Below are 72089 nucleotides of genomic sequence, written 5' to 3'. Positions count from 1 at the left end.
AATTATTCAAGCCAATATTTTTTCTTCATTAATGTTTTGTTGGAGTCATTACGTTCCATTAATGAATAACAAAGAAGCAATTGGAATTTTGTTCTAGCTGATGTGTGCTAATGTGCTTAACTTGAACTAAATGTGTTTCCAGTATGTAATCAAATTTGAATCAATCAAATCAATTTGCTACTGAAAGTCCTTTTGGAGCTGCAGCTGTTTTATATGGATGTCTCTTCTCAGAGAAGAATACAGACGAAACCCAAAAGACTACATGGCTCTGAAATGTATAACATTGTAATTAGGAACCAATCTGTCTTATTTTTGTTAGGAGGATACTGTTTTCCCCACTTCAATCTCCATTATAAGTCAAAGTGGCTAAATTATTTCCTAGGAATAAATTATCTAATGAATTTAGATTTCATAAAGCTTTGGAAGCTTTATGAATTCTAGCTGATTTCTTGCCTTTTAAAAAATTATTTTTCACAAAACGGAGTGAATAAATCAGCCCTTGAAGTAATTGGAACTTAGGCAGCCTATATATTTTTCCCTACACATTATTGTTTTCAGGAATAGCCAATTAATTTAAAAATTTATCAACAATGAGCAGTGCATATTATTGTTGCTGACAATTTTCATGAATGCCTTTCTTCACGCAGCTCTAAGGAAGGATATTAAAATTACCTAATCAGAAGACACAGACAAGAGGTTTTCAGACTTTTATCGGAGGTGCACAGCGATAAAAAAAGATGTAATGGACACAAATTGGAAAGCAGGAAATTCTACTTTTTAAAATTATTATTATTATTATTAAAAAAATACAAAAAAACCCCCAACCAACAAACCAGCTCATGATGTGGTCAAACATGGGGGTGCCAAGAGAGGCTGGGAATCCTAAATATGCTGAAGGGGCAACCGGACATCACCCTAAGAAACTTGACCTGATTTGACCAGCTTTGAACAGAGATTGGAACGAACCTTCAGAAATCCCTTCCAAATTAATTATTCAGTGATTATAAAATTTGTTTAAACAAACATGTATTCACCAGTACTCTAATGCAAACAAAGTGGAACAGATAATATTGATACTACAGGCTTGTCTTTGTTAAAAATAAGATATTTTGACAACTCTACAGACTAGAAGTTGCAAAAGTACAGAAATATCTGAACTTTATATCATTACCTCTTCTAAGACACCTTAGATTTACCAAAGGAACCCCTATAAATAAAGTAAAAATATGACATTTGCAAGACATCTCTGGAGAAAAGGTGAAAAATCTCAAAAGCCATCATACTACATTTTTTGCTTATGGACATCCTTATAATGACAACTTCAGGGAAAAAAGTATTTCAAACTTTCTCCACATTTTCTTGTGACCAAACTTCATAATAAGAGTCTAACTGAGGTCTTCAATCATACCTCCAAAACTTACTTTCAAAGAAAATCTGTGTTGCTATCAAACCTTATCTAAATAAGTTTGTCACAGTCACACTGGTTCCGTACAAAGATTTGTGATAGACCTTGTTAAAGGGTACTTCGTACTGTAAGTACAGGACAAGAGGATATAGCCCCAAGCTGTGCTAGGGGAGGTTCATGTTGGACACCAGGAAGAATTTTTTCACTGAAAGGGTGGACAGGTACTGGAACAGAATTCCCAGGGAGGTCATGTAATCACTGTGCCTGAAGGAGTTTGGGAAACCACCGGTCGTGGCACTTAGTGCCATCGTCTAGTTGACATGGTGGTGTTCAATGAAGGCTGGACTCAGTGATCTTGGAGGTCTTTTCCAATCTTAATGACTCTGTGATACAAGTTTTTTTACTTACAAAACATACAAAACCACCCAAATACACTTGACAAATAATTGATTAGAAAATTGCCTGTGTGCTTTTCCATTTAAAAGAGATCTTTTCTGAATAAAACTGTTTATGGCTTCTTCCTGTCCTGTTTGGAAAGAAATATTATAATAAACCTTGAAAAAAAAGTCAAATGTTAATCCCAAATACTGTCAAATAGTATGTGAGTGTGAAATATTATATTGCTAATGGTATATAACATTCCTTCACTGGTTGTGTTGGACAGTTATGGAAAGCTGAGACAAAGGTCTTTGCAGACAGCTCTTAAAACAGCCGTGGAGAGACCTTGCACAATTCTTTGGAAATATGTATGAGGATAGAAAGAGAAAATCCTGTTTCAGGGTTCCTGCAATGCTTCAGAGCACTGTTACTGTTTGCAGGCTTTTAGAGAGGCACATGAGGAGAACAAAACATAGTCTAATGCTTAGCTTTCCATAACAATCCCAGGTGTAATCAGGTTAAAAGGAAAGACTAGGGAACACAGTAGAAATGAAAGTTATAGAATGGGCTTTCTCAATTATTTTCTATGCCTAAAAGTACTGATGTTCTCTTTTTCACTATCTGATACTATTTATTTATGGCATTCAGAAGGATAAAGTATCAAATTCCTTTCCCCTGGAGATGAGCAGAATCTAAACGATTGTATCTATGTCTTGAAAGAGAGAAAGCGATTATATAGAGCCGTGCTTTACAGATTAATGGCAGACCGGTAAATGAGAAAAGAAAAATACAACTGAGAACAGAAATAGCTGCACCAAAGAACACTATAAATAACATCCCCTGCTTGTGAATTTGCCTGATGTTATAAAGCTATGTTTTAGGGTTGTATGCTATTAAAAGACTTAATATTAAGAAAACAGTTTATACGTTCAGATCCCTTAGGTGACTTTACCTTAAATCAAGCTGTATGTTAATAAGTTTTTTTCATTAGTTTGGACTAATCAAGCAGTATTATTTCGTTTACTGTTGCATAAATGTGACTATAACTGCCAGATATCCTACGGTATCTGTTGGTAATAGTTATATATCAGAGTTTAAAATTAGTTCTAATCCTAAAGCAGTAATAAGGAAAATTAGGTTTTCTAATAAATTATCCTTTGGCATATGTTTGTTGATGATTAATACGCAGAGATCATAATGAATTGAATTAGTGCTATAATCTGAAACTTGGATTACTGTTGGAGATAGATTTTGACCAACCAAGGTCCATCAACTTAAATGGACTTCCAAGGTAGCCTAGACTGCCCAGGATCTGGCAAGTCTGCCAGTGTAAAACTAGAGAAAAACCTTCATTCTTACAGCTGATCCATCTGCTGGAATACATTCAAACATTAACTAAAGCTTTGGGAAGCCTTGGATGAAATACAGGTCATGAAGAGAGTGTAAAGCAAAATCTCACCACATGCAAAGTTAGTCGAAGTTCTAAGAAAAAGATTTCTGCCCCAGTTCAGTCCTGTATGCTAGCATATAACACTCGAGTATAGTTTTCATGTTCAAATAGCAATACTTTCTTGCCCTTAGGTGGGAAAGTATCCCCCTGAGATATAAAGATGTTTGAATTCCCTTCTTCTGACAGCAGGAATTCCATTATCAAACCTGTAGGCAGAGTCCCCTTCGAGGTCTACAGTTTGCTCACTGTCAGCAAGATCTAGAGCAAGCTGAATATATTTTCTTTTCTTTTTGCCATCTCAAGTACCTTTTGAGGACATTTCTTTCACTCATGTCCATCAGAAACAAGTCAAAAGATGCCATATGTAAGCACCTTTTCTTTGTTAAATCACATGTCTTTAGTTCTCTAATCCTAGAGGAAGAGTAATCAGTATTATATAAAGGTGTTCTGTTTGCAACTCTGAACAGAGACCTTCGACTCATTAGTGCATTGTAAAGAAATAGTGGCTAGTCACTCACATGTTACTCTACTGTTGCTGCAAGAGTGGGAAGAGCACATTAAATGTGTAAGACAGCGAGGATAATTCCCAGCTTTATCCATTGCCTATCTCTACCTGAGGCAAATGTGCATCAAATCTGACAAGTGATCAGTTTGCTATTCAAACTGAAAGAACTTTATTCAAAACTCTTTACAGATTTACTGATAGCTAGAAAAACTTCCCTTATGTGAAGGTAACAGTGCAGGAAAACAAAAAGGAATTTAAATTTATTTAGATTTGCATTGCAACTATGGTGATGGCAAACAAGACTATTTGTATGCTTATGAAAGCAATGCTCAGGCTAGAGAACAAAAGAAAAGCTTCTTATGTGCTTTCCAAACACATAAGAAAGTCCGCAAACAAATGTGAACAATTCGTCTGAATCTGACTGAGTCAATGTAGGTCCTGGGAAGAGGTGAGTCATCATGAAAATATCTAAGAGTAATGAAGAAAATATAATTTGAAGTCAAAGTAGTTACTGTTTCTTCATGATATGTGTGTGTGTAGGCATCCAAGACAAATGAAATACATGAAGTGTTGAGGGAGTATAAGTTAAAAAAAATGTTTCCTTATATTATTGCATCAAATACCAATTACTTTGGGAAAGCATTTTCTTAGTCAATTTTGAAACAGGTACTGCAGCCCCTAATATGACTTTGTTCTTGTACAAACTTTTCCATCATGTATGAAGTGATATCCAAATTGGCTGCAAACTGAGAGCTTCACATCTGGGGGAAACAGCAAACATTGCTTTGGAAAACCTGAGAAATTATTGTGTGATTTCCTCTGTGCTTTTGCAGCCTAACCCGTTTCCCCTCCTGCTCTGGTTGGAAGCACAAAGGGCAAAGATCACTGGTTGAGATAAGAATAATTTACTGGAAACAGCAATGAGATAAGTAAACAAACAGTAACAGTAATAATATTAATAACTGAAGTGTACAAAGAGATGGTGATTTACATGCAAAATGTTCGCCAAGCCTGGGACAATGAAAACCAATGGTGGACAGACCTTCCATTTGCCACACTTTTCCACTACTGGAAAGGAATGTCCTTCTTCCTGGGAGAGAGGGAGGGTCCCTTTCCAGAGCCCCTGGCAATGATGCAAGATGGTATCCAATAATAGTAACATCTTGGCCTTGCCCACATAGCTCCAGTCTCCACCCTCTCATGGCTACTGCTCAAAATTACCGCTGGCCTTGGCCAAAATCAGGACAATAAAGATAGAGCAGTAAAAGGATATCACAAAATTAGTTGTGATCTAGCTTGCATACTGTTTACTGAATAAATTAGTGAAATATCACCATTCCCTGGGGAGCTTACACAGTAGTCCTCAGGATACTGTTCAGAATGTGAATTATTCTCTCCTCTGCCCTGTTGGTGAGTTGAATGCTCTGTACTTATTTTATGACGCACAGAACAGCCCCAGCCTAAGAATCTTTGCTGGAAGTCATAGGCTGCAGAAACATCACGGACAGTTTTTGGTTACCTATCTCTTCTATTGTCCTATTTTGCCTATTGTATTTCTTATTTTCCAATGTGGTGACTGTTGTGAAACAGTATGACAGGTTTCCTGACGTCCATACATGTGGTTAAGATCCTTAAGATAAAAATACAAAACCACAAAACACCTCAACCAGTCTTTTTTTTTGATAGGTGAAACATCTCCTGCTGCACTTGTACCTTGGCTGACTATTTTTCCATCAGATTGCAATGATTGCTATAGTCATTTCCAAGAACTAACCCTGTGATGTCACAGGGAGACCAAGAGCAACACTAAACTCTGTTCAGCGTTGCAGAAAACACATCTCAGAGGTCATTTGATACCCAATAAGGAGTCAGCCTCTCTCCTGATTCAGGAGCTGCTCAGACTAAGGTCACAGATTTTATTTTGCAGAGTTTATGGAGTAATCTAACATACTAAATGCATGTTGACTTTGAAGGCCTGCCTGAAATGCAAGGTTCTTCACGTCCTTAGTTAATTTACTGAAGTTGAGAACTTCTTGTGAAAAGTTTTCATTTTACTCATGTAAACACATAATTAGGAAAAGAAAACCAAAGAAAACAAATATTTCTACCATCACAGTACCTTACTCAGTAGGGTAGAACTTTGAAACCCTTTTAGTTCGTTGTCATGAAAAACAGATAGCTCTTAAACCTGTTCTCCTAACAGTTGCATGTCTTCCTTGACATATGTGAGCAGAGAACAGAAACCTAGATAATAAACTGATAAATAAATGTAAAATCTCATTTATTAACTTTAGTAAAATTCTAAACTATTCTAAAACTATTGACCGCATCATTATTGTTACCTGGTTCACAGAATAATAGATGAACAATACAAGCATTGTATATCATCTTTATTCATGCACTTCCTTTTTTCCCTTACTCTCCTTTGAAAAGTACATAGTACTCAATTTTTTTTAAAAAATTGATTCCCTCCACACACTCCCTGAACTTTACCTAATCACTTCTGAAAAAATAAGAATGCAATTTAAAATGTAGCCTTCTTTTGAAGTTTACTTTTTATGGGTAGTTAATATTAATTTTATATATAATGTAACAGTAGACATTCATATTACGAGTCTGTTACAAATCCATTGAAAACCAGAAGAATAGAATCATATGTAAGAGGAATGACAGTGTTACTTTACCATGACCCCAGAAAACAGGGCTTAAAGTTCTGTAAGAAGAATGTGCAACGCTGTCTTCATTTTACGGGTATCAGTAACACACACCAAAGAAACAATGCATACCTGCAATTTCACATGATTGAAATGTTTCTTCAGGAAAAGCACAGACTTCACATTGCCTCCAGAAACAATGAAACTGTTGGTGGAAATGTTTAAAGAAACTCACAGGAAAAATAGCTGCATGATACCTAACCAGCTATTAAAACTGAAAGCTGAAGCTCACATGAGTGAATGAGATTCATTGTGCTACGTCATTAATCTTTATGAGCAAAATTATTGCAAAATTACTTAATGATGCATAAAAATATTCCAATAGATGTTTCAGAAAGCACTGCACATAAACCTGTCTGCACAAAGCTCTTGGATGTTACAAACAGTCCATCCCACAGCATACTTGTAAACTGTAGGAGTTATTTTTTTAATTTTTAACTCTGTCCCAGTCACTGTTTAACATTCCATGTTCATGTACTATCTACATTGTTAAATTATCCACAACTCCAGAGCAGTCAGGCAGTACTCAAATTAAGCCAAAGTAATTAGTTTTCAATCGCTGAATACTCACAGCTCAATTAAATTATTTACAGAGATGTAGACAATTCTGCAGCAAAGACAAACATTTTTTACTGACACTCTCCCAAACTGTTAAATAAATATAGCCCGTTGTGAAGATAAAACAGAACTTTGAAGTCTCTTCTATAAAGAAGCTTTTTCTACCTTTCCTATTTCACTTTAGAGGTCAATTCTCTGTAAGTTTGGTTATGCCTACTCATACATTTACAATAAAAGGGATTTTGTTAGAGTGGTAAGGTGAAAGGAGGAACTACTGAAAAAACCCTGAAACCACCAATGCTTTTAAAGAGGATTTTTTTAATCAGTCTGTCAATTTATTACTCGTTAAACAATTTTGGTAGCAAAACCAAAAAGCACACCACGCATTTATAATTGGAAGAATCAATCAGTGTGACTCAATACAGTCTTCTGAACAAGACAGAAGACAGAGTAATGTTGCTCCACTGGACAGCAATCCTTCTATTTGATTGCATTGCCCAAAGTCAAAGGAAAATCAGAAAAAAAAATATTTTTAGTAAAAGAACCATACTAAGGTCAATGTTCTCCATTTGGTGGCTGCTGAAAAGTACAAGGTCACAAGTAACTCAGGTGTTCAGGGCTAGTAGTATTTAAAACAATACTGAAAGAAGAATTTTACCTGAATTTTTTTCTGAGACCAGCAAAAATATTCATTTCAGACAAACAAGAAGGCAACAGAAGTATCAGCCTTGTTCCAGCTCAAGTTCACCGGTGCTAATAAAACTAGGTGCAAATAAAGTCGGAATTTCATTTCATTTTTGTTTTCATTTTCCTATTTTATGGACTCTTATATACTGTCACCAGAGATCTGTCCTCGTTAGAGAATGACAATTACCAGCTCAGTTCTTCAGAGCTACCTTGCTGTATCAGTACATGTGATACTCTGCAAAGGGTTACAGTGTAGAGATATCCAAAATACCAGAGTCTGAGTCTATTAGTCAACAGGGCAGCAGTGCATTTATAAGAGCAGCAGCACTTCTCCAGCTGAATTGTCCAGGCCAGAAAGTCAGGATTTATGTCCCACTGTCCACTGACCACTCAGTACCAAGTGCCATGCAGTAGCCCAAAGGAGAAATTCCTTGTTGTACGGGTAACTAATACAGGAACAGTTTTAAACCCACACACCATGCAACTACGGACACTGAGCAGTTGTGAAAGTGAAGACAACCCCCCACAAAATGAAGCAACATCCATGAGGCTTTCTAGAGCTCTGGACTTTCTGAGTGGACTCCCTGGGCAAAGCCAGGAATACTGTTACATACCATACAGTTTGCCTTTGACAATACTCTAGATGCCACAAATAAAGAAGTAGAATGACATAATCAGACTGGGTGGAGACTGATAGACAGACTGAAATGAAGCTAACACCTCTACATATAGGCCTAATCATCTGTGCCCAGGGAAACTTGTGTTTAGTCTGTGTCAGTCCAATAGTCAGATGCACAGAGTGAAACTAGCCTTTAGTTTACATTTTACCCAGCCTTTAGTTTACATTTCCAGTAACGGGGTGACATAAGGGGAAAAATGATTTTACATTTCTCAGATACAGTATTTACATTTTGGGGAAAAAAGTTTGATATTTCCAGTAAGCAAGATTATACTGGGGAGGGGTGGTCAGCTTTTCCTGAAATTAGGATTTACAGAGGGAGGGAGAAAACAATGGGATATCTGATAGCATCATGCAAAGTCTCTCTACATCCTACTGGAAGAGATCAGGATAATGGATCTTGTCTGCTCTTTTAGATGGTGGTTTTTTCCCAGCCCCTGTGGCCCAAGGTTTCCTGTTTGATTCTAGCAGTTCCTTTTCTGTTGGTATTTGAATTTCGGACTGCAACAAAACATGGATTCTCAATATTTGAGAGACTGAAATTCAGTAATTCTATTTCTTGTTAAGAAACAAAAGACCTCAGAAAATAGTGTAGTTTCAAACAGCTGAATATATCAGGTCAGACCTCAACAAGAAAATTACCTGGAAATAACACCATAGCCACAAAATACTCACAAAAGCCCAGTTCTGCAGGAACCAGTCATAGTAGAACATAAAATATGTTGCTTTACACAATTTAACATTTAGTCTCAAAATACCAGTTGCTGCTGAATCACAGAATATTCCGAGTTGGAAGGGAACCACAATGATCATCGAGTATGACTCTTGGCCCTGTGCAGTCACACCATGTGCTTGAGAGCATTGTTCAAATGCTTCTTTAACTTTGTGAAGCTTGGTCCTGTGATCACTTCCCTGAGGAGCCTGTTCCAGAACCCAACCACCCTCTGGGTGAACAACCTTCTTCTAATATCCAACCTAACCTCCACTGACACAACTTCTGGCCATTCCCTTGGGTCCTGTCAATGGTCACCACAGAGAAGAGATCAGTGCCTGCCCCTCCTCTTCTCCTCCACTGCAAGGAGGTCTCCCCTCAGTCTTCTTTTCTCCAGGCTAAACAGACCACGTGATCTCAGCCACTCCTTGTACAGCTTCCCCTTAAGGCCCTTCACTGTCTTTGTTGCCCTTCTTTGGACAGTAAGAGCTTATTATCTCTCTTTATATTGTGGTGCCCCAAACTGCAAACAATATTCAAGATAAGGAGGCTGTGAACAATGTTATTGGGAGTTTTGTGTTGATGAGTAAGGAATGATTATCTGAGCACTAGTATTAAAAACCAAATGGTAACTAGAAATATAGAAAACAAATGCCCAAATAATAGCATACATGTATGCCTATATACACATAACAGAGAAAGAAGTAAGACAATAATGAGAGTAACAGGTTATTATAGATTAAAGTTTACTTTGAAGTCTTTTGTTCCAAATACATATCAGAGTATTTAATAAATTAGGAGTCAAAGAACAAATATGGCCATCACTCTGCTCAACACAAGTAGCAAATAGTCCCTGAAGTCAGAATCTCTTTTATAGAGAGAAAGTATAGGTAGAGTTTCAGAAAGCACTCTAAGATCTGCCTTTTGATGGAAGGAGAGAGGGAGAGGGAGAGAAAAAAGATCAGACTCTATGCACTGCATTTGAGAGTACTCCTTTCCAGCACTTATCCTACTACAAGATATGTGCTAGATCCAAAATCTCCATGGGGAACTTGAATGAATGTTCTTTCATCCCTCAGGCATTTAGCAATACATCCTACCTAACTGTACTCTTCTGTAGCTAGAAGCTCTTGCTGTCACAGTTTACTGACTCTGCCAAGACTATTTGTAATCTGCTAGTCAAAGCACAGCAGCTCATCTACCAGCAACACAACTGTTGCTTTTACCGACATGTGTGTCAACAACAGAAATAACATCTCTTAAAGATTAAAAGTCATGTTCTTCTCTTTGCTCCCTTAAATTAAACTAAAAAACCAACACATTTTATTTTTCTTGTAATAAGACCAAGAATTTATTTACAGAGTAAATAAAATGGAGCAGATAACACAATCAAAACTACAGATTTCGGATTTTAAAGCACCATTGTCCTTTCAGGCTGGACTGGGGAAATGACTTTTTATGGTATCCAGCATTTGGTCTTCCAAAGAATTTAAAAGAGGGGGTATAAGTCATCTCTTTTCCAGCTGCAGTCAAAATAATGTGCATCATAATGTTGACTCCCATGTACACCAAGTCACATATTTGGAAGACCCAAAAAGCTTCTGAGGCTCTGTAAAGTTTGCTTTTTTCATTTCACAATCTCTAGTTAAAATTCAAAGCTAAGAAACACAAGCTATTTCTGTAATTTAATGGATGAAGACAGACTCGTTTACTGCAGGACTCAGTGGGCACATTAGTGTACATAAGGCATATTTTGCTGTTAATTAACCTCAAGGAGAGATGAGAGAAAATGACCCAGCAGCACAGATTTGACTTTTACTTATTTTTGTCTTGGTACATTCCCTCGCTTGTGTGTTCTCTCCTTTACCCACCACCATATGCTGCATTTTTCACTACCATTTCATTGTATACAATGGTAGTATATATATAACCAAGAAAAATGAAGAAAGTAGTGTGGAAAGATAGTAGTTAGCACCTCTCATGGAATAATTATAGACCTGATTTTTCTGATTAAAAAACCACAAAACAAACAACACCTTACTTCTCTTGTTTCAGGGGGAAAAGTTTTACTGCTCCTACAGCCATGGTTTCTTGTGACTGCAATGCTGATGAATTAATTATCACTAATGCAGGCAGTTAAAGGTCAACATGCTGGAGCACTAAAATGGCTCAGGCTTAATTGAAATGAAATAATTTAAACAGAAGATCTAAGAAAAAAAAGAGATTAGGTGTTTTCATAAATAAACATTGAAGAGTTCATAAGTAATTAAATGTAAGCACAGATATGAGAAAGACTACATCTACTAAATCTACAGGCAGCTGATAAGCAAGAACTACCATAACAGGCATCTTTCAATAGGTGAACATCTGCCTTTGTCCTTCAAAGCGCCTGAAGATTTCTGTTCTTTTTTTTATTCTTGTCTGTCCCTTATTGAGTATGCATCTCAGGGCAAATAATGTATTCCCAGGGAAAGAAAATTATCATTCAGAAAACATTACTTCAGGGAATAAAGCAAAATGTGAACTAAAGCCGGTGCACAGAGCCTTTTAATTTGCAAAAAGTAAGTGCTCGTCATTTATTTTCAAAGACCAGTGAAGGAGAACAATTATAAAGCTTTTTTTTTTGTATTGAATGCCTTCTGTTCTGCCTATTAACATGCCCACCATTTTCTAAAATACTATATTTGCCTTTAATTAGAATAAAAGAATGAAAGAAAGAAGGAAAGAAAGAAAGAAAAAGAAAGAAGAAAAGAAAGAAAGAAAGAGAGAAAGAAAGAAAGAAGGAAAGAAAGAAGGAAAGAAGGAAAGAAAGAAAGAAAGAAAGAAAGAAAAAGAAAGAAAAAGAAAGAAAGAAAGAAAGAAAGAAAGAAAAAGAAAGAAAGAAAGAAAGAGAAAGAAAGAAAGAAAGAAAGAAAGGCACCAGCTAATGCATCTGTTAACTACTCTCTATCAAGTTCTAGGACATGAGCAAAAGCAAGTATGTAGTAAGCTTTGAGGACTTTCTGGAAGGTGGACCCCAGCTGGATTATCACCATTTCTCTCTAAGTTGCTGCAGTGTCCAGTCAGTAATCAAAACGTCACAGCTTTTTTTCACTCACACTGTTGCTCATATATGGACAGCAAAAATCATATCAACAGCAATAATCATATGAACAGCAAAAATCATAGAATCATTCAGGTTGGAAAAGACCTTTAAGGTCATCAAGTCCAACTATAAACCCAACATTGCCACATTCACCACCGAACCATGTCCCTAAGTGCCACAGCTACATGTCTTTTAAATACCTCCAGGGCTGGAGACTCAGCCACTTCCCTGGGCAACCTGTTCCAGTATTTGAAAATGCTTTTGGTGAGGAAATATTTTCTAACATTTATTCTAAACCTCCCCTGGTACAACTTGAGGTTATTTTCTCCTGCTTTGTCACTTGTTATTCAGGAGAAGAGGCTGCCCCCCACCTCGCCACAACCTCCTTTCAGGTAGTTGTAGAGAGCAATAAGGTCATCCCTGAGCCTCCTTTTCTCCAGGATAGAAACGCCAGTTCCCTCATAAGGCTTGGGCTCCAGGCCCATCACCAGCTTTATTGCCCTTCTCTGGACACACTCCAGCACCTCGACGTCTTTCTTGTAGTGAGGGGCCCAAAAACTGAATGAAGGATTCGAGGTATGGCCTCACCTGTGTTCAGTACAGGGAGTCAATCACTGCCTTAGTCCTTCTGGCCACGCTATTAACAATACAAGCTAGAATGCCATTGGCCTTCTTGGCCACCCAGGCACACTGCTGGCTCATGTTAAGCTGACTGTTGACCAACACCCTGTTGTGTTTTAACCCCAAGCCCCATGCAGCCTCTCACTCACTCTCGTACCAGCAGGGTCAGGTAGAGAATTGAAAGGGTAAAGCTAGAAAATTCATTTACAGTTTAATGTGGAAAACAAGACAGTGCACACAAGCAAAACAAAACAAGGAATTAAATCACTTGCCATGAGCAGGCAGGTGTTCAGACATCTCCAGGAGAGCAGGGCCCCATCACAGGTAATGGTTACTTGGTAAAACAAAGGCCATCACTCAAAACATGTCCCCCCACTTTATATAGTAAGCATGATGATCACATGGTCTGGAATATCCCTTTGGTCAGTTTGAATCCCCTGTCCTGGCTGTATCTCCTCTCAGCTTCCCATGCGCCTCTAACTTCCTTGCCAGAAGGGCAGTATGAAAAGCACTGCTCAGCAATAACAAAAACATCTCTGTATTTTCAACCCTGTATTTAACACAAATCCAGAACACAGCCTCATAATAGCCACTGTGAAAAAAATTAGCTCTACCCCAGCCAAAATCTGCACACATCCCCAGGTCCTTTTCCACTGCGCAGGCTTCCAGACACTCCTTCCCCAGCTTGTAGCACTGCATGGGGTTGTTTTGACCCAAGTGCAGGATCCAGCACTTGGTTTTGTTGATCCTCCTACAATTTGTCTCAGCCCACTGATCCAGCCTGCCTAGATCCCTCTGTAAAACCGTCCTGCCCTCCAGCAGGTCGACACTCTCACCCAACTTGGTGTCATCTGCAAATTGACTGACAGTGCCTTTGATCCCCATGCTCAGATCATTGATAAAGATATTAAACAGGACTGGCCTCAAAACCAAGCCCTGAGGAATGGTGCAGAGACTGCTCTCATTTGCTAATTTTATGTTAGTAGCAAGAGGTGTCTAGAGCAGTTCATTTTTTCTCTAATGACCTTTTCCTCTAAATTTCCTGGTCTGTTCCTTTGTTTCCTTCTTGCTTTTTAGTCATTGTTCCTTTTCTCTCTTTCCTCTTCCAGCCTGACCAAGTTTTCATCTGTTACTAGCTGTGTAGCTTCTTAGTTAATGACTAAGAAAAACAACATTTTTCCCTGCTGTCCTCTAGGACCCACTAGACAGCACTTGAACATACACTTAGTACAATATCTCTCTCTCTCTAATAAACATATATAATATATAGTATAAAATATATATATTTCTTGGCTCACATTTTCAGTAATCATAGCTTCCAGGCAGATACTTCAAAGAGGTCAGCAATAAGAGGGAAAAAAAGAACAACTCCTGAAGTCAGGAACCTAGAGATTCAAAAGCTGCTCTTCATTAAGGGGTAAAGTCCATTGTAGTTAACCATAAGCAAGTAAAAGCTTCTGAGCAGAGATTTTTAACAAACTGGGTAATAAATAATAAATAAATAATAAATGGCATAAAGACACCCTAGATGGCAGTACTTAAGAGGCTTGCCAGACTGAGTCAGGATGTCTCTCCTGCAGAACAATATGTGCTAGCTGATAAAAGGCTAAAAGTTTGTTAGCTAGAATAGCTGGATACAGATGTTATTTTCGAAATAGAATGCTCTTTGCTAAAATATTTCCATTCAGACCTAGTTCATAGATTTTTTTAAAATACATCTTCAAAAGGGTTTACTGCTTGAGAGAAATAGAGCAGCCAAGAGCTCAGGTGGGAAGCCAATGCAGAATATATCTCTACACATTTCTCTTAGGAAACCTAGTTCAATAGCTTTCACTTTGCTGAGAGCCTTGACTTTCCTCCATCTCTGGGTGCTAACTCTCCTCTTCTAACCAGATGCGGGCACAAAATCACTGCATTTCCTTTTCAAGGATCTTGCTAATTAAGAGTTCAACAGACCTAAAGAAAAGCCTTCTTAGGCTTGCTGTCGAATAAATACACCTTTTAGCTGTAAGTGCTTACAACCTTGTTTTTAGCCTACAGCTGTGTTTTACACATGGAACAAGGGGTGGAATATTTTCTTGAGGTTTCCCCACTCTGTTTCATTAAAGCTTCCCCTTCCAGGATCCAGTTCTAACCAGCAACTAAGCTTTTATGATCCAGATGCTCACTATCCACTGTGGAGGCTGCTAGGCAACTAATTACAAGGGTCCACTATGGATTTATGAAAGAAAGCTTTTATAGACCTTGACTTCCCGTAAAGAAACCTGCTTTTCCCTGAAAACCTGTAAAAGAAATCAGGTAACCTTTTTCTCTGCATGAATACCTTCCTATATGAACACAATCAGAGCAGCTGTTGTAGAAGACATGGTTAGTCTTCAAGCAAGATTTAATTATTATGGCAGATGTTACCAGATAATAGTATTTAACATATATCTGCTCAGTCATTCACAGGCAAACCTGTGCCCTGAGTCTACCAGAAGCCATACAGCCACATACATATGGCACAGAGCCAAGAGATCTGACTTTTTAGCAGAGATTATTGGTTTGTTCAGGGCCATATTATCCATAGTAACATGGCTGCTAGTGACTGAGGGAATAAACAGGCAACGATTCTTTCTGCTTGCATCCTTTCCTCTCCAAAATTGCAAAAAAACCCCAAAAAACCAAAAAAACCCCAAACTGACAAAGCTGTTCCCCATTGTCTCTTGTAATTACTTTTGTTGCGAGTGAGATTTAAGGATGTTGGTAGATAATTTCAGTTATGCAGGATTTTGGGTAGGGAATGTTACAGAATAAGAGTTTAATCTCTGTAATCGGAAGGGTTTTTTGTTTTGTTTTGCTTTAGCTAAATAACAGGACACTCAAAAGAGAAGATTGTTGCTGTACTATTTAACTGCCTTTGTGACAGTGCTGGTGGCTGGGAAATGGAAACAGGCAGTGTTTTGAAAATGCACAGATGTCATATTACTTAACTCTCCCACAGAAGCCTACTCTTCCAGGTTGTGTGTGTTTTTCAGGCCCAAAGGAAAGGTAGTCATCTTAACTTTTGTCATATGTGTTGTCAGTGGAGGCATGTGCCTGTACCAGGCTGGGATGCTTATCTTCATGGACAGATTTCAATTTTGCATTGTTTATATATGCTGATTTTGCATTATTAAAAGTAGAGGAAAGCATTATTTGGTGAGGTTATAGTTATGCAACTGTAAATGAATTAGCCTATAAACTTGCATATGTACTTCCAGTTGGATTGGAGTACTACAAAACAGGGTTTTGCAAATTGTTTTGAAAACATGAAAACTTCTGCATCTTGACATTGATATCTCTACTTAAAATAGATTTTACTATTTATCCTGATTAAATAAACTTGTTAAAAAGGCTATGAACAGTGTAATATCTAGCACACAGGCAAAGTGCAGCACTGTTGTTTGTTCAAATCCTCTTACTGTGATTTGGAGGCTGGATGTATATCTAAATCTAAATCTGTTTGCCGTGTTCTAACAAAAATATTCTCCCCAAAAAAACTACTATTTAGTTAGTGTTTGTATCATACATGGTCCTTTTAATCTAAATTTAGTCTAGTGCTTCAACAATGAAGTGCTTCAACAGCTGAACACTTTCTTAAAGTGTTTTTTTTGAACTTAAGAAATGTACAATATATCACATCAATTAACTGCACTCCATATTTTCTTCATCAACAGGTGTAAAAAGCACACTTGTATACTCTTGTAATCTAGCCAATTTACACTACCTTTTTTCATAGTAGGTAACATAGAAGTTATCAGGCACCTACTTAGATATACTGTAAAAAGGAGCAACTAGTCAGAAGATCCTGTTACTTCTGTACTCAATGCTCTTACGTTGATCTGCTAACATTTATTCCCAGATGACATAGGGTCAGTGGTTGCAGTTGTTTCTCTTTCGTGTGTCACAGTCTGCCTAGGTCTTAAAGATGAGGTCTGAGGCACGGAAATTAACTCTCTAAAGGAACACCAACATCAATTCTCTGATAGCTGGTTTGAGTTACTTACAGGAAATATAGGAAGCCCCATGATCTAACTTTCCTTAAGTAAGGATCAGGGGCAGCTTGATAAAGCTACAGTAGTTGAAAAAGCAGGTAGGAGTGGACAAACTAACCCTAAGAGTAGCTTTACCGTCATTGCAGGGATTTGTGTTCTGACACACAAGTTTATTTGGAGTTCCTGTTCATCCTTTAAATCTTAGACTTGTTCTTGAACACCCTGAATGTGCTGAATCTTTTAACATAAGGAAGCTAGTCCTAAGGTCTTAGCCCTAGCCCAGCTTGAAACTTGCACACTTGTTCAGGTAAGATCTTGGACAAAACAAATTATACCTCCACAATCAAGTCATAGAACACATCTGCTCACCATAGAGAATAATGATAATATGACAATTGAGTAAATGATAACGTGCCCTCTAAGTAACAGACTATGCTGCAGGCTCTCAGCATTGCACTGCCTCACGTGCCCTGTAGGCAAAGACAGTCTCTTTGTTTCAAGAGCTTTATTGAAGATGTTTTCCTTTTCTGCTTTCCTTTCTTATAATGGTCCATCAATTTCTGAAACAATGCAATTAGCAGTAATTATAGAGAGGGTGGCAGAATGAAGACAGATTTTTAGATGATTGTCTTAAAATTTGCTCTTCTACACGACAACAGATCTGCCTCCTATAAAGAAGGATACAGAACAATTCTCTCACTTCAGTGATTCTCGTTTCTAGAAGCAACTCCATTTATCATTTCAGGAAGCTGACAGATGTAAAAAGAATAAAAGAAAGAAACCAATGAAAAATTAATTAATTAATTTTCTCCTGGCCACACTTATGATAGGGAATGGAAAATAGTTATTATAACAATTATTTTTATTAACATTATCACTATGCACGGTGAGTGTAATATAAATATCGTGAAGGCAAATATCCAAGTTTTCCATCTGGTTAGCTGAAAAGGACTACTTGTGTAATTTTTAAAATTATGCTCATAGCCTAGAACTTTTAAAATGTATTTTCAAGCCTTACATGTGGGCTGATGCTTGAGCACTGAATGACAACTGCTAACTGTTTTCTGCTTTTTTCTCTCCAAGAGACATGTGCTATACCCTTCACATAAAATCCAGCAACAGATAAATAGCTTTCTAGCTACACGTGGTACATGTAGCCAGTACTTTGTGAAGTATATTGAGGGATCCCATTAGTGCTTTTTTCCTCAAGTTTTGGCACACCATCTCATCACTCATCACCAGCAAGCCTGGTTTTGCCCCTTTCCCCCTTCCAAGATAGTTTAAAGCTCTATCAATCAGACCTGCTAGGTCCTGTGCTGGAACTCTTTTTCCCCTCTGAAACAGGTGCATTCCATCAGGTTTCAGCAGACCAGGTGTTGAGTAGATCATCCTATGGTCAAAAAACCCAAAATTTTTCTGATTACATCAATTTGGGAGCCAGCCTGCTCATATCAATATTATTCTTTGTTACCGGAAGGATCGAGGAAATTACTACCTGTGCTCCTGATCCCTCTACCAATCATCCCAGGACCCTGAAATCTCTTCGGATTACCCTCAGACTTCTCTTTGTTGTTTTGTCACTGCCAGTTTGAACAACCAGTAGTGGACAGTAACATATGTATATACTATTGACCAGAATCAGTAGTGCAGACAGAATGCCACCCAAACTATTCATGTAAGGTATAATTCTCCCAAATTACACTACCCTTGGTAGAGCCAAGGAATGACATGACCCTTGCCTGCATTCAAAAGGCGTTTGTAGGATTGGGTCTTGCTGCCATATTCCCCAGACACCAAGTGTGCCTGGCAATCCACCAGAGCCATGGCATCAGTCATGATCATGTTCTGTGTTTGTTATCAGCAATTGGGCAAGCTTATATACTCTTGTCTTTCCTACTGCCTCCATAAAGCTTTGTTTTATGATGTGTTGTCGGATTATATTACTGCTCAGCCCACAGAAGGCCACGTATTTTAATGTTTTTTGCACTGTGTAAGAAATTCACAGATGTGGTGTGTACAAGTCGGTTAAAAAATTCATTCTTATTTCAGAATCAAGTGCTGTTTCCTTTCTGACATCTCGTTTCCATGTATTTTGAGTTCCTAGTACATGGCCTGAGGCAGTTAAAAGCTCTGTAGTCAGGTTCATTACTTCATACAAACTGCTAGAACATATGAAGGTGAGCGGTTCCCTTTGTGGTTTTGTTATCCTGCTGGGCATATGTCATCCTGCTCTAAGCCCTCTCTTGTATTTAAAAGAAAGAACTACGACATGTCCGTATGGCAAAACAGTGCTCTGCTCTTTTTATGGACAAGTTCGTTACTGGATGCAATTTTCAGGTAGATGCAGGGAATGACTTTTCAGTTACTGAGCTCTTAAAAGCAACAACACAGCTTATACTCTCAAAATGCTCATTTAAATACAGTAAAGATCCTGAATACAGTGTTTGTCACTGTAAACTTTTCACTGAATGATATTAACAGATATCAGGTTAGTTCTGAGGGTTTTGGAAAAAAAACCAACCTTTTCTCAACAGCTTTTTTGTGATAAAAATCATCATGGGTTTGATAGGTATGCAAATATGCACTTTGTACTTATGCAATCACAGAATAAGAAAGTAGCTATCATGTACTGGCAATAGGGGCTTTATTTATAAATAAGGCAAAGTGTAAGGGTGTTCGTCAGCCTTTATAAATATTAATATTCTCCATATTTCAAAGTCATGATCCAGCATTTGTCATGTTACCTATACCTACATGCCACTAAAAGACCTCATTGATGAAAATGTAGCTGAAGTAGAATTTGGTGTAATTCATTCTAGACATTAAGCTGAGTTGCTCAAATGCCTGGATTTTGCTAGTAAAGGGAAACAGATCTTTCAGTGCTATGAAACCCCTTTTCGGAGGAAAATGTTCTAGGCAGAAGAGTTTGTAGGTTAGTGGTTTGAGTTTTGTGCTGGAAGAAAGGGTATAGCTTCAATAGCCCTCAGACTTAAGAAGGCAGAAACTCAGATGAAAAAATCTGGCAAGTACTACACTGAACAATGTCAATAAAGTAACTTGTCTCAAAACTGCTTCCTAGCAGCAAGCTGAAGTTTACCTCTTTCCTTTGTCATGTTGCCATACATGACAATGGGAGATAGGTCTCCTAGATCTGAAAATCTCCTACATCTGAAATATGTCCTTGGCTCAGACAACAAACTGAGAAATGGTTTGAGGTTTTTCAGGCTAGATTTAGAATTTTTAGAGCCATAGTATTATACATAAGTATTCTATTGAACAGTAGAGTCCTTTAGAAGTAATTTTAAATCAACTATGTGGCAAATAAATAGATTTTACATAGTTAGGAAACCTTAAGGCAGATTTTTCAATTATTAATAGGTATTTGACATATAGTAGCTGCACCCTCTAATCTAATTAAAGGGTTATCTGACATACTAATTGCCTTACTACCTAGCTCAAGAATTCCTACACAGCTCTCCAGAAGTAAACAAAGTCAATAGTTTATAGACCTGTGGATTTCAGCTACTTCACAGTGAATTAAAATATTTGCAATACATACAAATGTTTCCTGTAGGGTCCCCTAGATTCCACAGAATCAGCAGTTATGATCATTTCCAAGGCTATCAAGAAACTGCTAAAAGAAATTGAATGGGGTAATCATGCCTTCAGGAAACTGACTTATTAAGAAATATGGTTCAGTGACCTAAAGTGGTTTTTGGAGAACAGCTGCAGTCTGGACCAGCCTTGGGTAAGGTAATTAAACTGTGCTTATCTCAACCTGCAAGGTTTACCTTTTCCAATTCTCCTCCTCATCCCACCAGTAGGTTTAGGAGGTAGTAAGGGAATAGCTCCTTGGTACTTAGTTGCTGACTGGGGTTTAACCATGATAGTAATTTTTCCAGAATTCTTGCCAGAGTTTAGAATTATCAGTCCCAGAACTCTATCCCAGCCCAAATCAGGACACTGGTTGTAATTTAATGATGTTTTAAGCCTGTTGGACCTCAGGAAGGCAGGTATTTTGAACACTTTGGAGTAATAAGATATGAATTCAAAACATAAAACAAAATGACACCCTGGAAAATAACGGAGTTTGTAGTTTGATAGAGACATATTTTGCTCTGTCAAAATTCAGTGCACAAAACTAAGGAACATCCTAGGCAGGCCATCACTAAATGTGGTCATTATCTGATCAATATCTTTACACAGAGGGGACTGCAAATGTCTTCTTCCTCGGTCTAAAACATTGATGCTCTTGACATAATCCAGAATTATGTAATTCTGCAGTGAAATAACTCCAGTAATTTTAGAGCAGATGCATTTTATCTCAATGCAAATCTACCTCAGGTTTTCCTTTGCTGTTGATGGCTTGCAATAACTTCCATATGGTATGAGATTAAAATGTGTTGCTCAGGGGAATGAAAATAAGAGATATGGCAATTATGCCCAATAATGAATGTTTAAAGAAGATAAATCAAGACATCCCGTGTAGTCATTTACTATGGAACAAAGGAAGGCCAGATATGTTATGCATACTTTTCAGGTACAACACAGCTTACTGGAAAGCCAAACCCTATAGGGCATCCTAAAATTCATGGAGAGATTTTCTGTGTATGTGATGCTCAAACAAAAAAAAAAGTACCCTACACAGAGAACTACAAAACTCAGCAGAAAATTCAAAGTAGAGGTGAGGTTTATCACCTAACTGCTCTCTATAAGTCAGTTGTGAGACAAACATCAGCCACAAACTACATAGAGAAAATCTGTGCAGACATCTCTGATGTTGGGTTGATGCAGCGAAAATTAGGATGGAAATTATGTCTATTTTGTCTACCATCAATCTGATACTTTCTAAGAAAAAACTGACTTAGGCAGCTGGGGTGATGACTTCCAACACAGCTCATCTGATACTGTTTTAAGCATGGTCTAGAGACTCAAGTCTTTGGATTTATGTCAATAAACCCCATCTTGAAGTTTGTTATCTAAGTCTAGCTGACTCATGGGTGATGAAACCAAACAAAATCAAATAAAAACAGACAAATTGCCCCACATTTGATTGATTAGTCCACTGGTTTATTTTTTTAGGATATAAATGATACAGACTCACATCCATTCTCTGACACTTTGGAACTGAATTTCTCCTTATAGAAGAAGGATGAAAAGGTAATTGAGCATTCCAGGATGGGTCTCTCTGAGCGCCTTTTGTGGAGAATGCTGTGGTTTGTATAAATAGATGAGAGCGTTATTCTCCAGCTTAACTTTTCAAGTCTTATGGTATGGTTGTTTGTCCTCATTGCCTCCACAGACATGCTTCTGCAACCACAGCATAACTTTCTCTCTGGGTTTCATTGCACTATCTGCAAACACAGGAGTAGCCTTCCAACACAGCTGTACCCAGCCAGGTTTTTTATATGGAACCAAGCCACTAATGGTGATCTTGCACCTGATGTGAAATTCAGCATCATCTACCATTTCAACACCTAGATTAATTGACAAGTCTACCAGAACTGGTTGCTCATGGCAGTCATCCAGTGTACAAAAATATCAGTTTTCAGCCTTCAGCATAAAATCACCCTTGGAGCATGATCCCACTGAAGAGCATTATTTTTTACAAAGAAAGACACTTTTATATATTCCCCCCCCTTACAAATGCTAGTTGATTCTACCTTTGAGACAACAGTCCTTCTAGACAAGAAATTAAATGTAAAAGATTGTGACAACATGTGAAGGTTGAAAATTAATGAAGCACTTAGGGAATTTTTCAGCTGTATATGGCAAATAGAGTAGCTCAGAGAATGTAAAAGAAAAAGCATATGTGCCTCGCGTGCTCAAAGACATTTAAAGGTTTAACTGGACTATTAATCTGGGCCATCATCTTCCATAGCTTCAAATTACTGTTAATTCCACTGAATTTTGCCTACGAATTGATTGCAGTTTAGGCAGTCCAGAGATGAAAGAAAGCAAGGCTTTTATATGTAGCATTAGGTCTGTGAAAGGAGTGATGATGTGGATAAGGTAAAACACTGACATAAGTTTTACCATTTGGAACAGAAATGGGCTTCATTTACCAGAAACAGGCAAAAGTACAGGTTTAATGTTGCATATAAACAAGGCATCAATCATGATCAGTACCAAAAGCTAGTAAACCTTAGGGGAAAGTGAAGTGACATGCTCTGAAAGTGATGTTTAATCTGCAGAGAGAGATGTTAATGTTTGATCTGTCATAACATTATAAACTGTGGTTCGTTTTTATTAAGAGATCCTCTGTGAAATAGAGCAGTCCAGTAAAATGTGATTTGTTGTTTCATTAGAGTTAGATATGGCCATAGTTTCTTCAGTACCCAATACATTGAAAAGACACAAAAGAGAATTGCTACTGGTGGAAGGGAAAAGGGCAGTGGAAAGAAATAAAGTTCAAAATATCCATGTTAAATTTCATATAGAAAACTCTTGAGCCTCTGGGTTTTCATCAGGCGTGACTGATACTGTGCTGGTTTCCACAGAATAAGAACAAAGCTGAAAAGGAGAAGGTAAAACAAAAACCAAGAGCATATTATCCTGAGTATAAGTTGTAAGTCATATCAGACTTCTTAAGACACTACTTTCTACCTAAAGATCACTTTCTTACAAGGTTAGTTTCTTCTTTTGGATGTCAAATACATTAAAAAAAAAAAGGTACCCTCCTGATCTTTCTATTCCAAGTCTTCCCTGTTCTAGGTTTAATAACTGTGTTGATATTTTATTTGTGGTACTCGTCTTTCTTAGCATGAGAAGGGCCATGCATTTGAAAACATTACATGAGATAAGGAGCAAACTTATGTGTTGCTGGGATTTCTTATCCAAGAAGGGATATCTCAGAAGTTTCTTATAAGCTGTGTTATTCCAAGCAGTATAATCCAGGATTATGAGCCAAATAGAAATGAATCTCCATTGTGAGTCACTCTATGTGAAAAGCACCTGATATTTCTGGTCTTCAGGAATTGCAGATGGCTCAATGGCTTCTAATACAAACCCATGATGTCTATAAAGCTGTTACTGCTAGTCATACATGTAATGCATGCAAAAATTTGTAAAGCATTTCAAATAAATGAATCAGATTAGCTGGGAGATGATATAGGTAGCTGTTTTGTCCAAGATGATAAATAAAACTAGCAGAAAAACCTTGGTCTTTGACTCACTGAGCCTTCAGAATGGCTCTCTGGGCCAAGCTTTTCAGGGTATTTAGGCACCTAAAGAAGCAAAGCAGTGCCTAATGGTTAAAAGTTTGCCAGCTTCCTATCTGCATCTTTAGGTGCCTAAACACCTTTAAAAATGCATCTGTAGCTCCTAGGGATACAAGTCATGCCAATATTTCTAGCCACTTGTTAATGAGTCACCATTAGGAGCCAAGTGGAAGCACTTGCATGCTTGTTTGGTTTATTTTAGATGTTTGGTTTGAAATTCCAGCCAAATAGAGGATTAGGTTTTGAATAGACAACACTAAAGTCTTAAAAGGTGTTTTTCATGAGATTTTGTGTGTGGTAATATGATTCAAGAAGATATCCCAAACAGTGAACATGTGTACATTCTGAAATTATGTTCCATTTCCCAAGAGATAGCTCTCTCAGTTTATTGGGTATTATGGTAACAGATTATTCCAGACTCTCTCAAGCCTGTTTTCACTTTGTATAAATAATTAATTGTTCCCTGAAGCAGGAGCTTGAACTAACTCTCCAACTTCCTAGGTGTATTCCCAGCAGTTGAATTTGCTTTACCTTATATAAATAATGAATACATCAACTATTAGTGTATATTTTAGTATATCTTTAGTATGTGTTTTAGGCAAGTCTCTTAGCAGAGGACACGCTTGTGCAGAATTTTTTATATTTTTGGCCAAAACCCAAGTTTTTGCAAATTATCTGGCTGTACTTGAACTACAGCTAGAAGATCTGATGGTGTTCAAATGGAACCAAAACAATAGGGAAACATCTGAAGATTCAAAAATTAATCCGTTTAAATTTGAAGTAGTTTTAGGTTCAGAATTCTGTTTTTAAACTATAAATATTACAGTCATACTTTTTACTTTTAGTAACCATGTTTCTTGCTATCATAAAGCCCTTGGATTTTTTTTCCATTTAGTTAATAATTACTTCTTGTATGTTTTATTTTGTTGCACATTTTACTTCTGCCAAAGTTGTAAGCTAAATTTAAAATGGTCATAAACATTCAACTATTTTATGCATTAGGAACCCTGACTCTGAGTCAGTTTTTCAGAGGCTTGTTACTGATGCCATTAGAGAAAAAAAATGTTCTGTCTTTATTGAAAGGAAAATGGAAATGTTTATGAAAAATAGACATTAGTCTTACAAGGAAGCAAGGAGTCTGTAGGCTCTGTCTTTTGTTAACTCTAATGAGATAATCCACTAAAATTTATGTCTGAAGTCATTACAGGAAACCATGTCTGGTCCAAAGGCTGTATCTTAGTCCAAAAGCACATAATATAGATGAGAGAAATCATTGCAACTGAAATAATGTGATTGTAAGATCCGATTTTTCATGATCCATCAACACGAACATCGCTCTTGCCCCCAAACCTGAACACTGGATAGCTTTTCAGTATTCGGAAGTTGCTATGTTTTATAACACTGCTGATTAGTGAGAACAGCATGCTTTTGATGATCATTTAGTTACTAAATGACTTATGGGCTTCAATACCTTGTTTATATGCGGTTTGCTGCTGAGCAGAAGCCAGAGCAGTCCAGTCAGACTAATTGGTAAGCTTATGACTACACAGCTGAAAAATAGACTCAAGATCAATCCTGGGCTTTGAGACAAAGTATTACAAACTAGTTTGCTCTTGCACACTCTTTAGAATAGTTCCTACCAGTGAAGTTTGTTTTGGAGGGGGAAAGAAATGGAACAATTCAAAACAGAGAAATGAAATGACTTAACAGATAAGAGATGCTGATGCTTCTCTATCACCAAGGAAGGACACTTGCACTTGCTTATACACAATAGTCAGTGTATAAGCCTCTTAGGAAATGGAAACATATTTTCCCACATCCAGTCTGTTCAATCTGAACTGGTGTCTCCCAGTGCCTAAAACATCAGCCTGGGGGAATATGCTAGGATGGGTGAAGTGCCTTTTGATATGATCCCAACTGTACAGTCTTTGAGATAAAGAATAAGGGTAGAGTCAAGAAACCACCTCTGCTGATGGATACTTACAGGATCCTGGACAGCTGAATGGGATCAGATGCAGTTGCCTCTGATGTGTTGGGGTTGCAAGTGATTCATGTCCTGTGGTGAGAGGCCATTTACTCAAAGAAGTGCCTCTATTTCCGTGCAGCTGGGTATGGTGGACACAGAGAGAGATACTCCTGCTCATGCGAGAAAGTTTTGTTTCTGCTGTGGGTGCAGGTGACTACAGAGTCATGCAAGACAGGTGGTAGCTAAGAGGCTGATGGAGGCACCAAAACTTGAAAGGTTCTATACTAGAAAGATAACACCCATGGTTACATATCAGCTGAATGGGACTGTTGAAAATGTCAGTGAAGCAAAAATCTCAGACTTCAATTTCTAACATTGCAGTTACATTCCTAAATTTATTTATGATTATACATCAGTCAGACATGCCCAAAGTATGAGAGATGTCTTTTAAAAAAAAATAATTCCTCTCTGTACACTGGGGTTCACTGCTTTCCTAGTCTAAATAATCCTTATGGACAGATCCCCAGCAGGTATAAATACCTCTTTTCTAAATAACTCATTTCCTCTCTCCTTTGTGTTTGGGAATCTTCTTTAACTGACTGTCTCATCTTCTCCTGCTGGTTAATCTTTTAATAGCCTAAGTAATTTTCTCTTTTTTTTTCCTTATCAAAACATATGCAATAAATGAACTTGTAAGATGTTCTTGATGGGCTAAATGCTCTCGACCACCATCAATTTAAAGGCACATTTTCATTCTGTCAAGCATTTTGCTGATATCTGTAATCATCAAGAATTTGTTTTCCCTATATTTAGCAGGAAACATTTTCTCTGCTTTTCTTACTTCCAAGCAGTTTAGGGCACATGTGCAGCTAAGAAGTTTGCAGTTCTTTAGTTGCTCAGATTGGGAAGTTATTTCCTGCTGGACCAGGATCAATAGAGGTTTTAGGCACTTGCCAATGGCCTTTTAAGGAAATTATTTTAAACAGCCTTCTGGACAATGATCCTTTCAGAATGTAGTAGAGTTCAGGCACATTTAGAGGTCACGCAATCCCCCATTAATTCTACCTTGCTGAGAAAAATGCTGAGGGAGGTACAACATAGCAAATACCTTCTACTCCATCAATAAATTCTCTTTCCCTTTTTGCTACCAGCACGTATTGCTACCATTAAGCCACAGTTGGAAGCAAAAGTACAATTATGCAGTCTGTATTACTATAGAAAAGAAATAATTACTTCAAAATAAATGTAATTGAAATACCCTAGCAACCTGAGTGGTTTCAGATGCATACACTTTTAGACAATTTTAGACAAGCATTCTGCACCTTATCAAAGATGCTGTAATGCAAAGTTACATATTGGGTCTTTAAAAGATTAAGAATTAACTCTGACACATAGGCTTAAAAAAGGGTAATTTTTAAAAGTATATGATTCTTTTTGGCCAGTCTTTTACAAATGGGATCTTCAGACAAACAACTGGCCTACAGCCCTGTTCTCAGAGAAATTTGCAAAGGGTCTGATTACAATTTCAGGTCCTTTAGATGAGAAAAAAAAGAGACTCCTATTGTCTTCACAAGACCTTGATTTAAGGTAAGATTTCTAAGGCTTAAATTAGATGAAGCATTTTCTAAACTTTTCTCACGTTCCCTTGTCCTAGAAAAAAAAATCTCTGTTACAAGTTCTAAAGTAAGTATTTAAGTTCAGAAATGCATTGACTGAGCATGTAGACTCTTTTTGTATCTCTCAGATCTCTAGTTTGAAGCACTTGAATGTGAAGAACTGTATAATTTCTTCAATTTGGAACAGTCTTTTACCTTCCCAAAATAGCTAATTGTGTGCAGAACTTTTCCTGTATTTTGTTATTGCTACTTTGGAGGTCACTGAGAGAGCGGTCCCTGCTGATACACAACATTTTTTGGATTGTGCTCATCTCATTTGACCAGTGGAATAAGAAACAACTAGTAGATTGTTTTTGAATTTTCATAGGAAGAGAGTATAGTGCTTAGACACCCTAAAAAAGGTAACAAAAATAAATCGACATTCTAAAGACTTGTTCATTTTTTAAATATTTAAAATATTTATAAGAAACCTAGAGTTTCCATGCTCATCATCACTGTCCTTTAGGATGCCTGTTATGTTCATTATTATTGTCTTGTTAAACAAAACAAACCCAAAAGAACACACAACACAAAAAGCCAGACTCCTGGAGACATCCCTGCGTTTACCACTGAAAGGTTGTTATGGATTGTCTGTCTGTTTATACATAAACCCAAATAACCAGAAAAGTCCCTAAGAGAATACAAGCTTCAGAAAACTCATATTGTTTTAATAGAGTTGTTTCTCTAGGTTAGCTAGTTTCAAAGTGACCCTGAGTTTTCGGAGGCACTGTTAGGAAAATCTTATCACTCTCCATTGCATGAGTGGTCATTTATGCTATTAGGGTAATAAGTAGAATAGATTTAACATGATACAAACAATAGATTTGACTAAGCTTCTGGGAAACCTCTGCAAATTCACTAAGTTAATGGCTCAACCTCTCAATTCTCCAGCGGAAAATAAATTTTAATGGTTTTATAGACTCAATCCACATTTCAAGATGTGAATTTCCCCTAACTCCACACTACTTGACTCCTGTTAAGTGCTGAACTTAAACAAATAGAAACTTATGGTTCATGGATCTATAGTGACACAGTTTCCCTCTCTGTGAAAGAAGAATATAACATTATTCATCAAATATCAGAGCAAGGAAGCTGGAAATTTGAACATAAGAAGGGCATTAAAAGTGCCAGCAAATATATGGGAACAGAAAAACAATGTGGGGACACAGAAAATACATATGACACTTAGCAGACTGAAAAGAGGCTTAGAGGGCATTAACAGATATAATATCCAGTCAGGCCAGCAAGAGAGGAGAAAAAAATAATTGTCTGGATTCATCCTTAGAAGGTGTTGAAATTCTGCATGAACAGAAGCCTTTTGCACAGCTGTGCTAGGTTATAGATGCCAAAATTGTGGATTTGGGCTCAAAAGAGCTGTTACCTGCTTCACAGCCAAAGCTCCTACAAGCCTATGCCAGCCCAAGGGTGGAGATGTTTACCCTGCTGCAAGCCACCTCCAAGTATGTTGTGCAGCAGTATTTTGCTTGGGAGATTAGAGGGCTGATAGGAAGAAAAGTTTTCTTAGGAGATAAGAGATTTTTAACAGGCTTTTGTAACATCCTAGACTTTAATTATTAGTAGGAAAAACAGCCTGTGAAACTCCAAGAAGCGAAGACTACTGTATGTGCTAGTAAAGCCACGATTTCTGGTAAGAATTAGCTCCAAAGTGATGGAAATTCTGATTTCGACATTCAAGTTTGGTAGTAATGAAACAAGTCTCTGGATTTTTGCTGCTCAGCTGCAGCACAAAAGCGTTTTCCATCCAATCGGTGTACAGGACACGCTTTCATGGGTTTCTAATCTTGTTCTTTTTGTGCCTCATTCTGACTTTCTAAACAACGCACATTGCATTAGCAGAGCCATGCATATTGATGTTTCCTAGTATTACAGAGAAAAGGGATTACTGATCTCCTTGCTCCCATTATATGTTAGCATTATCTCCCTTCAATGGATTACTTGGAGTTTATAGGCGTGCCCCAGAGTGATTTGTAATCACCGTCTTTAGCTCTTCTGTCCTTGCAAAGAAAATACTAAATAGTTCACTTGCAAGTCTTTGCCGTGCACTTAAATGACATTGTAAATAATGAGTAGACACCAGATTCTGCTATGCCTTGTTATGTAAAAAACCCTGGAATGACCAGAAATCGTAGTATTATTTTGTGTGTGAAGCAAAACACAACAAGCCTGCAAACAACTGAAAAATCCCTGAAAACATACTAGGAGAGCTTTTGCTCTCTTAAACAGTAATTTCAAGACAGCAGGTTCCCCACTCGCCTCCTTCCTACGGCTCTGAAAGTTGTGGCAGGATTAGATTATTAAGTCCCTCATCTCCTTTGTATGCTTTGGTGAAGGAGGCAGGTACTGATGTGTGGGAAGACATTACAGCTAAAAGAGCCAAATTCAGTTGTAAAAGAAAACCTCTGGAACCCTGTAAGGAGAGGCTTTGCTAGTGGGTAGGGCTTTAGTTGGCTTCACACAGGGAAGATGGTATTTGATTTTGTTACTGGACTTTCATACACTTTGTTTTTCCCTAAGAGCAAAAGTCTTCAAGAAAAATTTGCAAGGCTGCCTTTCTTTTTAACTTTTTTTTATTGGGGATGGTTATTACTCATCCCTCACTTCAGTGGGTTTTGTGGGCTCTCCTTTGCAGCGCCTGATTACAGATCCTGTTAGATAATCATTAGCAGTTTTGAGGCACATTCTTCTATCCCAGTCTAGATCTCTTACTTGCTTGATCCTTCACCACATGCCTTTTCTTGCAGGGAAGAGAGCCTCCAAAGTCTGGGATTCATGCTGCAAAGCATCAACTTGGAGACTGAAAGAGATTCTTTAATAAACTGCCACGGTCATGCTACACAGCAGAAATCAGGATGCGCTGCTGAAAGGTTTGCTTTAATGTCTAGACTATAGATGTTTGTGCTGGATAGCACTTGTTCAGATATCGATTGTGGGGAAAAAGTCTCTCTTTTCCAAGTCAGCTTTTATGTAGGAAGCAGACAACATGAGAGCATCCTGGATATTTGAAAATATAAAGTCCTGATAAGATAATACACCTCCACTTCTATTAATACTACTCTTGAAAGCCAGGAAACAGAAAATGGCAATGAGTGTAACAAATACTTCAGTTAATGTAAGGGGAGAGCCAAGAAACAGTAGCATTATCCACTTTATTCTAGAGAATTTACTGTGAGAGCTGAACACAATATGTGACAGATTTCAAAAAAAAAAAGTCATTCAGTGCACCCTAATGCCTCTACCAGAGAAATACATGTTTTGTGCATTTTATGCATATTATGCATTAAGTTTTATGACTGAATTTTGGTATGCAGGTATGAACAACATTGCCAGTGGAAAGTCCTGCTTGGTGGTTACCAGATTATGATGTTCTTTGAACTTTCCTGCTTCAGAAAATGCAGTGAAGCCTTTGACACTGAAGTTTAGTCATGATCCTTCAATCTCATGCATATGTCACTATTGTGCTGTATTAATTTCACAGAATTTAAGAAAGATTTTGAAATAAACAATATTTATTTTCATCTTTCTCTATCTGCAACGTATTTTTGCATACTTGTTAAACACTCAGCTACATATATATATATGTACCATCATCATCATGACTAGGCTTCATGAACAAAGATTTGGGATATATGTATATATATATATCTAATATATATATACTTAAGCGTGGCATTATTTGCTCCTTATTTCCTTACTTTGGAGATACTTAAATGTATGATAGTAATAACAACATTTAAAAAGCGGTTTCGGCAGTTTTCCTGGGTACCTGAGATTTCTGTACTGTTTAATTTGCTGCCAGCAAAAGTGTGAAGAGTTGATGTCAGAAATAGTTATGAAGAATACCTAAAGTATAAATTTTTTTTTTTTTTTACCTAAACAGAACCAGGCAGTAAATACAGCTACTTCTCTGGCTGTCATGCTAGATAGTTTGTGAGCTTTAGCAGTTATCAATACCCACTGGATTATACACGAAAATATTTTTAAAAAAAGTCTGTTTCCGTGAAGAATCTTCATGAACTCTTATGTGCATTTGTTGAAATAGGCAATGACATGAAATAATGCAGTCTTCACAAGATTTTATTTTATGTATAAATCACAGCATTTACATCATTCATTAGACTATAGACATAAGGTTGTGATGCACGAATGGTCAAGATGGTGGTGATGCTGGTGGGGAAGTAAGAATGAAATTGTTTGAACAAAACTCTAAAGCAAACATGCATTTTTCCATTTCCATCTAAGCATCAGGCCTCATTATCAGACTGCAACATTTCTGGAATGCACTTCACGTATTTTGATGAAGAAGTTTCTTATACAGCCAGCCAGCTACCAAGGAGGAAGGTTTGTGATTTGCGTCAAGTCACTGAAATCAGTTTACCAGACTGCCTCTCCCCGAGACGTAATGATTTTCTTTCAGCAGAAAGTGGCGCTGTTGATCAGCAACAATGTAGTGTCGCGTCCTTCCAGAAAAGGGATGATCAATCCTCCGCCGCTGCAGCCATTCTTTGCCGAACTTCGAAGCAGCAACCATCTGGAACTTAATCCAGTATTTGAATTCAGTTACTTTACTGCTTTACAGTGACCTACTGAACAGTTTAACAGTGTTATTCTCCCCCTTTTAGTGTAAATCAGAGAAAACAGACGGAGAAAATAAGAGGTGTAATGCAATACAGAAAGTTTTGCTAGCAGCATTAAAGCATAGCATGATCTGTTAAATAAACCCCAAAACCCCCAAAAAACCTAAACAAAACCCATCAAAATATCATTTGAGGAAGTCAGAAAAAGGGTGTTATAGATTAAGTAAGAAAAAGATTCAGATATTTATTATCCAGGTGTTCCTAGACTTTTAAATATTTCCATTCAATGTAGACATTGTATGGGAAAAATCTTTCTTCTGCAGGAGAGTTCTGAGTTCTGTTAAAAATATTTAGTGCCTCTAGTACTTGTGAGACATTGCAGACAACAGGCCTGTGCTCAAAAAAAAAAAAAAAAAAGAATAGAACAAGAACCTGCATTATGATTTTCCTCTCTCATGCTCTCCTTATTATGTAGAAAAATAACACTTGTGATCAGAACTAGAAGACTGTTGGCATTTCTAGTGATAGCCTTAGTCAGGATTCCCACTGCAGTGGTATTTCTTTTTCTCTTGTTCTCTAGAGCTAGATTGAATAGAAATCACAAAATCATAGAACACGCCGAGTTCACATTTAGTGAACTGCTCGGAGATTATTATATCCACCAGGGATTACAGTCTTGTTATTCCATGTGACTAAATGAACTCAAGGAGTGTTGCATTTTGTCCACAGGGTATTAGGACCTTATTAAAGGGGTAAACTGTAATTTGGATTCTTGGATGACAGGTTACCCACATGATGAGTCCAGTTGTGTAGTAACTGCTTACTTCCACCTCATATATGCAGAGTCTGTAGGGAGAGCTCTGCAGTCTCTCTCCTCTTTTGCACCAGTCTCTCATTCATCTTGCATCCCATTTTTGCTTTCCCAGAAGCATTACTGAGCTGGCTTGAGGACTGCAATCACAAGCAGTCATGTCCTTTCTTGCCATCATTTTTTCTTCCTTCCACTACAAAGGTGAAAGAGGCAAAGTGTTATTGTTCTCATTTCCAGTGGGAACTAAACCTTCAGTGTGGGAATATAAGAACGGCTCAACTAGATCAGAGCCAAGGGTCACCTTGCAAAGGATCACATGTCCACCTGGCAGGGGCATAGCAAAAAAAGTGTAAGAAAGAACCTAAGTGTAGGGCAGTCTTTCTCCTGACAGGATAATCTCATTTTGAGGCAGTCAGCAGTTTATGCCATGCCTAGGCAAACAATTGTCTGCTTTATAGTTCCTGCCCCTCTTGAATACAATTCCTCTTCAAATTCTTTACTATCTTTAACTTTCAAAGCATGCTACAGTAATTGATTGCATTCCACCATTTCATGGGATGACACCTTATTCTTCTTCTTACACTTAATTCCTGGTGAAAGGACTCTTGGGGCAGGGTTGGGAGGGATACTTCTCTAGTTGTTTTATGAGGCATAAAGAATAATCATTTATTACCTATCTCTTCCACACATTGCTTTTCAAACTCTGTAGCCTTTTTCCATATTGGCCTCCCAATTTGATTATCTCCAAGAGTCCTGCTCTATTTCGGCTCTGTGAACTGTTCAGGATTTTAAATGTACAGAGAAGTCACCAGCATGTACCAAAGGAGAAAAATCAAACAATAGCTTAGAATACCAGATATCAAAATTAGTACCTGCAAAAAGTAATGCCCTCAAAACTGTGTGTATGCATTGATTACATGTCTTAAAGTCTCTTTGGCACCAAAGTCCACTAATTTAGAGAAGACAAAACTGAAATGCAGGCAAGTCAGGCTGCTTACCCAAGGTCACAGTGTTAGACGTGAGACTGTTCACAAGTTCTGGACCAACAACACTACCTGCCTATGCTCCTTACCTTTCTCTAGGTATTTACTTCCCCTTCTGCATGTCTTCATTACAGAATATTAACACTTGGGTTTTACATTTTGGATGGTAATAGCAGAAAAGTCCTGACTCCAATTCATAGTACTAGATTCCCGTGAAGAAAATCCTGTTCAAGGTGACGAGGTTTACTCTTTCAGGTGATAAAAGTTTAACAGCTTAGTTGCTGTGAGATCCCCAGGTACTTAGCTGGACATCCACTGGAGAGATTAGAGATGAGAAAAGGTGACATTTCAAGATGCTGCTTGTATGTGAGAGCCTTCAGTGCAAATTATAGAATGTGAGACTGCTCCATCAGAAATCCTTGGAGACCATTGTTATTTTCCAAAGTGCTTTCAAGTGCTTTCACCAAATAGGCTTACCTGACATTTCTCTATGCAACTACTTCTGTCTCTTTGTTCCTTTCCTGTTCTTCCTGTGACCTGTATTTTTACTTCCCAAATTGATTTCACTTTTCATCTTAAGAAAGAATACAAACTGTATAACTGTTTCTTTTCTTGGGCTTCCTCTTGCTAGAGGACCTGTTCAGTTCCATAGCACAAGAATAAGTTTGCCATGAGATTTCCTACTTCTGCTGTTTCGCTCAGTATCATGGCACTAAACATCATTAGAATACACACTGCTTCTAACTATTTTTGGCTTGTGCCCACACAAGTCATGACCACATCTATACATACATAAACAAAACATACACATGAGCACAGAAAACATATCCAACCATACCAGTTGTTTCAGGATAAGATCTTTCTGTATTAAGCTTTGACTTGGTGGCTAGATTAGATTGCATTAGACAAGAATGTGTTTAAAGCCAAACCTCCTTTTTTGGACACAGCCCTTCTATTGAGAAAGTGCAGTAGTGAACTTTTGCTTTCCCATTGCTCTCTCAAACCAAGGTTTTAATAATCTAAATTACAATCTGAGGATTTTCAAAATATCAGGAAGTTGCAAAAAATGTCAGTAATATAACTGACATGTGATATGTGGAAAGTTTTGGTGCTCTGAAGTCTGCATTGACTCCTGATTACACATAATTGGTACCGTCTACCCTACAAATCTCCCATTCCTTTGAAAGTGGCTGAGACATCCCCATATTGTGGAGTGGACTAGAAAGCCTTGAGGGTAAAGCATTTTCCTTGACTGACTTAGTCATGCTTCTTTTAACCTGCAGCTAGTGCAGCCCTGGTAAACTGAAGTGCAGAATGCTGCAAGTTTGGTGGGGCCATCGTCATTTTTTACACCATTGCTATTACAAGTGATTTGCTGTGAGAAGAGTGACAAAAGGCTTGCACTAAATACTGATACTTTCTGCCTTTGAACATTATACAGTTTTCATTGCTCCCCAAACAATAAGTGTGCTTAGAATAATAACAAGGACAAAAATAGAAACAGTAACAGTAAGGCTTTGTAACAGCTCATTCAGCTTGAAAATGGCACTTTCAATATAGATTAACTTGGGTTTTGGAAGCAGTTCACACAGAAATTCCCATCACATAGGATATTTTTTGTTCATAGCTAGTATTCTTGTCTCAAGGCTTCTACATGAAGGATTTCTTCTGCAAATCAGTTCTCTTCTCATTTTTGGGATAGTACGTGCAAGACGTTATTTTAGCATTATCAAGTTTTGGCAAATTGCTAGTGAATAGCCATGTTTTTGGGAAGGATGTGAGGAAAAACAATTCTTACAATTTGTAACAGGAAAATTTTCTCTGTGTGTTATGTGAGAGGAAGAGAGAGAGAGAGGGAGAGAGAGAAAGATATGTAGCTACAAGAACTGGGAGAAACTGATACAATATATAACAGTCACTAGTGATTTACTATTACAGATGGACTTTACAAATGGGTTCTTTTAAACAGATACTCCAGAAACTCCAGTATTTTATTGTCAATTTACTGTACTACAATCTTATTGGTGGGTCTGAGACTGCCCTGAAGAAAAAACTTATCTACCTTTTAGGCAAAAAAAATAACAAAACTGGATAGCACCTGTGATGCAGGAATGAAACAGGAGTATGTGCCTCAACAAATCTATTTGACCTACTGAAACCAAACTGTCTGTTGGCTTTTATAAAGGATGTCAGTTCATGAGGTATTTGCAAAGAAAATTAAATACTTGGTAGGTTCGATGCTGTGTTTTTAGACTTCAATTTATCAACTGATAGTTTCTTTTGGGAAGTGGAAAGAACATTGCTGCTTTTATTTTTCTTTCCTTCCCTTTGGCAGTGTAAAAAGACCTACTCCTTGTTATGTATGAGTTCACACTGATATCAGAAAAAGTTGTTCATGAGTGAATATCACAAATGGTACCTGAACTGAAGAGTTCTATGCATATCTTAACTTCCATAATCTTTCATCTTTCAGCAGCACTTATTTCTTCTCCCTGAAATTGCAGTGATGTGGCATGATATTTTAAATCTGTGAACATCTGGTAAATTCCTGGAACAATTTTCTTACTACGTCTTCCAAAAGTGCAGGTCTTCCATGTATCAGAAATACTGATATGTATGATTTGTTGATTTGACCTGTTATTACTTTTAACATTCTTTCAGAATATTACTGGGGACACCCAGTAGTTACTGAATTTATTTGCAGAATTTAAAAATGACTTCTCACAAAAACTTTACTTTTATCTATTGACTGTACCCTTTTTTTAAGCACGCTTTCATGGTAAGTTACTTTAGTACTTGCTGCTTATGACATAAATAGGAAATGATTCTAGAGTCTAAATATTAATCTCCTTATTGCCACTCTTTGAACAGAAAAAGAATACACAGTGCCAGAGATTCAGCCCAGATGAAGTATTTTCCCCTGATAAATATCTTTTCCTTTTCTTCAGCCCTGCAAAGTACTTTTGTCCTTTATTTTCCACTAATGCTTATGATAAAAAATTAAATTACTGTTCATCCTTTCAATAAGTTTCCCTCAGAGAATCTCTGCTAAAGAACAAACATTTAAAAGGAATGCAGAAGCCTTAGTTTTATACACAGTCCTACTATATTATTCATTGCAATGCATTTTTAATGTCACAGAAAGAAAAGTAAAATATATTTTAATTTCTGGGACTAGGCAGCCAAGTGATCCAGGGAATCTCAAATTCACAAAGGCTGAAGACAAATGCATACAGTGCAAAATAAACCCCACACCAAGCCTCAACCCTCCTACACTTCGGTAACCTGAAGGTTTTCATGAGAGATTTGTGAAAACTCTTACTGGTTGAAAATCTCCTGAGACTGTCACCATGGTGCACAGACACTGGGAACCTCTGACCCAGAAGCATTCGTTGTGCTTCAGACACTCTTTTTTCAATGAAGAAATAGGTCAGCAAGATTGAGATAATAAAACAAAAAAGGCTGAAAACAAAGCTGTACCTATTAACATAACTGTAGGGATTAGGATGGAGGTTTCTCCTGTCTCTTCTCCTTCTTTTTACTTCTTATGAAGAAACCAGCCTTTTTTCTTTTTTTTGTTCATAAACAAACACATTTTGACTAAATAATTGCAATGGTTTATTTGAGCTTCCTTTTTAGTGTTTGAAACCTGGATACTATTTTACAAGAACAAAGAGTGAATAATATTCTTTACTTTGTTTATGAATTGTCAGGGCTAATGGTTTTCTTTGTGTTGTATTCTCTTGGAATTCAGCCATTTATCTTAAATCGACAAGAATTACAGCATCTAGTGAAGAATCGATTTACAAACCTCTCTGAACATAAGACTGCAGATTAAACTTTATGAACACTGTGTTCTTCAAACATGAACACACCTTTTATTCTGTACAATGGTGGAATTGCATCATTGTTTGATATAATACATGAAAAGCAGAGCTGGATTTTCAGCTTTTGTTCTGCAATTCACAACAAAGAATCTAATCAACTGTAATTTTCAAGCATGTATTTTAAAGTTTGGAAATGTGTATGGTTAATGGATATTCCCATAGACTAAAAAACTTAATTTGCATTGTAGTCTGCCAAACATCTGATAGCAGCCCACCCACTACATGAGACAAAATTGATCAGAAATTCAAGAACAATAGACACAGTTTACTTTTAAATAGTGACTGTGAGGGCTAATCATTTAAAAAAATAATTATTTTAATGGTGAAATCATCTTTTTACAAAAGCAATTCTCACAAATTTGTAACTTGTTATTATTTCAATAGTCCCTTCTGGATTATTAGGAGAAGGATATGTCAGTGTAGGTAGTTGATGATTCTTGAAAGCAGACATTACTTTTTTTAAAACAGATGTTGTTATTCAGTTTCTTGACAAAAATACTAAACCCAGTTTAAATCTGGGTAACATCCCCCCTCAGTAATTTCTTTCTCTCATACTGTCCAGGGCAAAGTTCAGGGTTGCCTTGAGATGCACAGTTTGATTACAGGCTGCAGGTGGATTTCTCCTAAAGACATCAGGAGCTTTTATGGAATTTGTCGTTTACCAATACTAAAGGGAAAAGAGAGCACTTTATTATTAATAAAGGCATTGGCTGTTAAACGTGGGAGAGTAGAAAATGCCACTGTTCATGAAAGCCCTGTGGGAAAGAAGGTTAAGTGAAAAAAACAACAACTCTGAGATTACAAAATTTGTTGTACTTGAAATCAAATTCAATTTTAATAAAAAGAAAGTTCTATGAGGAAGATATTCAAGGTACCATTTAGGCATTTTTGCAGTCCATTAATTCATGTTGATGAAGAAATCTCATTACAGACTGGACAGGGAATATTCAGGAAACCAAAACTAAGTTCAGGAAAGAAAATTATTGGAAGATATAAAGACAGAAAGAGTCGGATAAGTTTTATAAAAATTGAGATACAAAAAAAATCATAGTTCTAGGGAAAGCTGAAAGTGTGATGACATTGTAAGGAATGAAGACATTTCTAAAATGAGACTGATAAAAGTTTTGGAAACAAAACAGCACTTAAAGAGATCAGTAATCTAGAGCTTTAAATTAGACTTGAAGGAGGATGGGAACAAGGCCAGGCTCAACAGAGATGAACTGTGGGAAAGGGAGAATTATAGCGACCAGCCTATTAGCAAAAGGAGGGTTAAGAGGGAACACATCGAGCAAGCACAAGCAGCCAAAGACGTAACCAGAAGATAGGAATATGAGGTATCCTTTGTACCCCTGCTGAGACATTGACACAATCAAATTCTTCTGTAAATTTCCTGTATTTTCAGAGGGGTCCAAGAGAGTTTGTTGATATTTAAAGATCACAGAGCTAAAGATGATTAAGGGACCGGAGCATCTCTCTTACAAGGAAAGGCTAAGAGATTTGGGCCTGTTCAACCTTGAGAAGAGACAACTGATAGGGAACCTCATCAATGTCTATTAGTATTTGAGGGGAGGGTGTCAAGAGGATGGACCAGGCTCTTCTCTGTGGTGCTAAGCAGTAGGGCAAGAGGCAATAGACAGAAAGGTGACCAGGCACTGGAACAGCTTGCCCAGAGAGATTGTGGAGTCTCCCTCACTGAAGGTATTCAACAAGCATCTGAACACAATCCTGTGCCATGTACTCCAGGATGACCCTGCCTGAGCAGGGAGGTTGGATCAGATGACCCACTGTGGTCCCTTCCGACCTGAGCCATTATGTGATCCTGTGAATATAAAAATAGAACGAATGTACAAAATGGTTAAGCTGAGACTAATCACGGTGGCTAAAGAAAAATATGACGCTAAAGAAAATGTTGGGACCATTTTGACTTTCCAGTCAATTTTGGTGGAATTATGTATAAGGGGAAGAAGAAATATAGAACTGACTACCATTAATAATTGACCAGACTTGGTAAAAAGATTCTGCTGAAATATAACTCAGGAAAATCATGGCAATAATTTGTAGATAGAAGCCATTTTAAAGAGAAAAAGGGGAAGACATTTAGGGCAACCTCAAACCACACCTAAGCTGCACTGCCTGGGAATGCATGCTCTGCTGGCTATTGAAGAAAATGAAAAGACCAATAGTGATGTTTGTCCTTTTCATGGACTTTTGTTTCAGTTTGATTGGAAACATCGTGAAAAGCTGCAAAGTCACATGGCATGCAGGAGTTATAACAGCAATTATGAAAGCTGTGTTTGAAGACTCTTGCAGCATTGTAAAAAAAAAAATGAAAAATTAAACAACTTCAATGCTTGTTATAATATAAGGAAGCATAGAATCACTACAGCTTTTCATCATATTTTTAAACTAGACAGTAAGAATGATAAATGAGGTAGAGGGCATGACTTGAGATGATCTAAAGTTAAGGTCCTTAACTAACACAGATGACATCACATAGCTGAAAAAAAATACTTGAATTATTGATGAATCAAATTAATAATTAACCTTGGAAGATTGGTTTGGTCAACTCTGACTCATAAAAAATGCCAAGGAGATGAAGTGACTGTAATATGAAAAGAAGAAATAGGAAGGGTAAGTGAAATGTGGCATCTGTGAAGTCAAACAATATGCAAGACTCCTGTGTGCACAGAGGAAACTTGACTACTCCTGAGGTTTTTCCTTCAGAATAAAAATAAAAGATGTACTTCACAGCAACTGATAAAACTATAAACTGATAAAAACTTTACTTCTCAAAGGGCAAACATACCAAATCTATGCACTAGCAGGCATCATTACACTATGGACCAGAAGCAGTTACTTTACATGACAGAAACAACTGAGGCATTTGGCATTAGAACAATTTGAAAGATACTGCATATTCACAGAATCATAGAATGGTTTGGGTTGGAAGAGACCTTAAAGATCATTTCATTCCAATGCCCCTATCATGAACAGGACCACCTTCCTCTAAACCAGTTACTTAGAGCACCATCCAGCCTGGCCTTGAACATTTTTTAAGTGAAAAGTTAAAAGATTAGTATTAAGTGAATCTTAATGTGGATATTAAGTGAAAATATTTTATATGAAGAAGGTAAAAGGAGAATTCTATATGAAGCCAAGGAAAGTAATTGGATATATTTAAAAGACAATGGCATTAACCCTGTGGAAGTCATAACTATACACCAAAAAAAGCTACAATAAATCATGGAAATGCACCCAAGTGCCTACTACTCAATTGTTTGTTAACTGATATTAATTCAGGAATTAAGAAGGGAATGTGCTTGTGCCTCTCTTATCTGAAAATATATTCTATGATGAAAATATAAGAAATGGATAATCAATGGATAGCCTCATTCTCTGAAAAAATTATTTAACTTCACTTGACACAGATGAGTGGAATAGTATCCTTTGGAATAGTTTTTCTTCTTCAGATATACTGTACAAGACACACAGAACCTTTCCCAGTGAATCTCGCTCACATAAGGGAGTTTGAATGACACTTATCGTGTACCAGATCATGCACCACTTGAAGGATTCTTTACCCTACTTGTGATTTTTGCTGGTTTCACAATACAGACAAATGCCGCTTCACTCCTTGGGATCGGGCTTGGAAGCTGATCAATTTGCTGTAGACATGAAATAAAAAGAAAATGGTTCTCATTTTCACCAACTAACTTCTGTTAATGTGGCATTTTCTGTCTAGATAAAATTTAGACCTTTTTAGACTTGTATTTTTTGCTGTGTTCTCTTTTCTGGAAAAGACTCAAATATAGAAGTAGGAAAAAAAACCCACAAAGACCCTGTACTAATTTCTTTCCAGAACACATGTATTCTATGGATGTTGCAGAGGAGACCCATGTAGCTGGGCTTCAAGGGCATGGTGAACTTTGGGGCAAGATGTCTCACATGCAGCAATGCTCCTCTTCCCATTCCTTATGTTAGTGTATGTCACAGCAGGTAATTTAATGGACGTCCTGAAACAGTGTTAGTCCCTCTGGTATATCAGCATCTGTTAAATGCTTTTCTTCTCAGCTTTCTAAGTTTCAGTATTTACCTTCTGAAATGAATGGCTTCATTTCTCTCCCTTCTCATACAGAATTGTCTTTGGTCCTTCTACTGTTTTGCCCTTTTGCTGTGAGAAAACTGGTACCTGAGCATTTATCTGATAATTTCTTTGTTATTTTTGGTCCTACTTACCATGTAACTGAGTCTTTTCTGATTAATGTGAGCATAAGAACTACCCAAGGCATTTCAAATCAATCCTATGAGAAAAGTTTTAAATAGTCAGAAGTTGACAAAGTCCTTTTTCAAACATTGCCTAATGCTTTTCTTTTTCCTTAATTTGCCCCATCACTGTTCAGAAAGGATCCACAGAATCTGGTTGCTCTGTGTGAAGGGATATATATTATCAGTTTAAGTATTGCTTCAGCTGCCTAGAGTTCAATAATGTAAACCATGCTGTGTAAAAACTAGGGGAGAAATATTAAATTCAGAACATGTCTTGTGCTTTAACCCCAGTCGGCAGCTCAGCCCGATGCAGCCGCTCGCTCACTCCCCCAGTAGAGGGATCAGGGAGAGAACTGGAAGAGTAAAGTAGAAAACTCGTGGGTTGAGATGAAGACAGTTTGATAAGTAAAGCAAAAGCTGTGCATGCAAGAAAAGCAAAACAAGGAATTAATCCACTGCTTCCCAATGTCAGGCAGGTGCTTCGCCATCCCCACAAAAACCAGACTCCTTCATGCACAATGTTGACTTGGGAAAACATGCTGGTTTTGGCTGGGGTAGAGTTAGTTTTCTTCACAGTGGCTAGTATGGGGCTATGTTTTGGATTTGTGCTGAACGGAGGGATAATAGTATGGAGATCTTTTTATTATTGTTGAACAGTGCTTACACAGAGACTAGGCCTTTTCTACTTCTCATGCTGCTCGGCTGGCAAGGAAGTTGGAGATGCATGGGAGGTTGGGATGAGACACAGCCAGGAGAGATGACCCAAATTGACCAAAGGGATATTCCAGACCATATCACATCATACTTAGTATATACAATGGGAGTGGAAGAAGGAGGAAGAGTGGTATGTTTTGAGTGATGCAGTTTGTCTTCTTAAGTAACTGTCACATGTGATGGGGCCCTGCTCTTTTGGAGATGGTTGAACATCTGCCTGCCCATGGGAAGCTGTGAATTAATTCTTAGTTCTCTTTTCCTTGTGTGTGTGGCTTTTCCTTTTGCTATTAACTGTATTTATCCCAACCACGAGCTTTCTGGCTCTTACCCTTCCGATTATCTCCCTGATCTCCATGGTGGGAGAGTGAGCAAGCAGCTGTGTGGGGTATGGTGGCTGGCTGTGGTTAAACCACGACAGATTCCAAATGTCACCACTCCCAGCATCCCCCCCTTTCTACTTCTTGCCCCAGCACTATATGCTAAGTATGACACTGTATTGTATGGAATATCCCTCTGGTCAGCTGAAGTCAGCTGTCCTGGCTGTGTCCCCTCCCATCTCCTTGTGCACCCCTTACCCCGGTTAAAAACAGCACAACCTGCCACTGCAAATTTAGAAATGCAAATAAAAAAAGGAAGCACATTCTTTTTGTCAAAGACTGTGCATAGGGGTATGCCATTTTGTACTGCCAGCATCTAATGATATTTCAGTCTTCTCACTTGCTTATCAGAAAGAAACACATTTGCAGGACTGGAAATGAACACCTTTACCCCTTTCAAACTCACATATTATTTAAAATTACAAAATAGTACTTTGAAACTTGCTACATAAATTCTGAAAAATGTGTAATACTTGCCCTACATCATAACCAAGTTAAACTCAAATCCACTATATATGGGGAACTTTGCCAACCAGCTACATAGAGACGATAGATGTCTTGATACACTTGTGTAGATCTCTAAGACATCAGTGAGGAACAAGTGCAAAGATCAAGGGTAGTCAAGTCTTTTACAACCCATTCATTTTATTTCAAATCTGCACACATATAATTCCGACTGACACACTCTCTTAACTACAATATTGCAGAACAACCCTTTGAGGCCCTATTATTCAAGGTGTAAGCTTGTTTTAAACATGCTGGTTTCTTTATGCAAAAACTTAAATTGGTCAAACTGTCACAGGAATTTTAATTTTTTTTTATTCCTTTTCTTGTAGATTATCTGCAAATAAACAGGTGTGATTTTACAGATCATTTATTCAGAATCATTTAAGTGTGATGCATGGCTTCACAACATGTCTGCTCTGATTCCCCAGCATTTTTTCTGTTTGACTGTGCAAATTCCATTTTCCTAGCTCTGCCCCATGAATCATTTCTAAACAGAAATTTCTAAACAAAAATAACAAAAGTCAAGGTACAAGACAATAGAGACAGTTTTTTGGATGCAAAATTTTTGGCACATCTTTTACATGTGACTTTCATCCCTTGTCACTATGGATTTTTTCTGAGAGGAAAAATGGTCTGCCAAATATGGAGCTCAAGAGCAAGAGAAACCTGAGCTTTAATTCAGTGTTCCTAAATTCTTTTTATGATGACAAGTATTCATTGTAAACTTTTCATATTCTTTTGTCACTGCACAAATTTAGAAAGGCTAGAAACTTTCTAAAGAGAAGCATTTTTTAGTTTTCAAAAACTGTTTCCAACAGCAGTCTGGCACCTTTTGCTTTAGATAGGCAATGAATAAACTACATATTTTTCGCTCTTAACAGCAAGTTTTTCTTAAATATTCTGTTCATAGAATTCTTAATTGCAAACTCTTTATATAACAGCTATTGGCACATCTGAAAATACATTTATAAATATTTTAAAGCTTGCTGTTCGTTACTAACTCAAAAGGTTAAATAACCCTTCATGCGAAGCAGTCTCATAAAATAATGAAGAAAGCATGATTTTCCTTGCTTTTTTCCAGAGATTTCTGGTATAAAAAAGAAGTGCAACAGTAAATAAATAAATAAATAAAGAAAGAAAAAATGAACAACCATACCCTAAACCACAGGAACATAAGTTTGAGATTTCTAACAAGAACAATATGCTCTCTGCCTTTCATACCCCACTTCTTGACCTGAAGAGGTTACTTGACCTTCAGTCTTTTGGGATGCTGAATGTCAGTAAAAATGTGCTCTGGGAGTTAAAGAAAGGGAAAGTCTCTTAGTAGTTCATGGTAGTTGAATGGACAAGATGTCACAAGGCTAATTGAACTTCTATCCCAGTTCTATTAGTCACTTACCCCTATGACCTAAGACACTTCTCTGTCTTCCACTCCAAGTTTTGGACTGAAATGTCTGATCAGGCTAAAATAGTTTTGGAGACATATTTGTTGAGAGCTTGACATGATGAAGGGTTGAGCAAGTTTTGAGCTGGCTTCTCGCCAAACTTCCAAGGCTCAGCAAAAGCCTTTTCCGTCCCTTCCCCTTTAGGTAAGGGGAAAAAAATCTATAGAAACTGAGAGAAATCAAAACCAACCAAACTGAATGATAGTCTGTGCCCAGGTACTACGTTTGAAAAATCAGGTTCTTTTTGGCCAAAATAATTTGCGAATATGTTACATTGATGGAGTTTTTTTTGTTTGTTTCAAATGATATCTGTCCAAACCCCTTGAAAGCACATCAAGGATCAAAGTGTTTTGTTTCACTAGTATAGACCTGGTAAACAATTGTATACTGAAAGTCTTCTTGGAGGCCATCTAAAAATCAAGCTTTCAGGGACTTTTTTACTCCATTCTAAGTAGAGTTTCAACTATCCTGGCCCTATTTGCAACATGTAGTGTTTCCTCAACATTCTACTTGCTCCACATCCTGTAATCTGTTTTTGATCTAAAGCCTACAAACTTGACATATTCTGAAAATAACAATATTCTCATCACCTTTCCTTTTTTTCCCCATGGATATATGTCTGAGCTCCCACCGCTCATAGCAACTTGTAAAGCTTTGTTTTTGCTGACAGATGTTATACAGAATTCAGTAAAATGTGGTGTCTACACAGCACAGTGGGAACTTGAATGACCCCATGCAGATAAGCTCATTTGCATTATGAGTTTATATCAATAACTTGTAGGAAGATGTTTGAACTGCACAAAATTATTTACAATACCTTTGATAATGCTCCCTGAAAATACGGTCCATGGAATATGCCACTGTTGTTCATACTAAGGAACATAGCAGAAAAAAAAAAAGGACTTTGCATCTGAAAAAAAGCACATTGGTGCAAACACAGAGTTTAAATATTTGAAAAACTCAAAGATTGGTTCAACTATGCAAAACAGATTACTGGTATTATGATCAAATAAATATAAACCTTGAATCAAGCACCAACCTTTAGAAAAATCAGTTTTCACATATTTGTTTTCTTAGGCAAATAAAGACTCTCCCAGAGGAAACTCACAATGCTTTTAAGTTCTTTATTTCATTAGGTCACCTCTACTACATCCTCTGTCTTCCTTCACCAGTCTGAAGGTGTGATCAAAGTTTTCCCCTACTATGCACTGAAAGAGAGGGACAGGAGTAATTGTGTTGGCAGGAAAAATTCATTTTTATTTAAAACTTCTGAAGAGACTTCCCTGTGAGCAAGTAAAGGCTTGCTCAGTAACCGTATTGATTCCTGTCAGAGATTATTGCATCTTCTAATGCACTGCCAGGTAGAAATTATACTTATGCACTTGGTTGAATTACAATAACAATAGACTATTCAGATGGCTCTGTACACAGGACTAATAGCATATAATAGTAATAATGGTATATTATTGTATATATACACTAATAGGGTATAGAAATAGCAAATGTAGTTTTTGCGTTGTCTATGGACCATGTTCTTCTGATATTTATAAATGAAGAGAAACAAGTGACAAACTGGTTAAACAAAATATTAAAAATCCAATATTTTTTAATATTTGGCACTCCTGATACCTGGGGTGATTGTGCAAAGATATTTGTCTGGTACTATTGCTATACAAATTCTACTAATCATAACAATTCAGAAAAAAGTTTTGCACTGAATAGTTTATGGAAAATATCTAATTCGGCTGCCGTGCTTTAAATCACTGACTCTGGTTCCTCTTTCAGCCTTTCTATATCTTTCAGCTTTTCTGCATAAAATGCTTTCATATTTATCAGTCACTAAGACTTCTGAAGTCAGTCAGTTAGTATTGATGTTTATTTTAGTAGAAGGAAGGACCTTTGGTTGCTGGCTGACTCTACAAATGTTCACAATGCCTCCTTGGTTAAAAAAAGATCATGAAAATAAATAGGGTTTAACAAATTTTTCAAATTGTTCATTGAATATTCAGCATACTGTTACTGCAAGTAACATGGATGTTTTATATCACAACCCTCCATGCTAACATTAGTCAAAGATAAATGGCCTTGATAAACCCTATCATATTCACACTTTGAGTGTAAAGTGTTGAAATAAAAATCTGATAAGGCATAAACTGTTGAAGTAGCATGTTATTTTCAACATTTTATCTGTCGTTTGCCATTTATTTCAACACTTCATATAGTACATTAAATACTCATCTGTCAAGTAAGTGTTTGAAAGCCTAAGGACATAGAAACGCCTCTGATCAGCAGCACACACTGGGGCACCACTGGTGGGTCAGAGATCATGAGAGGAAGACTGAGCTAAAGAACACAGGATCTGTGAAGATCCATGGGCAGCAGAAGTGAGAAACAGGTTCCAAACAGAAAGGTTTTTAGGAACAGCATGGAACTAACTGAGGATAGCAGGACACAGACATATACCTTTTATATAAGTGTATGAACATGCAGTGGTGAAGTCACAGCAGGTATTTGTGGCAGCCTGGATAGCAAGATGTGTTGCACTGACCCAGTCAATCTTGCCTATTCTGTGGCCAACCCTCTCAGTTCTGTCCAATGGAAAATTCCTTAGACTGTGCCATCCATGTTTCTGAGGCGTATTGTCACATTTTGTGCAATACCACAACCATTTCAGAAAAAAAGAAATTGGCTTAAAGGATTTTATGGTCAATTAAGGGCTTGTCTACCTGATAGTTATATTAATTTGAGATCTGAATTTAAAGTGTATTAGTTAAAGTGCATTGAATCCTCGTGTGAGCGTCTTTTGAAGTGAAGTAAGTGAAATAGTGCCACTATATTTTTGAGGCTGCATGACTGTTTAATGTTCTCTAAATACTATACTTCAGAGTCAGACCTTTAACTAAATCATCTTTAACTAATACATCTTGATGCCTTTGATTCAACACTCTTGAAAATAAGCTTTTCAACATTTTTTTTTTGGTGAACCAGATTAGAGAAAAAGGTAGGGGTAGGCAAGAAAGTATTCCCCATTTCTTCATCTTCCAGAGTTGCATGAATACTCATGGTATGAGGGAAGGCAGGGAGGTCAAAAGAGTGTTCTGTGGCTATTTTCTTTTTCATTTCCTTAACACTTTCTGCCAGTCCTGGCACTACCTAGTCCAGGACCCACCTCAGCTACCTGTACCCACCTGAGTGCCTAAGGCATGAGATAGCTGAGCAGGTTCCTAGTAAGCTGGACTCAACCCATGGCTCACAGGCTTTGTGAAGAGGTGTGTTCTCATGACACGTGTACGTATAGGAGACAGTAATATTTTCTGAGGATTAAGTGGGGGATCATGCAGTGTTTCAACTAGGCTTGAGAATTGGTACTTACAGGTACTTTAACAGCAGCTCACACTGTTTTCCTGGCAGGACAAACAGAACTAAGAAACTCCCTCTCCCCACTCCCTAGAGTTTCAAGAGCAAATTGTATAGGAAGGAAGAGCTCTTTTATCCTAAGGGTGGATATGTCTCCATTAAATGGTACTAAAAACATACATTCATATAGTGGTGTGGATGTGGTAAACTACTGGCATAAGAAAAGAATAAATAAAACAGCAGATGCTCTATAAATGCTACTTGAGCACACTTCAGTGTTTATCATACCTATCTGGAAATTCAGTGCCAACAAACTATAACTTGGCTACTTCACAGACTGAAGAAAATTGAAGCACATAAACCAGCCTAATTTAAGACTGATATTGCAAATAAAGCACTAAATGAGGCAAACTTTTGTTGGAGAAAACAATTTTTTTTTCAGTATGTCTTGAGATATAGAAGCTACTTTTCCATAAAACAAACAAATTTTTGCACAACATTTAAGTATAAATCCACTACAACTAAAGCATAAATTAATTTATTTTTCTTATTTTGGGCAAGATCTTTTGAGAGAAACAAAAATTCTGTTGTCCTACCAGTGAAATTTGTATTCTGGAGGGAGAATATAAGCCAAAATAATTAAAGTTCTTCAAAGTGTTCCAAATATGGCAGTTATCTGTTCATTAACTGCGGGGAAATTGAATCTTGTAGGGGTAAAAATTGAGATAAAACCCAACTGTGCTGAGTTATATTTGGTGACATCATATGACATTGCAGAGATCTGGCACACTTTGAATCAGAGAGTAAAAAATATCTTGTCCTAATTGCGCTCACCTGTGTAGAACTGTTCTAAGGAGGAATCTGAACCACTGGATTTTCACTTTCTGAGGTCATTATCAGAGTGTCATATTACTTCTCAAATAAACATATTATTTAATTGCTGTTATTGTTATTATTATTATTATTACTGTATTACTATTATTTAACCCATTATTTCAACTGCTAGGGAAAGTTACCATAAAGGTTAGCTTTAGCAGGTGTGTCTGAAAATGCCTGAAAAATCTGTACAGTTTCTCAGAATCTCCCAAAATCAATGTAACAGGAAAGCACTGAAAACATAAATTTTCTTCATCTGTATCTTCACATGCAAAAAAACCCCCAAAATCAAAAGCCCCAAACTCACAAAAACAACCCCTGCAAAGGTGGACCTTTCATAATCATATTTTACCCTCCCACTTAATCTACCCTTTTCTTCTCCTTTTCTGGATAGTGCAATAGAGGTTTTGATAAGAAACAGTCTTCAATTTCCATTTTGCTTGCCTTACATGGCCTCAGCATGACTTTAAGAAGAAGATTCCCTATGGCAGGGTGAGTAGATCCTTCTGCTCATCCCAGCCAATGTATGGTGATGGCACTCCACTTTCTCTCTACTTTTTTCCTTCCCACTCCTGACCACAAGTTGCTGCTGCTGCATACTTTGCACCAGTTGTGGACTCCACTGTGAGCTAGTCCAATTCACTTACCTTGCAAAAGTATGATATAAAAAACCCAAACATGCAGATAAACAAAAATGAAGAGTTTTTTTCTACACTGTGAATTGAATCAGCTTCAAGAAAGCTTTACTGAGTGCCAGAGCCCATGAAAAGGAGGGGAAAATTATAAAATGGAGTAAAAATACATGTGGAGGAGGGGAGACATCTGGTTTAGTGGCAATGATCTCTTAGAATGACAAAGCTTTGTGTAGAAACATAGCTTACTTGTCTTTGTAACTAACTCATCGCTTGATTTTCACTCATCCGTAGTCCATACTGGGAAAACGTTCACTGTTGTAGGCTGTTCCCATTTGAAAGGAAAACAATCCAGTTTACTGATTCTTAATTAGACTTTCTTGTTGCCTTTCTACTAACAAGAAATAGCGTGCCAACAAGAAATACCATAGTTTTATTATGTCATTGATAATTTCAGGCACATAAGGAAATAAAAAGGTAAAAGTGAAGGGCTAATATTATCTACAAAAGAACTGACATTCTCAAAAAATATTTATTTTGCAGACTAATGTGGATATGGGTAGACAAGTTTATTAGTACACTAGCCTCATCATGTGGGATTCTATTTTGCCATCAAAATGAGACTCAAATTTTGGATTACAAATTAAATGTTTGGTCCTGGGAAAAACTTTGAAGCAAATTTGCTCCAAGTGAAGAAAAATGATATGGGGCTAAACTTCTCAAAGGATGTTGTTTTTCTAATACTTCCTTTTTTTCCAGATAAGGCCTAGAAAAATGTAATATAGCAATATGAAAAGTAGAAAATTAAATTCAAAATATAGATTTTAAGCAAAGACACAGAAAACTTGGTCTTAGAAACAGCGGAGGCAATAATTCATTAAGGTATGTAGAACATACCGACACGAAAGAACAGAAGTATATGTGCTCAAGAAAACAAGGACTGATAAAGAGGGAAAGTGAGTCAAAACATAGCTACACCTTGCCAAGATACCACAAACTTCTGCCAGATACACTATGAAGGTAGCCAAAGTAGGAAGGTTCACAAAGTTCATGAAGAGGATGGAGGCTGGGCCAGGGGCTCATAAGGATGAAGAACAGGAATGACCCTCCTAGATTCTCCCCAAATTGAAGATCACACCCCAGGCTCCACCCAGACTCCGCCTATTATGAATATTATAACTAGATGTTGCAATTATAAGAATATGTATGTGAAAGTGTAGCAATCACTTGTAAAAATGGTATATAATCCTGCCTTTTCACTGAGGCGGGAGAGCAGTTTGTCCAGTGCGAGCTGGTTGCTCTCCAACGTTGCCTTAAATAAATACCTCGCTGCTTAAAGACTAAAACTTTGTCATTGAGCAGTTCTCTGTGCCTTTTTTGTGGGCAAAATTTTGGCATCATGCCTCAAAGAAGAAACAAAAAAGTCAGCCTTTTGCATATGCTAAATATGTTGGAGATGCTTGAAATAAAAGACTTTATTTTTTTTTAATATTATTAGGAAAGATTAAGGTTTCCTTGTCTAGCAAAGACAAAATTTGATTTTTGTTTCTTTAACAACAGGATGCTAAACTTCAAATCTTGTATTTCAGCAAAAATATGCAAAAATATTAGTATAGTTCAGGACAGCAAAACATCAGGCTGGTACTCACTCGGTCAGTCTTCCCCGTCAAAGATGTTACAGTTGGAATAAATTCCTTCAGTATTAATTGAGACTGAAAGAGTGAGATCAAGAACAGCTTAATGACATTGTAAAGCATCTGGTGCTTTGTAGGTGCTGAAGGGAAGTAACTAAATTATTGGCTGAAGAAATTTACCCATGGTCAGTGAAAATATAGCAACTTTACCATTCTTTTCTTAAATAATGTGATGGTTTCGCTCTAGGCCTTCCTGGAGACCAGCTTGTAACCAGGAAGGAACTAAGCTAATGACTTAGGAAGTATTCCTTGCTATTCCTTTCCGTAACACAACATATAAAAAGGTGCAGATAAGACAGTTCGCTCTCTTCTCTCTTCCAGTGGCTGAAGGTGACAGGTCTCTCTGTAAACGGGCTTTGCTTATCTAGACCAGGGCCTGCTAGTCAGACCTGCCGTTATCTCCGGTCTCTCCGGGAGGCGTGGGGGAGTTGGCTGCTGCCTTGCACACCTCTGCTGTCCCGATCAGGGAAGTATTTACTTCGTTTTATATTTATTGACTAGCTCTCTATTAACAGGTATATTTAAGAGATATTTGTTTTTAGGCTTCTTTTATCCCTGTTTTCCCTTCCCTTTTCCCTTTCTCCCTCCTCCCAGGAGCTCCCTGTTGTGGATAATATATTCAAATTGTATATATATATATCTAATTGTAAATATATACTTTTTTGATAGAATCCCGTTTCATTCCAACTTCTTTCAGTTTTTTTTCCGTGGTTCGTTTTTTCTTCCCTCTCTGGGAAGCAGGCCTTGTTATCAAGTTTCGGGGACTTGGCGGGAAGTCAGCTCGAAACTTGTACAAGGGAGATCATGTTCCAATAAGATTTCGGTGTCCACCAGAAGCACAAAGGCTACCACCAACAAGAGCATATGTATGACTTCTCTGCATAGCTACTCTTTTTTCTTGTTTCCTTGTTTTTCCTTATAATACTTTTTTTTACTTTCCATTAAATGCAAGTAAAGTCTTTTGTCTGAATTAGGAGATATTTTTTCTATTTATAGCTGGATTTATCAGCTAGATATGTAACTGAAACAGCAACCATTTGGTATAATTGGACATTGTATTTTCTTACAGTACAGATTAAACTAATATGGGCTTTCGGAAATGGGGTCTGGTTTCTAAGGCTAGGTACAGTCTGGGCACACTATTTTCTCTGTGATTCTTACTTCAGTACTTAAAGTATCTCAACATCAGGGCCACTAAATCGAGATAAAATTGATGCAGTGCATTACAAAGGTGCATGTTATAGCATGCTACATTTTAAAGATAGTTTGCTCATGAGCTTTCTATCTGTATTATTTTCTCTATTTTAAAATAAAAAGGCCACGAGGCTAAATGTTTGCAGTTATTACAGATTCATTTCAAAGCAAAACAAAGCAAGACAAAAAAAAAGATTAAAATATTGGAGATCTGGGAGGTAAATATTTTTCAAATTTTCAGGTTAAAATATGGAAAAGTTCTAATAAAACATTCATGAATAAGTTCTGTAAGAAGAGTAAGTAATGAACTGGATGGACTTCATAAGCGAAGAAAGCATTTGCATATTTAATAAACTACTGATAATCCCTGTGCCTCTAATGGATCCAACTGATCTAGCAGGTTTCCAATGAATTCAAATACCAACCTCTAAAAGGTAGAAATGAATCAATATGCATGTTACAGACAAACTGACAAAGATGAATTAAGCTGTTTTATCTAGCATAACCTTCTCTGGATTATTCATACATTACCTTCAACCTGTCTCATGCAGTAAGAATGATTCAAGATTTCTTTTCCATTGTGCCTGTCTTTCTGTCATATTTTAACGCCAACACTGTGTTTATTAGGGACATTTTCCAGGGGGTGTGTGTTCATTTTTGCCTTTTATTCAGTGAAGAGAGGTAACTTCACTGTGTCCTTGTGTTTCTTCATAGCATCACACCAACATGGCAAGCTGGTGACTTACTGTGCTACTGTGCTGTCAAAATAAGCATCAAGGATTTATAAAATGTATTTTGTTGGAACTTCTGACTGTTTAATTTTCACTGTTAAATGACTTTCCTTTTCTATTCCTGTCCTGCTTTCTCCAGTGCAACTAAAAGTCTGCAAGAGTATTTTGAATGAACCAGAAAAATATTATGGTAGCCAAAAGTTCATGAAAAATTGTATTCCATTAGGGAAGGAGGGAAAAATAAACAAAGTATCAGAGAATTAAGCCAGTGAACTGACATGACAGTCATGACTCCTCCATTTAGAAACTGCAGGTCAACTGCACATGTTACATAAAAACGCACTTATAAATTCTGAACAGTGAGTCAGAAATTGTGGTCATGAATCCGCTTTACTGAGGTACAACTTATTAAGCAAGGTCTCTAGGTATGATTGTTATATTTATGTTATAATCAGCCCTTCTTCCCCAACCCTTTGTCACAGTTAGAATTGTATTTTTTCACCAAAGTGTTCTCCATTTTAAGGGTGAACATTCCCCAAAATCAAGACAAAACTTGAAAAATGCAAAACACACATGTGCTTTGTGAACCTATAACAGTTTGCAGAGGCACCAAACAGATATTTGTTTTTATCTTTCTTATATATGGGAGAGGGTGTTTTCCAGGATGCTATTTGCACCTAGGTTGAGTCCAGGGATAAAATATTTGCATAACAGTTTTATGAAACTGAAACCTAACCATGGGCAGCAGAACTCCACAGAGCTGCTCCTCCTAATAAAAAGATGGTAGTCTTTATTAGGTTGGATCTTTTTAAAATTTGTTCTATCCGCTTGACTGCAAAAATATAAACCACCTTTTCTTCTTCCTTCAACCTCAAATACTGGATATAGTGACTTTGAAAATATACAGTATATAGAAACACTTTTGAGCATAAATCTCTCCTTTTGCCAAGACAGTGATGGGAGAGAAACTACAATTTAAACAAATGAAAAAAGTCATGAATCATTCAGTCATGTGGAAAGAATGTCATGCCCAAGCTAGGCAATGAGTGCAAGGAACCCACCTTTGAATGCGTCATTCGGTTAGTTATTTGGAGGATCATCTTTAAGTCACTTTATATTCCTAAAAGAGGACATAATAAGAATTTAAGAACCAAAATTCAGTACTGTAATGGAGACTTTCTTTCCAATGCCTGGCAGTCATGGGGCTCTGGGGGTGTTGTCTCACCTCAGCTGTGGAGTTCTAGCTATGACTAAGGCAGACTGCTGTCCCTGTGCAGCAGTACTTTGTCTCAGGAGTGGGCATTAACACCTTAACTATGCTCCGGAAGCTCTTAGGGACTAGAGTGGCACACACTGTGGACTCTAATGAGGAAATCAAATTATGAGATTTATTTACAACAACAGCAGTAATGAGAAAATAGGATAAAATTCAAACTAGAAGAAAGAATAGACTAGATTTGAAAAAGAATTAAGTCATGGAGAAGTCAAATCTCCCTGGGGAGAAGGACTAAGAATTAAGAACCTTTAATAATAAATAAATTAAACATTTCCTAATGACTGTCAGGTAGATTTGTGGGAGAATGTCATATTGTTCTTTGCATTGTCTCGTGTCAAATGTTGCTGTCTTTTTAAGCAGTCTATAGGAACTTTCTTATGCATGCTTCCAGCTAGTCAGAATGAAGTGGCCACAGAGCAGGAACGAATAAACTGTAAAGTTGATGTATTTGAATCCAACATTAAAATTCAACAATAATTTTTCACTCCTTGAGTGTACCTCTATTTTATTAAGTATTTCAATGCAATACAATTAATTTATTAGCAGCAATTAACGCACTGGTAGCAATATCCTTGAACAAGGACTGTAACTCAAGAAGCCATGCTTCATAAAAAAAAACTACTGTGCTTCTAGCGACTCCTGCATAATGGGAGACGTGATACTCAAATATCTGAAAGTCAACATGAAGTGAAAGTTTTATTAATCAGGAACTAGAATAGACTTATTATGTAACAAATATTTTATGTTATAAAGAGCTGCCATAGCACATGCACAGAATAAGCTGATGAGAGAATTACTGGGTCTTTGTTTTATTCATTTCTTAATTTAAATAAACAACTTATAGGCATGCACAGTCCCTTTGTCTTCTTTGTGACTATCTGACACAGCTCAGGAAAGCAAGTTCACTGTTCATTACAGGAATACCACCCAGAGAGTCCTTTCAAAAATGTTTGTGTATTCCAGCTGGGAAAAAGCAGTCTAAATGTTTTCCATAGCCTCAGACTTCAATTCTGTCATTATCAGTATTGCAGAAAAAAATGATATTTCTTATTGTACTGCCTTGTAGATCAGTGTCACAAGGGAAATATCACAGCCTCCTTTATAGGCAGCTGCCCTATTTTAGATGTAGGTATATAATAAAGAACTTTGTATGACAGGCTTTCTTGCAGTACAACACTTTCCACCAGTTGAGAGCCTACTTTTATTTCCCCTATACGATAAAATGTATCACCTATTTACCTATTTACCACTCTTTTTTTGTCCATTTGTAATTTAATAACATCTTTACTCTCTTGAGCTTTAAGAAATCGAACAGCTTCTCCTCAGTGTGCTGGTTATTTTTCTCCACTCTCTTACCTTAAAACCTTCACAATTAACTTCTATCACCTTAAAAACCTTTCTCACAACACGTTGCTCCAGTTGTTGAAGCATATGTAATTACATCCAACAGAACCTGTCCTGGGGCAAGCTGATTTCATGCAATTTTTATAACACCTTTTTTCATTATTTAAGCAGAGTGAAATCTTTAGGACAGTGTGATTAAACTGAAATTGGAATATTAAAGGTATGGTATTCTGAGAAAAGGCAGATTCCTGACATCTTTATGACAAATAGAAATTTATATCTATTCTTTTGTAAGTAAGAAAGGGTTCCATCCACTTGGCACAGATATTGGCTACATATCCAGTACCATCATTAGGATTTTTCATGGGTTGATATCAGAGTTTATTAGTACTTTATGGCTTGGGCTGTAGCTTAATTCAGTGGAAATAGAGCCAGTGATTAATATGACATTACAAGCCTGTCTAAAAATCTTTTCTGACTTTGCTAGACAAAATCTGTAAAAAGCAATCTGAGAAGTTAAAACAAGTCAGGCATGCTATGCAAACATTTCCAGTGAGATGTTTCTTCAGTCTTAAGAACTCTAAATTGCCATGTACAGAATACATGGATAAATGTTGTAAACTGATTATTAAAGCTTGCTGGGATGGGAATTTCTGCTTCATGGGACATTCCATATTGGATGGGAACAAAACACCAACACTGCAGTCTCCTGCTTTGCAGAACAAACTATTTTGGGCCCATAACCTCACCCACAGTAAGGCAAACTGGGTAGGCAGCCTGCCAGGCATCTGGGGAGCTGGGCAGCAGGTAAATCAGCCAGCAGGCAAAAAGAGGGCTAGGCAGGCAGGCAGCCAGGCAGCTTGCAAGTCCATCTGCCACTCAGGCAGCCGAAAAACTGGCAAGCTAACACAGTGGTTGTCTCCCTGGTTGCCCAGTGGGGCAAACTGGGAGTTGGTCAGCCAAGCAAGCCACCTGCCTGCCAGGGCAACAACCAGGATAGTCCTGTTGCCTGCTGCTTTCTGTCAGTGGCTCTGAAGGAATGCATGTATTCCCTTTGAAAGTGCCAATTCTAATCTCTTGGCATCCAGCTATTGCAGGAGAATACATTTATCCAGCTCCACTTCTTACAAGAAATGTATGTAATTAATATATTGAGTTACAGACAGCTACAATGAAAGACTTGTTTGTTTACAGAAAGACTCAGGCACAATTTGAGATTAAAATTATGAAATGTAATCTACCTACTGGTTGGTTGCATTTATCTCACTGCTCAAATTTGTGTTTTCAAGGTGTTCTGCTGTTGTGCATTTGCAGAATTATGTCATGTACAGCAACTTGCCTCCTTCTGCCACTTCATTCCACATGGGAACAAAGAATAAAGCATTTTTCTGCCTCAGTTTCTGATTAAATTTTATCTGGTGCATGTTCTTGGAGTATACCTAGATGTTCCTAAAATATATATAAATGGATGGCACAATGATGCTGGAAAAAGCACTTGTGGTTGCTGTTTAGAAAAATGGTTATTCCATTTGCTAAGGGCAAACCAGACCCCTTCTGCCTGAAGGATCTGAAACTCATAGCTAATTTTCTGGGAAAACATCCTAAAGAAAATGTTTAAAGGAAACAGATAATGGAACACTTTGTCTGCCTAGAGGTGATGGACTTATGCCACAAACTATTCAAGATCAGAGAGAGATGGCATGGAAAGATTATGGTTTTCACCTCTGCTGGGAGGTTGGTGCTTTGGTTTCTGTATGTTATGGTAAGGGTTCTCTACATAAAATGAAGAATGTAGAAAAAAACAGGGGATGTAACTCCCCATCTGCCTAATTGCAGAATAGCACTCTGACCTCTGGGCTTATATCATTATTCATGTTTACTTTTATAACCTGAAGCACTTTATCTCTCATGAGTTCTCTAGCTTCAGCAGTCAGGGTAGAAAGTATAACTCTGTCCAGTCTGGTTTATAGCCTTAGTTAAGGACACCGTCTTCGGTGGTTTTAACACCAGTCTCTCATAGATGATCCGTTCACAGAAAATTTGGGAATTGCTGTTTCTGTTTGGTGTGACTTAAAAGATTGATCTCTCAGAGAGAAAGTTTACAGGCTTGAGCCCAGGAGAGGACTCCTGTGCTCTGAGTAAAAAACCTCAGCTCCAAAAAAGGCAGTCCTGGAGCCACATCTGGGGCCACCTGAGAAATCATTTGAATTCCTTCATGCAGTGGTCACAATCCCTATCACTCAGTTTGTTATGCCCTTCTCACACCTCCCAAATTGTTATGTCCATGTTACTCTTAGGGTTGTATGCCAAGGTCAAGAGGACAAAACAGGAGCATCACCAACTTCTGAATTTCTTTTTTGTGTGTAAGTGCTTGTGGGGAGGGACCAGGATTATACAATAGTTCATATTTCAGAACAGTGAGAAAGCACTAGCTGCTGTAGACCTCAGGGTTTATTAGCACTGTTAACTGGTCTCATATCAGTATTACAGAACCTCAATTCTGTAGCACCCTGTGAAGAAAGTACATGACCTGGAATCTTGCTTGTATTGCTATTTGCAGCATCTGTGATCTAACTCTGTGTTGACTAACCCAGACTGGGTCTCATATCTCTTCATGAAAGACTCAATATATTTTGAATTAAACATAAGGTCAAGATCAGAAATGAGTAGGATGAAGAAGGAGGAATCCTGCTGGTTTTGACTTCAAATAGGAAGAGTAGAAGAATCAAGGGACTGACAGATAAGAGAAAGATTTAGGGAGACAAAAGAAGAGGAAAGAAGCAAGAAGTAAACAAAATAAAAGCATAAAAAGAGGTTAAGTGTTTTAAAAAGAGGAAAGTATAGGAATCATGGGAGTTATACGTGTAAGAGACATTTTTCCATTTCTTGTGTCTACTAGAGAAAGGGAGAAAATCAAATACCATATAACATTACGAAACTGAGACTATAAACAAGCTTATAATAAAACTTCTAATAAACCAATAGTATACATTTTTAAATTACTATTAGAAAACAATCTGTATACTGACTGCAAAAAGATCAGAAGGCTCAGGGAAGAGAGAAAGGTTTTTGCATAAACTCAGAATGCAACTTTCTTCTCACAGTGCTTAGCTTACTTGTCGTTGCTTGATAAACATGTTCATCCCACATGCTCATATCCTCAGTCTCCTTTCGAAGGGTCAGCATACTACTGCAGCATCGGGGAATCTCATTCAATATTTCAAGGTAACGCCTTTAATTTTCTAAAATTTTTGTTTTTTCTGATGGGTAACAAACATGAATCTTTTCTCTTAGAAATATGTTGAAATTTTGCAATAACATAAAGATTTCCATGCTTTGAAGTTCTGAACAAGTAGTCACTAGTATTTTGAGGAACACAGGTGGGAGTGGGTTTTTTCCTTATTACTACTTGCTACCTGGCTGACTGAGGGCGTGCAAGAGAGTCTTGGGATCTATCCTTGCACAAAATGTTCTCAACTTGGCCAGCTTTAGGTGAACATGTTAAAACAACACTGCAAACTTTTATTAAAGTCCTAAAACAACAGCAGCTGGAATGGACTCTTCCTGGGTTTGGTGAATGCAGTCTGAGGCAGCTCTGAAACTCATGGAGCCCATTCCTCTCTTCCCGAGACTCACAGAAGGCATGAACACTTTTCCTAGCCTCTGGGACTTCTGTCCCATGTCCCATGACCCACACATTTCCTATTAATCCAAAAACATGTGGAATAATGGGAAATGTGTTTTACTGCAAATGAAAGTGGCAAAGGATGAGGCTGAGCCATAGAGTGATCAAAGAAAGTAATGAAGATATCATAATAATGTCGCTGTGTAATTATGTGATATTTTGGGTTTGGTTGCTTTGGAGTCACTGTATTACCATAACATCATAGATTGCCCTTCACTCTTTTGCACCATTTATGTCGTGCAAAGGGAGCTAATCTCAATTCTTCTGCAGGGACTTCCCTGACACAAAACCAGTCCCTGTCAATAGGAAGATCAGCCAGCCAATTCCTTCTCAGCAGCCCTGGGAGAAAGAGAGCTATAGATCTGCCACAGAAGTAGCCGTAGTACTCAGTCCTACTAATGCTTAATAAAAATATGATGATGTTGGCAGAAACAAGAAAAGAATATAAAGGGTTCAGTTTGCAGTGTCTCAAGGAATTTATTCACATCTATTCAGCTAGATGGTGATTTTCAGTAGGTAGTCTATAGGTTATTGAAGGGTTGTGAGATTTGCAAGAGTTTGCAGAGTATTAAACCTGTTTATGAAAGCATAAGCATAGCAGAAAAAGGTCTCCACTGTGATCTTTTACAGTCCATAGACTGAAAGCGAGGTAAATCTTCTAACTCACAACAAAGTAACTTTGGAACATATTCACAAAAGCAATGTTGAGGATGTGAAGGTTGTTTCTAAATGGCAATGAGTATGGTATGGAAATAAGTAAAACACCCCTGCAAGAGTTGAATGCAACAATAGAGATGATATATTTTGACAAAATTTCCTTCCTTGCAATAGTAGTCTTCTTGTAAGTGCTTTCTAATTTAAAAGCTGAATTTGTTTTAGCATTAATCTAAAGCCCTGATGATGGCTTTCATGAGTTTGATGAAGCAAAATGCTCAAATACTTTACTTCTTTGGTGAATTGAGAATTTTGCTGTTCAGAAGATTTTTCTTTCATTTAATTAAACATTTTTATTCTTACAGACTTGTTTTTTACCACCTACATCGTGGAAACAATTACAAAGATAAGGCTGAAGATAACACATTTCTTTCAGCAATAGTTGTGGTGTTAAATACTGTAGCACTCATGCAGGATGCGATATTGATCTTTTACTGTTATTTGGGGCAAACATAATTATAGCTCTCTTTTGTTTGCATTGCTCAGTAACATTACAGGTTCTGACAGCTGTATGAGAATCTCAGAAGAAAAAAAGAAATGTGTGAGAATATTGTTCAGATCAAGTTTTGTGAAGCACTGCATTTTTTATATCTTGCTTTGTACTGCAGTGAAACTCACCAGGCAAATTCACATCTCAGTTTATTTACAAATCAGTAATATTCTACTTACACATACCAGATCTGAATATAAATTATAATCTCCTGCTGAAACTCAAAAAGAAATGGAGGAACTATTTATAACTATTTAGAAAATAGGTAAGATACTCAGAAGGTCGGAAACAGAAAGCTCTCAGTCTTATTTTTACTGCCACTATCTTGTTTCATGAACCTGAGAATGTCTCTTCATCTTCAACCCTATTTTCTCTGTAGTCCTTTGTTTGCTGTACCTACTTGTACCACAAACTTCTGGGATAGAGACTGTATCCCTCTTTCCATGAGAGGTATTTGGTACTGTAGTGATTGGATAGTCTTAAGTTACACATGACAATGAGTAAAATTAATAGATAATTCTACCAATACATTTGAGAATACAAATTATTCTACACTAGGCAACTTTATAATTCATGAGAGGACTCCGACTTCAAATGGTCCACTTCAGAAAGCTGAGGTTTAAAGACAAAACATCAGCTCTACAACAAAAGAGCACAGAGCTTGACCCAAGAGTGTTTCTGTGTATCATATGTTGTTTAATATTTTCGGTAGTTAACCTTTTCCTCCTGAAGTGAATTGTGTAGGTTTAAAAGTTCTTTAAAACTGATAGAGTGGAGAGGGGGTATTTGTTCTAGAAAGAGGGAATTGACATTTTAGGCTTCAATGTTACGGGTTGCTGCTATGAAACATAGTTTGTCATGGTTTTGAAGTCTCTCTTTTAGAATGGGAAAGGTCTTGGGTCTCGGCACTCAAATGCAGGCTTAAATCAGTGTCAATACATATGTAATTCACTAATGTCTTAAGAATTTCTAATGTTTTTAAAAAGTTAAGCATGGTTGTGTTATGTTTCCTCAGTTGGCACTGAATGAGTCCAATATATTTGAATAAAATACTTTAGAAGTTCCTCCAGAGTTCAGTACTTGAGGCACTGGAGGTCAAAAAACCTGTCTGGACATACAACTATGGCTTTCTCTCTGTGATGATACTACTATTGCATTTTGATACGATTGTGTCATTTAAACTCTCTTTCTGTTCATATATTTACAAAATGATTAAGACTTAACTGCAACACCTGACAGAATATTTAAATAATTAATTAGAAGGAACACACAGATCACTGAATGAAGCTATTGTTAAAAGAGCTGCAGAACACAGCTATTGTATTGTTACTGTAGATGGATTAGTGAAGATCTGTCTTTGGAAACTGGTTATTATTAAAGATTTCCATGCAGGTTGGCTTCACAGACAAAACAAAAAACTGACTGTTGGATATTAGCAACTAGGTTCCATTGTTATTGTCCCAAGAATTTTGTCAATTTATCTTTTTTTTATTTAATTAATATATTTTATAGTCTTGTCATATTTAAGGAAATACTGAACTGAAGAAATAGACTTGATTCCTTCAGTTTATTTGTTACATGGAATTTATTTATATAATCTTATAACATTTGCTTCCCGAGTCACAAATCACAGATTAAAAGACTGAACCTTCAGGTGGTCATTCAAGGTTTGGGAAGTGACAGAGGTATGGACATAACTCAAAATATAAAGATTGTTGCATAAAGAAGTGATAGTTGAATAGATTGCAGCCAAAAAGGTCTTGCTTGAATCCAGTTAAAGAACATCTGAAATGTGAGCAACTTTACAAATGGTGAAGAAATGGAATAAAACTAAAATACTTCAATTAATATTGATATTATAAATTTCAAGATTTCTGACAAGACAAGGTAGCTTGGAGTAACTTTCAATAAGTCTGTATTATTTGACAAGCACTACACTGATGATGGCTTCACTGTGTCTGAAATGCTCTATGCAAACATAATAAATGAAGCTTATATTTTACAGAAAACAAATATATTTACCAGTTATGGAACCTATTTCTTTCTCCCATGGTTTCATATATAGTGCTTCAGATAGCTTATTGACTAACCTTAAGAGAAGATCATAAAAAGCCTTTCACCTCATGGTGAATTATGTTCATACTCGTTCACTTCTGAACCATATTAAACAAATGGAATTAGGTGAACCATCATAGATGTCAAAGTTCAAATCAACATCTTCTTTTTTTTCTGACAAAAGTGTTACAGTATAATGGCTTGATTCTGTTTGAAGATATATTTTAGAGACAAAAAGTCCCAGTGTCATAGAAGAAGACACAATTCCTGTGTTAAAATACTTTTTATAAAAGCAGAAGGGAAAGAGAGCAGAGTTTTTCACTTAGAGAAGTATTGCAACAACATGATGAGATATCTGCTGATGTGACAAGATATGGCAAAATAAGGAAGACAGATGAAACAGAAGAAGGTAGTATTTGTTTGCTTTGATCCTTTCTGTGTGCTATTTCTTTTATTTCTTGAGACATTACTTAGATAAATTTTCTTACCTTTTTTGTACCTTTTTAATTTGATTTAGATTTTAACTTGCTTTCTGTTTTCTATATTGGTCCATAAGAAAAATACTTTCTAAAGCCGCAGAATCTGCAAAGTGCTTCAAAGGTTCATCTACTTCATCCTTGGCTGAAGGCGGGAAGAAATGTACCTATATCATTCCTAAAAAAAAGTTTTTTCCAACATTCGCTGAGAGTTTACAACCTACCTGGGCAATACTTTCATAGGGTTTTAGATGTTAACAATTAGAATATTCCCTTAGGTTTACTCTGAAACAGCTCATAAATCATCATAGGCTTCTCTGAGTACTTTGAGATGAAACTCAGATCATCAGTTTAAAGAGTTTAGGAAAAGATTATCTAACACAAGGACTTTCAACCTGCTTCTGTAGCAAGCAGTAGCCACAGTCTCAAGTCATTTATACCTGACATTCAAAACATGTCATTTTATTATAAAGAGAGCTGAAGTCTATTCAGTGGTATTCACCTCTGGAACAGACTTGTCCCTTTACCTGCCAGTGAGAGGACTGAGAACTACCTGAGTTCTACGTGTATTCTCAGACCTCAAGACTTGCATCTGATACTGCATTTCTTATTACATGTATCCCACGTACCTACTTTATTTATTTGCAAGACATAATGAAAGAGGTAGACTTGAAACTCTATTTTTGTACTAGGAAATTATCCTTTAGGAAGTTCCGTATATCTATAAGATTTTCATTTCTTCTCTGTAATAATCCACCAGATGGTTGCAGTCTACAGCAACAGTTTGTGTTTTATTGCTAACTGAAACATCAGCACTTACGTACATGGAGTTTGCGGTGGTGTCTTCTTCAAGAGTTCTAAAGCTTTGGATTTACATGCTAGTGTGCTTTGACTAATGTTTTATTTCATATAAAAACCCCCAACCAAACAAAAACAGAAAAAAACAATGCTGGAAGACTTTTCTAGAAATTGCTGGCAGAGGATAGAAGAAGAAGAGATGTTTTAATTTACTTTATGATTTTGCATGGAATGTGTATTTTGTGGCTTAAACATGTAAGAAGACATTATTGAAATGTTAGGTATCTTAAATTTAAGCTGTTAAATATAAAAAGGAACATTTGTTACATGCATAAATTGTAATTTGAAGCGTTCTGTGTTGTAGTAAAAGATCCAGAGCATTTGAGGTGTTATATTCATAGAATCACTGAATCATAGAATCATAAATGGTTTCAGACTTTAGAGTTCATCTAGTTCCAACCCCACTGCCATGGGCAGAGACACCTTCTACTAGATCAATATACTCTACTAGATCAATATACTCTACTAGATCAATATACTCAATATAATTCATGCAGCCTGGCCTTGTCCATTTTCAGAGATGAGACATCCTCAACTTCTCTGGGCAACTTGTTCCACTGCCTCATCACTCTTACAGTAAATAATTTCTTCTGGTTATCTAATCTAACCTCTTTCAGTTTGAACCCATTATCCCTTTTCCTGTCACTACATGCCCTTGTAAGTAGTCCCTCCCCATCTTTCTTGAAGGCTCCCTTCAGGCACTGGAAGGCTGCAATTAGGTCACCTTGAAGCCTTCTCTTTTCCAATCGCAATTCTCTCAGCCTTTCCTCATAGGAGAGGTACTTCATCCATCTAATCATCTTGGTGGCCCTCCTTTAGACTCACTCCAACAGGTCAATGTCTTTCCTGTACTGGAGACTCCATCAAATTGGATTGAATCTGTTCTGAAATCCTGTAAAAACAATTGTCTGTGAGTGTGGTTACCAAATGTATGAATCAAAAATGCAGGTAGGATCAAGAAGCTAATAACAAGAAAGGTTATGAAGGGAATAATGGAAACTATGAAGTTAAATTTGGTGTATAACAGAGGAATGAAACCTGAAGACTATCACTGAACGCGACTCCTGCTTCTTCATTAATACCAGTAGATAAGTTCTCATTTATAGTTTCCAAAAAGGGTCAGATAAGTTGATTATCAATGTTGCTTCACAATCATTTTCAGAGAGTAATTTAGAGAATTCAGTCAGTAAACATATAAAGACGTGAACCATACTGCTCCTTTTTTAAAAAAAATATTTTATTATAGGTATATTCAGGCAATATTTTTGTCATTAGACATAGAAGTACAGAAACCTTGATTTTGGATAGAGGACATCTGCTTTGGAACGTCTGCCCTCTTGTCTTACTGATAGTTGTCTGGGCGAAGAGACCAACCTCCACCTGGTTACAGGCTCCTTTCAGGGAGTTGTAGAGAGTGAGGGGTTCTCCACCGAGCTTCCTCTTCTCCAGGCTAAACAACCCCAGCTCCCTCAACCTCTCCTCGTAAAACTTGTGCTTGAGTCCCTTCATCAACCTTGTTGCTCTTCTCTGGACCTGCTCCAGCACCTCAATATCATTCCTGAACTGAGGGCTCAGAACTGGACACAGGACTCCAGGTGTGGCCTCACCAGCACTGAGTCCAGGGGAAGAATCACTTCCCTGGTCCTGCTGGCTGCACTGTTCCTGATCCAGGTCAGGATGCCATTGGCCTTCTTGGCCACCTGGGCACACTGCTGGTTCATGTTCAGCTTCCTGTCAATCCAAACTCCCAGGTCCCTTTCTGCCTGGCTTCTCTCCAGCCACTCTGTCCCCAGCCTGTAGCGCTGCATGGGGTTGTTGTGGCCAAAGTGCGGGACCTGGCACTTGGCCTTGTTGAACCTCATCCCATTGGAATCAGCCCAACTCTCCAGCCTATCCAGGTCCCTCTGCAGAGCCCTTCTGCCTTCCAACTGATTGACACTCCTTCTCAACTTAGTGTCATCTGCAAATTTGCTAATAGTGGACTCAATACCCTCATCTAAATCATCAATAAAAATATTAAACAGGACTGGGCCCAGCACTGATCCCTGGGGGACACCACCAGTGACCGACCACCACCTGAATGCAGCACCGTTCACCACCACTCTCTAGGTCCAGCTCTCCAGCCAGTTCCTGACCCAGCACAGAGTGCCCCTGTCCAAGCCATGGGCTACCAACTTTTTCAGGAGTGTGCTGTGGGAGATGGTGTCAAAGGCTTTGCTGAAGTCCAGGTACACCACATCCACAGCCTTCCCCTCGTCTACCAGGCAGGTCACTTGCTCATACAAGGAGATCAGGTTGGTCAGACAGGACCTGCCCTTCCTAAATCTGTGCTGGCTGGGTCTGATCCCTTGTCCATCCTGTAGGTGTTGTGTGATTGCAGTTAGGATGATCTGCTCCATAACCTTGCCAGGCACTGAGGTCAGGCTGACGGGCCTGTAGTTTCCTGGGTCCTCCTTCCAGCCCTTTTTGTGGATTAGTATGACATTTACCAACGTCCAGTCATCTGGGACCTCCCCAGAGAGCCAGGACTGTTGGTAGATTATGGACAGCTGCTTGGTGAGCTCTTCAACCAGCTCTCTCATCACCCTTAGGCGGATCCCATCTCAAACTGAACTCCTACAAGGGTGGATCTTGAAGCCTGTTACATTCTGTCCAGTCTCACTCCTAAAGAATATTTTACAGTCATCTTCCAGACATGCCCCTCCTGCAAAAACCAGAGAAGTTTTCTTGATAGACTTTGTGTTCATTTCCTCCTTTCTGAGTACTTTCAAAGCTTTGACTTTGCATGTTCCTGTTTTACAAACACATTGTTCTGAGTCATGACTATTTTCATCCTTCCTTGAGTAAGGGAGGAACCTTCATCTGTGTTAGTTTGCATTGGCCTGGAAATAAACAAAAGTATTTTGAGGGAAATGGAAAAGTCTTTTTTGAGTCTGCAAGACAATATAAGCTATTTTTGCTGAACTGCAGATCATTACAAATTTTCCATGGTTGAAAATACTGACTCATCATACTTGTAGAAAAAGTCTTTTATTATTCTTTCATGTTTCCTATATGATTACATGGACTTAAGTGTCATCTGTCAGCTTCTTTTGGAAAAATAGACTTTTATGGGTGTTAGTTTAAACATAAATTCTGAACATCAGTTTACCTATCAGGTACCTTGACTAAATTCATGATGGTAAATCAAAAGACAAAGACCAAGAAAGCAATTTCACAGAAAACAAAATAGAAGTAAAGTGAAAGTGGTGTCATACAGAAAAATGACAGATTTTTTGAGGAAAGCTCTTGACTGCTGCCTGTCTGGTGATGCAAAGTCTTACAAATCGTGCATTTCTGAACTCACATCTAGACTCAGGGTATGCCTGTCCCTTAAGGATGCTGACTTGAAAGGGGTGATGATGTTGGATATATGCAGTGAATCAGAAAACACTGCCACAGAGCAGTGATACCTGCCAGCTGGGTTAGAAAAAAATGGGCAATTTCCCTCAGCCACCTCTGAATAGACAAGTCTGGAAACATGGTGGAGCTGGTGAAGAGAAAGATACACATGGTCCTTTACTGGTTTTATCCATTACTTTGCACACTTTCTACTTTTAAATTAATAAATAATGCTATATTTCAAAGAAGATATTTTTAATTCTGTGTAATCACTTCCTGTCATGGGGTCCCATAGTCAAGAGTGATAGTACATATAGGTACCAAATTAACTTATTGGGTCGTAAGGGTATAACCTGTACAGATCCCATAATGAGGTCCTATAATCATGAGTATTAACAAAAAAAAAATAAGCCAGCAACATAAATCATCACAGTAAGCAATAAATATTTCTTGTTAGACAATATGTTGGTGGATCATAAGGAGGTTAAAACTGTGTATATGCTTTTGTCATGGCTAACCTGCTAATACAGCAAATTTAAATAATAAATGTGATTCAGATAAATATGACCATTGCACAGTTACTGTGCAATTATTCTTATTTCCCACCAAAACTCTGCAGACATCCTGTTCAAAATCATAAACTATATTTAATTAAATAATACATCAGTGTCTAGAGAAAGATCTATGCAATGACTGTCTCTTCTTCCTGATGAAAATGCAAATGCAACCATTAATAGTTTATAAATAAGGCTTAGCTAGAAGTGGGATAATGTGTATCCTCCTTTAAGCTAAATAAAAGAAAAATTGTTCCATAAAATTCATTGATGTAAAATCCCAAATAATTTTTTATTTTGGAAATGTACCTTTAATTATTCATCTTTCTCTGGGCTTTTTCTTAGGAAAAGAGCCCAAACAAAACTTACAAAAACTGGTAATTACTTTTTTTTTCCCTGCAGAATCCTGAAGTTATGCAGTGAAATGAAAATGCCGACATCACAACCTAAGCTTTTATCTCAAAACCAGAATGCAACTTAAACAGGATATTGGATATTACTGCAATGCAGAACGCATATTTAGATTCAGTGCAGGACAAATACTTCTGCTGCAAGACCATGTGATGGAAAAAAATTAAATGCCTGTCTTTCCCATAGCCTACAAAGTGAATAAAAACCCAAGAGTCTGCAGTTTGCTTAGTGTATTAACCTATGGACCTCAATATTGTAAAGTGAAAATATGGATCAACTCCGACACTTCATTTTCATAGGACAAATAGAGTTTGGATTAAATATTTCTCAGGAATCTGTGGGAAATCAATAGTGTTTACAGAACTAGAAAAGCTTAGTTTGGATGCTGAATCTTAAACCTTTTGTTTATAAGTTCTTATGAGTAAAGCCTTTAAGCAAAGCTTTGCTCCTAAAGTTTTGATCTCTCTGTGACTTCAATTTTGAATGTAACAAGACTTAAGAAAAAAAATAAAAACTGATACTGAAACTGGCTTAATGTGTTTTATAGATTTTCTGACACCAAATTATTATTATCGGTCCCCTGTTGACACTATTGCACAAGAATGTCTTAAATGCAACTTCCAACCATCTGATCGAGATTCTTCTATAACAAAGTTAAATCCCCAGGTAATTGTCAGTAACCTCTCTGGAATATTGACACTCTAAAAGATAGGAAAACAAAAACATTTGATGATCTGAATGGAAAATAGATTTCTGTACTGAGATAGTCAAACAGAACCCTGCAAACTTTTGCATGTGTAGACTGTATAGGAGAATTCACATGAAATAATGACTCAATATTTAAGATAGATGGGTAATATATAAAGATAAGGGACATTCCTAAAATTAAATTTCAGTGAGGAATCAGTGATTGATAGTGCGGCATAAATAACAGAATTAAGCACGTCTGCTTTACATAGTGCTAGCTGATTATTTTCTTTTAAAAGTTCTTCCTCTGAACCACTCACTTGGAAGGAAAGAAGAGCATTGAAGTGAGAAATGACTTCATTTACATGCTTGCAGATCTGCTTCTTTGTGTTGTGATTGTGCTGTACACAGTAATCAACAGCAAAACCATCAGAGATTAAACAGTGTCCTTACAGGTCATGCAAATGCTGAAAAACTGCAACACTTTTTGCATCTGTGTGAAAATTCAGTAGATTTCTTGATACTGAACGGTATGTTAGAATAACAGCAGAGGTGGAGGATTCTTTAAACTAATAAAAACCTTATAAGTTAATGGAGACAGATGTCCTTAGAATTATTCAAGAGACTGATTTTGAAATACAGATTTCAACTCAGTTTCCATTTAAATTGCTAGAACTTTAGGACTGTGTTACAGTTTACAACTCACTCAAAGTTAATACCTCATATAGGGTGGATTGTGAGCGTGCTTTTGTTCCAGAAGAAAATTGACACTTTGTTGTCTGTGGATGATGTTATTCAGATGATACTTTGCTTTTGAACTTTAGGTTGTGCTGGTGCATTACTTTGTTTCTTGCAGTACACTGTTGGTTTTCCTCACACACATCCGAAGAGAATGAACTATTCTGTGGACACCTCTGTTTCTTTTCATTTTTGTTAGAAGGAGCCTGAAACAAACAAGGCACACCAAGTACCTAGTTTTTAGGCAACTAGAGTTAGAGAAGGAGAAATTCTCCATGCATGCACAGAATTTAACCCTTCACCAATGAACTTGCTGACTTCCACCAAATTTCAATTAACTTTCTTCAGGATAGTTTCTGTATTTTTGCACTTTCTGTAAAATGCATTTATCTCTGGTTAAGTTTGAACTACATATTGCTTCCTGCATGGATCTGTACTGGCATTCCCAAACTGGAATCAAACAACAACCCTTTTTCCCTGGCACTTTTTGTGGTCTTCCATTTGTGCCCCCTATGAACAAAGAAAGAGGAAAGGCTTCATTCATTAGGTTCACGTTATTTCATGACAATGATAGACCGGATAGTGCGATGGCTAAAACATGGGTGGCAAGCTAGCTAGATTTTTCCCAGAAAAGACAGAGCAGCAAGACAGGATCTGAGCAAAGGCTGTGGTTCATTCCACCAGGGCCTCTGCTAGCAGGAAAGAGAAACTGCACAGGAGGAGCAAAGTGGTAAATGAAAGCAGGAAAAAGTGTTCTGCTCTGTTAGTGTAGCCAAAGAATCCTATAAAATAATTTCAAAAAAATCTCAGTGACATCGTACCAGTATCAGCTGAGACAAGACCTGATAAATGAGACAGTCATCTCTGCTGCCACCTGTTCCCCAGCTGCTGAGGGATTAATTTTGTAGGAAATTTCTATCTGTTCTGGAGATGTCCTGAAATTGGAAGGCAGTTGCCCAGTTTTGGGAATGGTCTATATATCTATTACCTGGTTATTTTTAGGGAAAAGGTTACAAGTCTGATGTTTTGAAAAGCAAATATGAACTTCCATTAACATACATGAGAAAAGTCAGAGAAGAAAAAAAGCAAACATCGACCAGTAAACTCAAGACCCATCAACTGAGAGATATATTGGAAGAATACTTTTGAGATGTGTAAAGCTATGTCTAAAACACTTCCACTTTCTTTGGGCTTCACAACTGGGGTTCATATGATCTATTTTTAGATATTCTTTATCAATGTGCTACAATGCGCACATCTTTGTTCAAATTAGTCACCTTGTAACTCCCTATATGGTTAGAAGAGAGAAGTATAACATTTTCGTTGGGGCTGTTGTAGTTTACTTCAACCATACGTGATATAAATCGACGTCAAGAAGAACAGTTCTCTCTCTGCTAGTAACGGTTCATGACATTTGGGTAGGTCATGTGGAGAGTTACAACTGGCCAAAGGAATCATGAATCGTGGGTCCAAATCCCTTTTGCATCCTGAAATATTGTAGAAGGAAAGTATGCATCATATCCTCTGGTGCGCTAACTTTGTTCATTGGACAGATCACAAAATGTTCCATGTTACAAGGAAAGTATGCATGTCTTGGTATGACTCTTCAAGAAAATAATTTACTTGTGAGAAAATACTAGTATATTGTCTTAGTAGTTCAGCTAATCCTCTCATATCATTTTGTTACAGTGAAGGAAGAC

At 37.3% G+C, this 72089-nt stretch overlaps 2 long non-coding RNA genes across 2 annotated transcripts; both read right to left on the bottom strand.

Annotated features, from left to right (window-relative positions):
- Positions 1 to 31593: 31593 nt before the first annotated feature.
- On the bottom strand, positions 31594 to 36051 carry LOC113945096. The gene is made up of 3 exons (XR_003526940.1): positions 34130 to 36051; positions 33731 to 33833; positions 31594 to 33250 (listed from the first exon to the last, which is right to left on the bottom strand). It is a non-coding gene; the product is annotated as an uncharacterized LOC113945096 (long non-coding RNA).
- A 1627-nt stretch (positions 36052 to 37678) lies between these two features.
- LOC113945095 lies at positions 37679 to 45180 on the bottom strand. Its single transcript, XR_003526939.1, has 3 exons — positions 44948 to 45180; positions 42164 to 42352; positions 37679 to 38594 (listed from the first exon to the last, which is right to left on the bottom strand). It is a non-coding gene; the product is annotated as an uncharacterized LOC113945095 (long non-coding RNA).
- Positions 45181 to 72089: the final 26909 nt, after the last annotated feature.

Source organism: Corapipo altera, unplaced genomic scaffold (genome assembly GCF_003945725.1).
Source record: "Corapipo altera isolate COAL_440 unplaced genomic scaffold, ASM394572v1 49, whole genome shotgun sequence".
NCBI classification, from domain to species: Eukaryota; Metazoa; Chordata; class Aves; order Passeriformes; family Pipridae; genus Corapipo; species Corapipo altera.
The sequence above is the reverse complement of the archived record's forward strand: the minus strand, read 5'-3'. Positions and strand labels throughout refer to the sequence as shown.